The sequence below is a fragment of the Alnus glutinosa genome, chromosome 14, assembly GCF_958979055.1.
Source record: "Alnus glutinosa chromosome 14, dhAlnGlut1.1, whole genome shotgun sequence".
NCBI classification, from domain to species: Eukaryota; Viridiplantae; Streptophyta; class Magnoliopsida; order Fagales; family Betulaceae; genus Alnus; species Alnus glutinosa.
This window is the reverse complement of record NC_084899.1, coordinates 5,178,077-5,250,165: the sequence shown is the minus strand read 5'-3', so window position 1 is coordinate 5,250,165 and position 72,089 is coordinate 5,178,077. Positions and strand designations below refer to the sequence as shown.

The 72,089-nt window shown below is 36.9% G+C and overlaps 6 protein-coding genes across 7 annotated transcripts; 1 reads left to right on the top strand and 5 right to left on the bottom strand.

The window, feature by feature from the left end:
- Positions 1-12,665: 12,665 nt before the first annotated feature.
- Positions 12,666-19,985, bottom strand: LOC133857847 (probable sulfate transporter 3.5). The gene is made up of 12 exons (XM_062293203.1): positions 19,544-19,985; positions 19,247-19,454; positions 18,961-19,132; positions 16,893-16,958; positions 16,699-16,812; positions 15,760-15,876; positions 15,531-15,657; positions 15,131-15,417; positions 14,274-14,464; positions 14,050-14,132; positions 13,277-13,353; positions 12,666-13,181 (listed from the first exon to the last, which is right to left on the bottom strand). Exons 1-12 carry the CDS (start codon positions 19,935-19,937, stop codon positions 13,002-13,004), a joined length of 2,016 nt encoding a protein of 671 aa, XP_062149187.1. The 5' UTR covers positions 19,938-19,985; the 3' UTR covers positions 12,666-13,001.
- Positions 19,986-34,620: 14,635 nt separating this feature from the next.
- Positions 34,621-36,912, bottom strand: LOC133857568 (glycine-rich cell wall structural protein 1.8-like). The gene is made up of 2 exons (XM_062292831.1): positions 36,651-36,912; positions 34,621-36,593 (listed from the first exon to the last, which is right to left on the bottom strand). The coding sequence occupies exons 1-2, from the start codon at positions 36,910-36,912 to the stop codon at positions 34,621-34,623; spliced, it is 2,235 nt and encodes a 744-aa protein (XP_062148815.1).
- A 5,973-nt stretch (positions 36,913-42,885) lies between these two features.
- On the bottom strand, positions 42,886-44,138 carry LOC133857567 (glycine-rich cell wall structural protein-like). Its single transcript, XM_062292830.1, has one exon. It carries the CDS (start codon positions 44,125-44,127, stop codon positions 42,886-42,888), a length of 1,242 nt encoding a protein of 413 aa, XP_062148814.1. The 5' UTR covers positions 44,128-44,138.
- Positions 44,139-48,190: 4,052 nt separating this feature from the next.
- On the top strand, positions 48,191-51,436 carry LOC133857909 (trihelix transcription factor ENAP1). Of its 2 annotated transcripts, none has more exons than XM_062293290.1 (2): positions 48,191-49,511; positions 51,150-51,436. In XM_062293290.1, the coding sequence occupies exons 1-2, from the start codon at positions 48,446-48,448 to the stop codon at positions 51,161-51,163; spliced, it is 1,080 nt and encodes a 359-aa protein (XP_062149274.1). In that variant the 5' UTR covers positions 48,191-48,445; the 3' UTR covers positions 51,164-51,436. The 2 variants fall into 2 exon arrangements, with proteins under 2 accessions (XP_062149274.1, XP_062149275.1); XM_062293291.1 differs by having other exon boundaries at positions 48,195-49,524.
- Positions 51,437-53,281: 1,845 nt separating this feature from the next.
- Positions 53,282-57,558, bottom strand: LOC133857564 (ARF guanine-nucleotide exchange factor GNL2). The gene is made up of 2 exons (XM_062292829.1): positions 56,474-57,558; positions 53,282-56,391 (listed from the first exon to the last, which is right to left on the bottom strand). The coding sequence occupies exons 1-2, from the start codon at positions 57,556-57,558 to the stop codon at positions 53,298-53,300; spliced, it is 4,179 nt and encodes a 1,392-aa protein (XP_062148813.1). The 3' UTR covers positions 53,282-53,297.
- Positions 57,559-58,285: 727 nt separating this feature from the next.
- LOC133858158 (DNA mismatch repair protein MSH7) lies at positions 58,286-71,798 on the bottom strand. Its single transcript, XM_062293618.1, has 17 exons — positions 71,283-71,798; positions 69,906-70,449; positions 69,135-69,230; positions 68,960-69,015; positions 68,449-68,515; positions 64,570-64,665; positions 63,945-64,076; positions 63,810-63,843; positions 63,653-63,700; positions 62,338-62,537; positions 62,114-62,240; positions 61,723-62,000; positions 61,407-61,601; positions 60,775-61,188; positions 60,532-60,628; positions 59,784-59,911; positions 58,286-58,901 (listed from the first exon to the last, which is right to left on the bottom strand). The coding sequence occupies exons 1-17, from the start codon at positions 71,615-71,617 to the stop codon at positions 58,434-58,436; spliced, it is 3,315 nt and encodes a 1,104-aa protein (XP_062149602.1). The 5' UTR covers positions 71,618-71,798; the 3' UTR covers positions 58,286-58,433.
- Positions 71,799-72,089: the final 291 nt, after the last annotated feature.

Here is a 72,089-nt window from a genome sequence, read left to right as displayed (position 1 = left end):
ATTCATACTTGAGATCATAGAACAATTAATGTTAAAGTGAAAGTCTTTTGAAAATTCCCGACATTTTTCCTTTGACAAGATTTTATTTAAAAACTTGCCGGGGTTTTTAGGGTTGTGTTTCCTTACCTGGCAAATCTTGAGTGGATTCTTTGTTATATCTACCTAGAGTAGACCATAAAAATATTTAGAGGATACTCAATAGGATAATCCAACTTGGCACACAAAAAAAACTTGTAAAAAAATATAACATAATGGAAATTTAGGCATATGAAACCAAAAAAATATGTCTTTCATTGCTCCTAGTTTATCAGTTCCTGTTACCACATTAGGAGCATAATGATAATGTTGTAGTCATCCGGGCATGTAACCATTTTTGGCACAAAGAAGCAAACTAATGATATTTTAAAAAAAAATGGGTTCAGCCCAATGATGTTCATATAATATCATAGGGATATAAATTATGCATCTAAGTCTAATAATCCTCAAATTTTCCATTTGTATTAGAGATTCCTCCTTAATGGTCTTTAGTGACAAATTTCCAATGGGGCTTAAAATTTATGCATCTTTTTGTCATTATTAAGAGGCTCAATTTATAAACTATGTACAAGATAAATTAAGTAAAGAAAGGATATCGAAACAGGTTACTAAATATGAAGGATAGTGAAGTACATTCATACATTGTTTTGGAATGGAGAAAACAAAAATAAAACCTTTACTATACCAAAACCGTCTATGAGCTTGACAATGCACAAATTCAATTCTGTATCAGCGTAGTTCAAATCACCACCATAAACAGAACAGATCTTAAAGATGCCATAACTTCAACCAAAGTTTAGAGCTAGATTTTATTTGTCCACAAACTAATAGGTATATTAAGCTCAGTTTAAGAGAAAAAAGTCTGTTGATCTACACTATCCAAGCAACCAACAAGAACAAAAACTTTTGACAGGGTTCAAACTAAGTCAAAATCTCTAAAAAAAATCCGAGAAATGCTAAACCCAATTTACACCCGAAAATACAAAATCACAACAAATGTGTCATCCCTTGATCTGAAAAATCAGAACCAACAATTTCACACCCAAGCCTAATTCTGTACACCAATCTCATTTCTCTAAACTACTGCCAACGAAATCTGGGAGGAATTCATCACATTATTCACAAGAACCCATCCAACAAAACCCATCAGAAACCGAAAATTAGAAATTCCAATACCCGGTTGAAACTCTTTTTTTTTTTTTCTCCACCGAAGATCCCTCTTAGAAACCAGAATTTTCCAAAACAAATCAACCCCAAACTGAAACCATATCAAGACTCATAGATTTCTCAAAAACCCACTCAACCCATAATCTGAAAATTTAAAGCCCATAAATTAACACTCAAAGGGAGCCAGACATCGCCGGAAAGACGCCTTCCGGTGGCGTCACCGGCGCGGGGCCGCGATCTGCCGGCCCTGCGGTTCCGTCCGCCCAGTCCGGTGGCTAGCCCACCGGCTGGGTCTTCTCTCTTCCCCCACCTCCCTTACTCGGCCGGTCTCTCCCCCCCCTTTCGCTTCTTCGGCTTCTCTAGTTCTCCCCTCAACCCAACTCTGTCTCAGCAACCAGAAAAGAAAAGAAGAGAGAAGAAAGAAACAGGGGAAGGAAAGAAATGCTAAGGGCGTCCAACCAACGAAAAAGGAAGAGGAAAGAAAGAAAAAAAATAAAATAAAATAACTTCCAGCAACATAACACTTCAAGAGTCAAATAATCGCAACCCAAAAACAGAAATTAAAGCTTCAACTCAACACAGTTTAATTGATTTACAAGCAGAGAGTTCACAGAACTAAAACACTCTGAATCACCTAAGAGCTTAACGAAAGAAACAAAGAGGAAAAGAAAATACCTGTTGGATTAGGTTTTGAAAATGGGCAAGTACTGAATTTTCTGCCGATGCTTGGAATGCATGGCGAGAAGAGTAGTTAAATAGAAGAAGAGTTGAGCTATCGTGGCTAACGGGTTGATGCATGGGCTCAACGTGTTTTCTCTGGACTGAAACATGGCAAGAAGTGGCTGAAGGTTTTTGAAAGGTGTCAATGTTTTCTTCTTCAGGCCATACTCTGAACGTGCAAGGGTATGGCAGCTTGTCAAGAGAGAGACGAAGGGTGGAAGACATCGTGCGAGAGAAAGATTTTTCTCCCTTAAAAAAAACGACACCGTTCAAGAGCATTGAAGAAGATTTTTTTTTTTTTTTGAATATATATATATATATATATATATATATATATATATATATATATATATATATATATATATATATTTTTAGGTCCAAAAAAAACATATTATATAAAAATTTTGGGGCGTTATATTCACAACAAAAATTGATGCAAAAATACACTCTCTTAAATTCTAAAAACCAAATTGAAAAGTTTTATTTATCCAAGACTGAAAAAATAATGACTTTGTTTGTTAACGTATTATATCAAACCAATAACTCTAACATTACGAATTTGCAATCAAAGAATTCTTTCTCTAAGAACAAAAACATTTGAAAACGATATTCACCAACTCACAAACATCATCTTCAAATAACTGAATTTGACAATATTCACCAATCCACTTGGTATCATTCACCTCTTAATTTCTAAATGATAAAAATAGATCAAACCAAATAGAGAGAATGGAATGAATCTCCAAAATCATTGCATAAGACCAGCCACCAAAAGAAATACTCTAAATTCCTTGAATGTAAATATAATAGCAGATTAGCAGCTGAGAGAACACATAGCACTAGCAGAGAAAACACCCACAAACAGGAAATTCTGGGTTTATCTTAAACATATTCCTTCATCAATTTACGATGACAGAGTCACAGAGGGGGGTTAAACTCTAAAAGTTAAAATTATTGCATAAGACCAGCCACCAAAAGAAATACTCTAAATTCGTTGAATGTAAATATAATAGCATATTAGCAGCTGAGAGAGCACATAGCAGAGAAAACACCCACAAACAGAAAATTTTGGGTTTATCATAAACATACTCCTTCAGCAATTTCTTTTGATAACCATGGTTTTCACACTCAAGGGGGGTGGCTCAGCCACCCCTCTTCTTTTTTCTTTTTTTAATTTTATTTTTTAAAATTTTATTATTTTTAATCATTTTTTAAAGATTTCAATTTTTTATTTTTAATTTTTTTTATGTAGTGCCACATGTCAACCTCAACGGTTGACACGCAGCAAGACGTTAAAATTCGGACGGAAAATCTAACAGAGGTACCAAATAGGTTTTTACCCTTAATTCAAGTACCACCTATGATACAAAACAAAACTGAGGTACTTATTTTTTTAAAAAAAATTATTGGTGGGAAAGAATAAAAAAATCTTTGAAAATGATATTAAAATAGAGTAGTGATAAGGCTAATGGAGTGTTTTGAAAAAGTGATAACTAAAAAAAAAAAAAAAAAGAAGACTTTTTAGTCATTTTGACTGGTAAATTTGGTGAGACAAATTTGAATGCTAGCAAGAAGTTAAATTTCCTACGTACATCCACACTTGTTATTTTATTTTATTATTATTATTTTTTTTTTGATAATATAGATTTTATCACTTTACCCCTTATCGTTGCTTGTGCATTTGAATTAAAAGTTGTGTCGGAGAGATTTCAATTAGGAAGAATACATTATATATGATATTACTGTTTAATCCTAAAACTTAAATAATTATGTTATACCAAATTATTTATATTTACAGTATAAATTGGAGTAATATTAGGCAGAGTATTGCAGATACAAAATTTGTTCTGAACAGTAAACAACTTGTAAATTAGCATATGGGATTTGATTCTTGTACAACATAAATACAACAACTGTACAACAACCCCTCACATGAGGGTGAGCCCCAGTATGTGGGACCCACCCTCATGTGAGAGATTGTTGTATAGTTGTTGTATTGGTGTTGTAAATCTAACATTTTCCTTAGCATATTTGCCACGCAAGACAAGAAACTAACATGTCAGCTCATACCTTAGCTAAAGAAACAGTAAAAAGGTGGCAACTAGCAAGATGCTTCCTCCTAAGAGCATCTCCTAGAGAGTTGCTACTTTAGACAAAATAGTCAAATTTGATTATTTTTGCATTTTTTTTTTCTCTCCAGCAAATTAGTCTCTTTGGCATTTTTTCTTTAACAGTGAATAGACAATGTTGCCCATTCACACATTACCTATTAACTGTTCATCAGTTAAAACTTTGTTTATTAATATTTAAGAGCTTCTACACATTCTCCCCTCATCCTCCTTATCACCCTTATATAATAAAAATCAATTTTTTTTTAAAAAAAGAGGGTGATAAGGGGAGGATGAGGGGAGGATCTTTAGCATTTCCCTTAATATTTTATCTCTCTCTATCTCTCGCTCTTCGTCCCTCTTTGAATGACAGCAACGGAAGAAACCAAAAGCTATCAGCCATTATTTTTCCTCTGCTTTCTCCGCAACCAATGGCAAGAGGACTTGTAGGAACTGAGTGGTTTTGCCATTACCAGTCTCACCGACGAGGATGATGGTCTGGTCTGCCTTGAGGACTTGTAAGAACTCATCCTTTTGGTGCCACGCCAGCAAGCTCCTCTTCTCTAATATCTCGTAGTACCTCTGCGAGTACGGCCTTCCTGTCATCCGATTGATCCCGCCATTGTTGTTGTTTAACGCAGCTCCTCCACCAATCGATTTGGAGATCTTTGCCGAGATCGAGGTCTCGTCCACCACATCGAACAACCTCACTTTCCTCTTCCTCACTTTTCGATTCCACTTTGAAGCAAAAGAAAACCAAACCTCAACTTCATCTCCACCGCCAGGCTGGTTTGGGTGGGTTTGATAGGGTTGAGGATGGGGACGGAAAAGAGAGAGAAAATAAACAATAAAAAAAATATTGAAAAAAAATATTTTAAGAAAATGGAGAGTAGAATAGAGAATATTGTGGGAGTATTTTTAAGAAAATGAGTAGCTAAAGTACATATTTGTAGTTTTTAAGTAGCTACTTTAACTTTACCTGCTCAAAAGGAAAGTTCTCGGAAATATTTATATATCTATTTGATATAAGCCGTAACCTTTTTATATTCAATATTCAACAAAGCTGGCTGTTAAAATTTGTAAGTTCTTAACATGGTAGTGACTAGAATGTGGTAGGTGTCTAAGTGGGTACAGGGTTTGAATTATTACAATTAATTAATAATCATAACAATAATAATAAACTCTATTATTTTTATTATTATTATTATTATTATAAGCTTAATTATGCACACACATTGCCTATGCCACTATGCCAGATGTCCTCGTACTATTGGCTGCAATTGGCTAGCTATAATCTTGGTCGTCCTATCCCATGGGCGAGCCGTCTCCCTTGATTGGCTTGCGGAGTTTAATTAAAACTCGAATCCAACAAAAGATGGAGTGATTGGTTGATCATTATCAACTTCAATTATCATGATAAGTAATGAAGATTATTTAAATTAACTTAATTAAAAGGCTTCTAGCTATGGAAAATGAAATAAGGTTATGGATATTATGAGACTCTGGGAATCCACTGCCAAAAGACAAGTCGATCTAAAATGTCACTTCCAAAAAAAGCCTCCAAAAGTCATAGAGTTCTAATTGGAGTGTCTCGACACTACCATATAAGCCTCCCTCAGTTAGCTAGCAATGAAAGCGAGAGAGCAATAGGTATACCAGCTGGGACAGAATTTTGGTTTCTTTTTTCTTTTCTGTGGCTGAAATGGCGGGCATTACACCTTTCGGCTTGTATATATATATATTAACGATTTAAAATTACTTGACATTCATTCGATCAACTAACAAAAGGCTAGGATTTGATAAGAATACATCACTATTTTCCACAAAGCTTGCAAGTAGAATCTCCGAAGAATCTCCACAAATGACATTCATTCGATCAACTAACAAAAGGCTAGGATTTGATAAGAATACATCACTATTTTCCACAAAGCTTGCAAGTAGAATCTCAGAAGAATCTCCACAAAAAAACAAGTGGGATCCAAGAAATAATTGCTTGACACATTGATCATGATCAGGACATTGGCTATGCCAAGTTCCCTCCTAGATTGGCTGCAATATTGGGTTATGGATTTTAGTTAGACCCTAGAGTCTATTGGACTAGGATCCAAACAAATGATGATTTGACTGATCTTAGCTTCAATTATTACGATAGTGAATGTTATTATAAATAAGTTTTTAAAGGCAGAATCTATGGAAAATAAAAAAATTAATTAATTAATTTTTTTTTTTTTAAAAAAAAAAAAACGAAAAAGGTAAGAGAAATATATTGTAAATGAGACATGATTCCTGCACAATGCAACTGTTGTGTAGGATTCAAGAGACATGGGTGGGTCCCACATGGTGGGTTCCACCACATGAGTCTCACGTGGGACCTATTCAATGTCTCGTCTCTCGCACAACAGTTACACAATTGTTGTGGAAGAGATATTTTTTATTATAAATTTGGATACCCACTTCCAAAAAACAAGGGTACGTCGCTTCCACAAAGCCTCCAAAAGTGTTCAAATAAGAATCCTCTACACAACTATATAAGCCTCCCTCAATTGGCCTTGAAGAGGAGGGAGAGGCATAATCAGAAATAAATAGTATTTATTTGTAGTATTTGTTAAAGTGTATTGAGCCGGCCCTAGAGGCATTACTTGCTTGGAATGTGATAGTGTGCAGCACATCCAAAGAGAAATCCATTCAACTTTGAAACGTAATTACTTGGTGTGGTTTGGTGGTTAATCATGCTCCAGCTTTTCAATCATTTCAATAGCATCAATTATTACCGATAACTCCAATGTGCTCCAATGTGGGGGAAAAAATGCATGGAAAAATGAAAAGAGAAAGGAAAAAAGAAATTTGGTGAGTGCTTACGGGAAACATGTTTATATTAATGTGGTGTTCCGTCTGAATGGTTTTGTTGTGATTTGCTATTACTGTGCACAAACCAATGATGAATAATATGAGAAGAAAAGAGAGATAAAAGAAAGAGAAAGAAATAAGATTTACGTAGTTCGGCAATTTGCCTACGTCCACAGGAGTGGGTGCGGCTATATTCTGTATCTCTATGTTTCTGGGTTACAAAACAACATATATATAGTAAACCCCTGTAGCCCCCAAAAAACCCTAGCTCCTTTATAATAATTCGTGTGTTCCCTGACGCTCGTCCGGACGATATGGCACTACCGTCAGGACGGCTACATAAACCCTTCCCCTATTCGCAGCTACCGCATTCCTGTCCAGACACCACATTGAACAGGTACTCTCGGGTCTAGGTGTCTGCTGAACTGTCCGGACACCTAAGTGAACATGAACTCCTTGTGGTTGCTATTTCTTGACTCGTTCGGACATGCTTTCGAACATTGGAAGTCGTCCGGACGCCCTACTAGGCCTGTCTGGACGGTCACTTGCGAATATGAGCCACTTGTATTAACAATCTCCACCTTGGCGAGTATTCGCCACCTTGAAAATAGACATGCTCGTACCTTCACCTGGAACTGGTAAGTTGGAGATGCCGCCTCCTTTCATCTCCTTTCTAGCACCTGGAGACATTTATCATGTCCAAGCAATACTTGAACTTGTCTGCAATAACAGGCTTCGTCAATATGTTTGCTGCATTCTCATAAGTGTGGATCTTCTGTAGTAACAGATCACCTGTAGAAACCAATTCCTTGATCTTGTGAAACCTCACATCAATATGCTTGGTTCTCGCATGATACACCTAGTTCTTCGCCAAATAAATGACACTCTGACTGTCATAGTGTAACTGAACTCCACTTTGAGAATACCCAGCTCTTGGACTAACTCTTTAAGCTACTAAGCTTCCTTAGCAGCCTCAGCTGCCACCATGTACTCCGCTTCGGTCGTGGACATTGCAACAATAGATTGGATCATGGATCTCCAACAAATAGGTCATCCTGCAAGAGTAAACACATACCCTGTAGTCGACCTCCTGTCATCCAAATCACCTGCATAGTCTGCGTCAACGTATCCTACAACTGACACATCACTCTTTTGCCCAGCAAAAGTGATGCCATAGTTTGTAGTACCCCTCAAGAACCTGAAAATCAACTTGACTGCATCCCAATAATGTCTCCCTGGATTTGCCATGAATTTGCTCACCACACTAACTGCTTGAGCCAAATCTGGCCTAGTACATACCATAGAGTACATCAGACACCCTATTGCGCTGGCATATGGAACCTTTGGCATATCCTCAGTTTCTTCAACTATCTTGGGCACTGTGACCTAGACAAACGGAAATGATTCGCCAAAGGTGTACTCACCGGTTTCACATTTTCCATGCTAAACCTCCCCCTCACCTTCTTCACATAATCGACCTGGGATAGCCACAATCTCCTGTCATCCCTATCCCTACGAATCTCTATCCCAAGAATCTTCTTGGCTGCGCCCAAATCCTTCATGTCAAATTAGAAAATTATTGGCTGCACCCAAATCAATAATTTCACATAAACGAAAAATAAATAGTATTTATTTGTAGTATTTGTGGAAGTGTATTAAGCCGGCCCTAAAGGCATTACTTGCTTGGAATGTGATAGTGTGCAGCACATTGAAAGAGAAATCCATTCAACTTTGAAACGTAATTACTTGGTGTGATTTGGTGGTTAATCATGCTCCACCTTTTCAATCATTTCAACAGCGTCAATTATTGCCAATAATTCCAATGTGTTCTAATGTTGGGGGGGGGGGGGGGGGGGGGGGGGAATACATGGAAAAATCAAAAGAGAAATTTGGTGAGTACTCACGGGAAACATGTTTATATTAATGTGGTGTTCTGTTTGAATGTTTTTGTTGTAATTTGTTGTTACCGTGCACACACCGATAATGAATAATATAAGAAGAAAAGAGAGAGAAAGACAAAATATTTACAAGGTTCGGCAATTTGCCAACGTCCACAGGAATGAGTGTGGCTATATTCTGTATCTCTATGTTTCTGGGTTACAATACAACATATATATATATACATATATAGTAAACCCCTACAGCCCCCAAAAAACCCTAGTACCCCTGCAGTAATTCGCATATTCCCTGAAGCGCGTGTGAATGATATGGCACTACCGTCTGAACGGCTACATAAATCCTTCCTCTATCCGCAGCTACCACATTCCTGTTCGGACACCACATCATACAGGTGCTCTCGGGTCTAGGTGTTCGCTAAACTGTCCGGACACCTAAGCAAACATGAACTCCTTGTGGTTGTTGTCTGCTGACTCGTTTGGACTTGCTTCCGAACACTGGAAGATGTCCGGACGCCTTACTAAGACCTTCCGGCGGTCACTTGCCAATATGAGCCACTTGTCTTAATAATCTCCACTTTGGCGAGTGTTCGCCACCTTCAAGATAGACACACTCGTACCTTCACCTGAAACTGGTAAGTTGGGGATGCGGCCTCCTCTCATCTCCTTTCTAGCACCTAGAGACATCTATCAAGTCCAAGCAATGCTTGAACTTGTCTTTGGTAACAGGCTTCATCAATATGTTTGCTGCATTCTTATAAGTGTGGATCTTCTCCAGTAACACATCACCCGTAGAAACCAATTCCTTAATCTTGTGAAACCTTACATCAATATGCTTGGTTCTCGCATGATACACCTGGTTCTTCACCAAATAAATGGCACTCTAACTGTCACAATGTAGCTGAACTCCACCTTGCTAAATACTCAGCTCCATGACTAACCCTCTAAGCCACAAAGCTTCCTTAGCAACCTCAGCCACCGCCATGTACTCCGCCTCAGTCATGGACATCGCAACAGTAGACTGGATCATGGATTTGCAACAAATAGGTCCTCCTGCAAGAGTAAATACATACCCTATTGTCGACCTCTTGTCATCCAAATCACCTGTATAGTCTGCGTCAACGTATCCCACGATTGACACATCCCTCTTTTGCCCGACGAAAGTGATGCCATAGTTTGTAGTACCCTTCAAGTACCTAAAAATCCACTTGAATGCATCCTAATGATGTCTCCCTAGATTTGCCATGAATTTGCTCACCACACTGACTAGTTGAGCCAAATCTGGCCTAGTACATACCACAGCGTACATCAGACACCCCACTACGCTGGCATGTGGAACCTTCGACATATCCTCAATTTCTTCAATTGTCCCGGGACACCGTGAGGTAGACAAATGAAAATGATTTGCCAAATGTGTACTCACTGGTTTCGCATTTTCCATGCTAAACCTCCCCAGCACCTTCTTCACATAATCGGTCTAGGATAGCCACAATCTCCTGGCATCTTTGTCCCTGCAAATCTCTATCCTAAGAATCTTCTTGGCTGGGCCCAAATCCTTCATGTCGAATTCGAAAATTATTGGTTGTGCACAAATCAATAATTTCACATAAACGGAAATAAATATTATTTATTTGTTGTATTTGTGGAAGTGTTTTGAGCCGGCCCTAGAGGCATTACCTGCTTGGAATGTGATAATGTGTAGCACATCTAAAGAGAAATCTATTCAACTTTGAAACATAATTACTTGGTGTTGTTTAGTGGTTAATCATGCTCAACTTTTCAATCATTTCAACAGCGTCAATTATTGCCAGCGCAATGGGGTGTCTGATGTACAAGATGATCGTGCTCTCTCCGCAATCGACCTGTTCATCCTTTTCGCCACACCGTTTTCTTGTGGTGTCCTACGTACTGTGGAATGTCTCCTTATGCTATGCTGTTCACAAAAAATTCTAAACTCATCATTCGTGTACTCAGTGCCATTGTCTGACCTAAGGCATTTGATCTTTCTCCCAGTATGGTTCTCCACTTCAGCTTTCTACAATTTGAACTTGGTAAACGTCTCTGACTTGTGCCGCATGAAGCACATCCAAACCTATCTAGAAAAATCATCAATAAATGTCAAAAATTATACTTGTCCTCCTTGGGATGCTGTCTTCATTGGTCTCCAAACATCAGAATGGATATAATCTAAAACACCCTATGTCTTGTGTTGCTGACTTGAATTGTACCCTGCACTGTTTTCTCATAACACAAAACTTACAGAATTCAAGTTTACATGTTTTAACTCCCTTCAACAGATTTCTCCTATGAAGCTTTAACGTGCCCCGCTCACCCATATGACCCAAACGCTTATGCCACAAAACAGTATTATCAGACTCAGACTCCACATAAGCTGCTCCACCTACTACTGTATTTCCTAACTGTTTATATATGTTCTTTGAATTCTTCTCTCCCTTCATCATTACCATCGCACCCTTAACTACTTTCATTATCCAACCTTCAGACTTGTAACTAAACCCGTTAGAGTTTAAAGTACCCAATGAAATTAGATTCTTCTCTACATTTAGTACATGTCTAACATCACATAAAGTTCTAACCACACCATCAAACATTTTAATCCTGATACTTCATATCTTGGTAATTTTACAATGTGCATCATTACCCATAGTTACTATACTAGAATTTTAACTGACCTGTAGGTTTCAAACCAACCTTTGTTGGACGTCACGTGAAATAAGCATGCTGAGTCTGAAGCCAAGAGCATATCGCCATCAACAACGTCTGAATCATCCTCCACCACATTTGCAGACCTTCAGGTTCATTCCTTCTCATTGTCCTTGTCCTTCTTTCAGTTTGGACTATACCGCTTTAAGTGCCCTTTTTTTCGCCGTCATGTAAATATTGAATACGACCATACAATGAATGGTAAAGGGAAATCTATTTCCAAAGATGATTATTAAAATGATGTTAAGCTTTTTTATTAGTATTTTATTACTAAAGCTTTTTTATTAATAAGCTCTACATTATTTTATTAGAGAAATAATTTTTGCACATTTCTTGTACATATTTTATACATCATTTTTCTAAATCAACTATTGAATTTATAGGACTCATAAGAATCTACAAGTGAGTCATATATATCTAATAGTTGATTTAGAAAAGTGATGTACAAAAAATATACATGTAACATGCATATGTCTCATTTTAGTATTAGAATCAGTCTTTGATAAAAGATTCGGTACCCCTAACATTTCTCATTGAATATTGCATGAATAAAAAAAATGTCACAAATGAATAACTGACCACAAACTTATTTCCATTCAAATTCATGGAGTTATAAATTTAATTTCTATATCTTGAAATGTAATACTTTTACCATTACAAACAATTTGTCGATTTCCCTATAAAGTTATCCTGAGGCAGTAGAGTATGACCTTTACAATGTCTTATCACTTGTAACGTTAGAAATTATATTTTTTTTTTATTTTTAATTATTTCACAATTTGGTAGTTTTAATCAATTCTTGGTTTCTCTTTTCTTTAACAAAGACCGATCTAAAAGTTGGTTGAGACTATTACATTGACATTGTGAAATAATTATAAAATAAAAATGTAATATATAGCACTACTTTTTAACTCTAGCTGTTGTTGTTTCAAATTCTTTCCAAAAGACAAAAAATTCATCAAAAGGTTTGAAACTAATACATCAGTATTATAGGATAATTGTAGACTAAAAATGTAGTTTCTCGCATTATTCTTTTCAAATAAGTAAATATTATATATTACATTTTTATCGCATAACTATCTCACAATGCTGATGTGGCTGTCCCACTTAACCCACTTAATTATTGGATCAAGTTGATCGAAACTGGCACGCCAACAATGTAAGATAGTTGTACAATAAAAATATAATTTTAAACATTATTATTTCCAAAGCCTTAATACATAGATAAAATGATGAAAAGGCGATAGACAGAGGTAATTAATGCGAAGTAGTAATTATATTACCCCTGACCTTGATACATCGTTAGATATATAAACTTTATATATAGACCATAATTTGCACAACTTTTATTCTTTTACAATTACAGGAGGCCTAGTTCAAATCCTAAATTAGCTATATATATATAATCTTAAGCAATAATGGAGTCTTCTGCAGAATCATGGTTATGCTTCGACTTATGAAGCGAAAACCGACATGCATGCTTCAATATATATTAGCTATCATCTTAAGCAACAATGGAGTCTTCTGCAGAATCATGGTTATGCTTCGACTTATGAAGCGAAAACCGACATGCTTCAATTGCATCATCTACACACAAGAAGACGTATTCCTTGCCGATGGTGTCTATGAATTTCGACGCTATCATCTTCTCCATAACCTTAATCCTTGGGTTAATTATTACCATCTGGAAAAGAAGAATAAATTAATAATTAAACATATATAAAATTTAAACTTTTTTCCTTTTCTTTTTTGCTATTTCATAATAATTAAGTTATTTACCTGAATTTCATTTGCTTGCAAGCTTCTACGTACTTCAATTAACGTTTCGATGCCGGTCATGTCGATGGATGAAACTCCTATAGAAACGCGATCGAATTGTAATTGTCAAGTCAAGAGTCATCAGAAAAAAAAAAAAAAAAAAAAAAGGAAAAAGAAAAAGTCAGAAATAAATGGATATGGCCGGCTGTTTCACTTTTTCCTTATTCTTATCCATTCAAAACTAGATTGAGATATAGATGAGATGGGGACAAAATTTTTTTTTTTTTTTTTTTTCTTTTGTCTGAATTTTATGAAATTCGAGCAAGATTAAGAAACGCAGTTTGAGGGCTCAAGTGTTTCGGACCCGAATTTTATTTAAATGGTAATAAAAAATGATTGATATGTTATAAATATGAAAAGAGATTTGAACTTTTTATAAAAAAAAGGAATGTGAAGAAATTTTTTTTATAATAAGAAAAATAAAGATTGACCTTTTTTTAAAAAAAGAAAAAAAAGAAAAGAGAAATAGAAAAATGGGGAGGGCACTACAAAAATTTGAGTCGTTTTAGCAAAACGACACTAACCAATGTCATTTTTAACTAAAACGACTACAAGTCGAGTCATTTTAACAAAAAGGACTATACTTGGAGTCATTTTTCTTTCTAAAAACGACTCTACTTGGAGTGTGTTGCCAAATACAGCAGTCTAATTCTATGAAATTCGGACAAATCAAAAAAATTCAAAACAATCCCCATCCTTAAGGTATTGCTGCATAGAAGGCAAATTATCCTTACCTGTCAAATCCAGTAAGACATGCTCAAGATTACACCCTCCATAATCTGAAATAGCCTGCTCCTCGCGAATCCACCTTAAAATCCTACTCAAAATTCGAGCAAAATAATTTAGAAATAATTAACCTAGATTTTTTTTTAATTTCCTTTTTCCCCCTTATTAAGGTTATATATATTTTTTTTTGAACAGTATATTATATATTGTTACAAATGCATACAAATATTACCTTTCTCTGATATAGGTTGAATTGGCAAAGTAAATAGGGGAACCAAGTTGTAGAACTAGCATCCCCGGAACATTTGCTGAACCTGGATACTGCTCAGTGTCACGAAACGTATTTCTGTTTGATACTTTTCCAAGCTTGCAAGTGGCAGGCCTTGCCACATATAGGAGTGCTCTCATTAGACCAAGTCCAACCTGATCGAAGAAGAAATTAATAAATTATTCATACAAATCAAATAATTAAAACTAAAATATATATTAACTGTACAATTAGTTAATTAATTTTATGGTATGAACCAAAAGTACTGATCATCAAATGTAATTCCAATAATCCCTATAATTATAGATATTAAAAAAATTAAAGGAAAAACTCCACTTATAACCTTTAATCTTTCGTCACTTTTGCAATTAGGATATTCCTCTTTCAATTTGTTTCAATTTCAATTATTCATTAAAATTTTTCATTAAATTTTATCAAAATTCTCAAAATACCCGTATTTTTTTTAAAAAAAAAAATTATAAAAATTTTCAAAGATTTAGGCATGGGTATTTTTATAAATTCCGTTAAATTTCGACCAACAATTAGATATTTGCATTTTTTTTTTAATAAAAAAGTCTGAGTATTTTGAAAATTTTAACAAGATTTAACAGAAAATTCTAATTGATGGTTGAAATTAAAAAAAAAAAAATTGAAAGATGAAGACCCTAATTTATTACTTTTTAAAGATGCATGGATACTCTAATTGCAAAAATGATGAAAAATCAAAGGATATAAATAAAGTTTTTATTTAAGAAAAAACTATAAAAAGAGATTTTGTCTTTTGCCATGAATAAGAATGAAGTTAAAAATATAATACGTACCGAAAGCATGAGGCCGACGTCCATGCTTATGAATGCAACACCAAAAAACGCAGCCATGCAGATGACGAAATCGAATTTGTCGACCTTGAAGAGGTGATAAGCGGCTTCATAGTCGATGAGTCCAAACATTGCCGACATGATAATGGCCGACAGAGCAACAAGCGGGGTGTACCGAAAGAGAGGCGCCAAGAACAGGAGCGTCAGCGCCATGCAGACAGCCATTACTATGTTTGACATCGCCGTCTTACATCCGGCGTTGACATTAACGGCAGTTTTCGAAAATGGTCCTTAATTCATTAAAATAACTAATTAATTATTTGGATAATTAATTAGTTAATAAAATCCCATCAGGATTTAACAAAAAATAGATGATTTATTTATATATAATTAATTATTATACCGGTTGTCAAGTAGCATGAAGTGAAAGATCCAACAATGTTCATGAAGCCAAACGCTATCATCTCCTTATTCCCATCAACGTTTTCGTTTGTCAGAATGGCAAAGCTCCTTCCAATTGCTATCCCTTCCTGCATAATTTATTTTGAAGGATAAATACATGTATATGCGCCTCTTTTACTGCTTAATTCACCAAAAAAAGAAGTGGAAATAGGAAGAAATTGAGTACTTACAGCCAGAGCTATAAGGCCTGTTACAAGACCAGCTTTTATTACTGTTGGCAGATATTTAGAATCAAAGTTTAGTAAGTTAATTGAAGAAGGATTTATTCCTTTCTTCAATTCTCCCACCTGAACATGCAATAAAAAGGACAAGTAAAAGTTAAAAAGAAATCAAATATATTTAAAGAAAATTCATTATTAATTCAAGAATTATTGTTCACGCGTCATACATGGTTAGGATTAAATCCACACGTTAGAAAGGGAAGTGTTTTTTTCTTTTTCTTTTTTTTGGGATAAGGTAAAAATAACAATTAACAATAGCTTAATTTTTTTTTTTTTTTTGAAAGGAACAATAGCTTAATTTTTTGACACTTTGGAATGACTAATGGCCCCCCACCCCCAAGATTTGTTAAAAATGTTTTTAGTGGATTTCTTTTTCCAAAAACTTTCCAAAAAAATTTCGTGTAATCTAACTTCAAATTAAATTTCTAATTCCGTCCTTAATTTTTAGAGGGAACGCTGAAAATGAAAGGATTTGATTGGAGTTATGGAAGGAGGACTCAGCTCTGATATCTACGCGAGATGGCCGGGTGGTTGGGGATTCGCAGATTGGGTATATCGTATCTAGATCTTACGGCCTCCGTAAATTACAAAAGGGTACCTGCTCTAAGTGTGGATGACGCATGGGTTACAGTGTTTACACGCATCGACAAGGAGAGGGGCGTGGGCAAAAAAGAAAAAAAGCTTGCGGATGGGCAAATAAGAGAAGTTGTTGAGTATATATACGTTAATAATTTCTTTCTTTCTTTTTTATTATTATTATTATTTTTTTTTTTATGAATAAATATACGTTATATAAGTTGTTGAATATACGTTAATAAAGCATGTTTGACAAAAATATTAAGAAGTTTCAGGAAAGAATAAAAAGAAGAAAAAAAACTTGGCACTTACAATTTTGATACCATGGTCCTCGGCGTGAAAGAAATAAGCAAACAAACAGCCAAGGAGAACAGTCACCATTGGAGCAATAGCCGACACCCAAAATAGTTTTGGTTTTCTTTTTCTCTGCAAAATTATGTTCGAACAATTTTTATTACAAGAGTCCATGTATGCATGTCCATGAGAGAGAGAGAGAGAGAGCTCACCACGTATCTAGTTGATTGGAGGAGACAAAGAAAACTTACACCTACGACGGCGCTCTCCCACTTCCACTGTACAAAAGAGGAAAGTGAGCAATTCATTAATATCATCTTTAGGAGATCACTAATTGTTTACTGTTCATGTTTTATTTTATTTAATTCTTGTCTAAACAACATGATAAATAGAATAATGGTGAAGCTATTACATCTGAGTTTATTTATTTATCTATGTCATTTTTAAATAGTGTTGTTATCATTGAATTTGTAATAAATTACTATTAAATTTTAATTTAATAATACTTTTAATAAACACATTTTTTAAGAGATACAAAAATAACATTTAAAATTATTGACTATCGTCACCAGATTCCGACTATACTGACTTAATTCCAGCTGTACTAGTCAAATAAAACATTTTACATCAAAATAAACGAAGCATAAAATTGCCCAAATGATTATTATTATTATTATTTTCTCAGGGTTTTGGGGGTCCTATCTACAAAGCTATTTGGTAAGTAATTGTAAAATGGAATATTTATTTGAATAGTAATAAGAAGTGATTGATGTGATATAAAATTTGTGAATATTTTATGAAAAAGTGAAAAAATGTGATATAAAATTTGTGTATATTTTATGAAAAAAGTGAAAAAAAAAAAAAAATTGTTTTGTAGTGAGTTTTTTTATTTAAATAGTAATAAAAAAATTATTGTTGTGATGTAAAAAGTATCAAAAAAAAATTAGAATGTTATATATCTATTTTATTTTATTTTTATAAACCGAGGTAGTGACATGTGTGTTACACGAGTCATTATTTGGTGACGATCACTACAGTATACGTAAAGTGAGGCCATTCGCGTGCGCGATTGAACCAAACACCAACCCCTCCGTAAAGTGAGGTCATTCTCGTAGGATTTAACCAAATACTAACAGTAAATTTTCTTTTTTATTAGTAAAATAAGAGTAAAGTCAGTTTCAACCAATCCTTCATTTTTTTTTAATTTTTTATAAACTCATTTTTATCCTATAATTACCATAATGCTAACGTGTCAGTCCCAACCAATATTGATTTTAATTTTTTTAAAAGGTTGATTGAGAATGACATATAAAAATATAGTTTGTAGCATTATTATTTTTTTATTTAATAATGACTGATATAAGAGTTGGTTGAAAACTAATATGTATATCAGCATTGTGAGATAAAAATCAGATTTTTAACATTACTCATAAACTAATATTGTAAAAAAATTATGAAATTACTTAAATATCATTTTTTTTTTCTTTACAATCAATTAGATAACTAATTGATTCTCTATTTCGTTTTGAAGAAAAGAATAAGTAATTGAAAAAAAGAAAAAATCAAATAAAAATCAGTTGGTCAACAATCAACATAATATGCTTAGAAGAAAGAAAAAACAATCACATCTATCATGAGTGGGACTTGACATTACTTAATGCATTTAATCACATGTCTATACCAAAACAATATTTAAAACACCGAGATAGTCTAACAATTTATCAAATTTTGTGTTGAATTTGTCAATAAAGTGTGGCTTGTATGGGAGTCTAACCGCGCGCGAGAAGCTATTAACTAAAGTAGTTCATTATATTTATATTTTGGCCCAAATAACACAATATGATGAAATTACCTTAAAGAAGATGAAGAAGAAGAAGAAGAAGAAGAAGAAGAAAATTAAAATTAAAAGAGGATTTATCAAATACCGAGTATTCTCGAGGTTTCGTCCTCTGTAAAGAAAGAAAAGAGTCAAATTGCCCAGAAGAAAAGAAACTTCTGAAGACCAATAATAAGTAGGCAAAAAAACTATATAAACGTGTCATGTCATGCTTTGAAAAGTCATTCTATATGATTTTATGTATGGTGGCTATAGCCTATAAGCTTTTTAGTTTAATTTTTACTTAAAAAGTTTGTAAACTTTTTTATTTCAAGAATTACGTTGTAAGAAAATTTTATTCAGATAATTTTTTTGAGCAAGGAAAAGAACGTACAGAAAAAAAATAAAATAAAATAAAAAAACAATATTTTGCTATTATTGTCTCTTCGTGTTTTCCTACAAACCTCGTTTCTGTTCTTGAAGATTGCGTGCATTACAGATATGACGTCGGTTTTATTCGTGAAATGCGTTAATCCGAAAAAGCCCTTTAACTGTTGCAGGCAGATTATTATAGCCGTTCCTCCCATAAAACCTGTTATCGTGGAATGCGACAAAAAATCCACTAAAATTCCCAACCTGCAAAAATCATCCTTAATTAATTGACCGCCGACAAAGTGATTATAGTAATAAACTAATAATAACACTAGTAAAGTTTCCATAAGAAGCAATGATATTATCACCCTTTTTTACCTAAGAAAACCTAGAGCTGTCTGAAAGATGCCGGTGATGAACGTTGCCGTGAAAATCAAATGGAGATACAATGCGGGATCATCTGTTGGCGATGCAACCTTTGAAATGGTAGCCTGTAGGAGCAATGAACCTGCTGCGACCGTTCCCACTGCAAGATGCTTCGAGCTTCCGAAAACAGCGTATATAAGAGGCGGAACAAAGCTAGAATCTACAACAAAATACCAACAAATCTTTTAACTTCTATTACATATATGTTCAACATGTGTTATATATATAAACGGACGTGAAAGATCTTACAGAGGCCGATGATCGGAGGAAGGTTAGCAAGCTTGGCATAGCTGATTCCCTGAGGGATTGCAAGACTTGCAATGGTGATACCCGCTAGTAAATCATATCGGAATAAACGGAAATTGTATTTGGGAAGCCATTCTAAGATTGGGACGAAGAATTGTAGGGCTTTTTTAACGCAGACGGCTGGTTTTTCATTTCTGAATTGCTGGAACGGATCGTCCGGGAAGAAAGTTTCTTTGAGATCAGATTTCAACGTGGTGGCGAAGCCTCTTGGGGGAGCAAAGTTCACCAGATGTTCAGATTCCATAACAGTTCCCATGGAGAGAGAGAGAGAGAGAGAGAGAAAGAGAAAGACTAGAGAACCTGGGGGGTTTGTGAGAACGATGTAGTTGGTATACATGCATTTATAGGCGCAAAAATAGTGGAGAATGATACAACGGTGACAGAGAATGGATAAGGGGAAGATGAGTGATACAAATCATGCTTTGCTATTATGGCAGCGTCATTCGGTCTTTAAATTTTATTTTTACTTTTTAACGAAATCTGATTCAAGTTAATTGTCACTATTAAATACGCGGGATGAAGTAATAATTAAATACAAGTGTAGCTGGCTAGTTTTTAGTGTTATCTAAAAAAAAATATGAAAATTGACTTGCTATAATAACACAAAATTTGAAGGTTTACAAATTTAACGGTGATTTTAAAAAATAAGAACATGAGAGAAAGGAGCAGAGAAAAATTTATAGCACTCACGTCTCTTTTTGATTTCACTGTGGTAGTAGAAAGATTGATTAAAACTGATCAAATTTGATCGAAGACGTTTTGAGTTGACTGTGCTGGAAAAAGCAAAGTTGCGCGTGTGGGCAAAAACTTTCCCGAACATTCAATTGATTTGAAAATATCGGAAGCCATTTCTCGTGGCAAAAAACACAAAGGTAATGGATTAAAAACTCTTGCACATGGTCTTTAGTCCTTGCCCCTCGGTGCTACCGTCAAACATTTTCTCGATCATCAGACTTTTCTTTAAATAAAAAGGCTAAAGATAGTGCAACTAATAGTATATATTCTTACCAATATATATATTCTTAATTCATTACCCCCTTTTTTCTTCCTTGAGACAAATGGCTTTCTATTTTTTCCAAATCATGTTGAGTACTTGGATGGGATGGCCTCGTAAGAAATTCATATTATGGCCCTTAGAGCTTCTCCATAGAAGTAGTAAAAATAGTTAACGAAAAAGTATAAATTTTTTACTTTAGCTATTGTTTTTACAATAGACACTTCAACATATTTTTTATTTTATTTAATATATTTATTTCAATTTTTTTATTATTTTCTTTTCTCTCTCTCTCTCTCTCTCTCTCTCTCTCACTCTCACTGCAAGCTACTAGCCCCCCTCGCACTGTTCAGAGGATCCATCAGCCATCCTCTCGCTCAATCAAATAGACCCTAGTGATTTTACCCACATAGGTCACATGCGATCAGGATCACTCCTTGCTCTGATATCCTCATCGGTTTCCTCTCACTGCAAGCTACTAGCCCCCCTTACATCGTTCAGCCGATCTATCAGCCACCCTCTCGCTCAATCAGAGAGACCCTAGTGATTTTACCCACATAGCTCACAGGTGATCAGGATCACTCCTTGCTTTGATATCCTCATCGGTTTCCTCTCACTACAAGCTACTAACCCCCCTCGCACCGTTTAGCCGATCCATCAGCCACCCTCTCGCTCAATCAAAGAAACCCTAGTGATTTTATCCACACAGCTCACATGCAATCAGGATCACTCCTTGCTTTGATATCCTCATTGGTTTCCTATGGTCACCATTTCTTCTCTAGGCCCCCCACTTGTTACTCCTCAAAAGTTGCCCACCATTCAATTTTCAATCGTCGTATGATTGCAATGGATGCCACTAAGGAGATTCTCCTAATAGCGCTAGTCAAGAAGAAATCAGCCATCGAAGCCCAAGCCATTGTCGTGCGAGCGATGAAATCCGCCGATGCTTCCAGGCCGAAGATTGGCACCGTGATCGAATCCCTAAACGATTTGAAACTCAAGAAGACTTCAATTGAGAGGTAACTCTAAGACATCGGTTGTTAATGGTAGCAAAGGCTCACTCTAGGGGTGTACAAGCAGTTATAATTGGTGGTTATTGGCTAAAACTGCTAACCGCCTAAGCGGTTATTACATTTTACCAACCGCAACCACTAGCCGCCTAGGTGGAGGTGGTTATTTTTATAACCGCGATTAGCGGTTATTTACTAAATAACCAGCTGTTATGTAACCGCTTTTAATTTGGGATTCGGTTTTTTGCCTAGTTTTTTGGCCAAATTTTTCTACTTTTGGGTTGATTTTAATACAATTTTTAAATCCAAATCCAAAAATTCAAATACAAATACAAATCCAAATCCAAATCCCAAACACTACAAACAAATCTAAAACCCAAACATTACAAAAATGTTTCAATTTCAAAGAAAACACTTTTCTTTTCCTCTTCCAACTAAATCGAAATGAAGCGTTCGAGAGGAAACTAATTATTTGAGAAAGATCCACCAAAGAACTTGAGCACACAAAAAAGAAAAGTCATATTTCCCTGAAATACCTTGCCGTTCCTTTCCACCGGCGAAGCACCGGATCTCCATCCCCTACCTTCTAACAATGCCTTTTCGTTCCTCCTCGAGTCTTAGTCTGAGAGATCACCAAGAAAACTCCACCTCTTGAGAAGCAAAACCAAAGACTAGAAGATTCGCTAGGAATTGAAATTCAGTTTGTATTTTTAACCCTAATTGCTCTCGGAGCTAGGGAGCGAGCGAGAGAGAGAGAGAGAGAGAGAGAGAGAATGGAAAAAACGAATTGAAAGAGAGAGGACAAGAGTGGGACCTAGCCAACCTTTTGCGGTTTGAAGCGCTCCCTGACCTGAGGGTGAAACAAGAAAGCCTGAAATATGAGAGGTTAGAGGTGAACGAAAATGAAGAAAGAAGTTTGGGTTAAGCGGCACAGGGAGGGAGGGACTCTGGGGTTAAGTGGCGCAGTGAGGGAACAAAAATGAAGAAAGAAGTGAGGGTCGGGAAGGGAGGGAACGTGAGCGGCCAAGGTGAGGGGTGAGGCAGTGCGGCGGCAAGAGGAGACGAGAGGTGAGGAATTGAGGAAATGAAACCTAAACCTAAAAGATGTTTATATATGTTGTCAAAAACGGCGTCGTTTTGGACATTCAGCAATGCCCAAAACAACGCCCCTCTCCCCAGCGTTTTTAAATTTTATATATATATATATATAAAAGCAGTTAGCGGTTATTAACCACTTTTCTCAAACCCTATAACCGCTAACTGCTTCTGCCTAAGCGGTTAGCGGTTATTTATAACCGCTTTTCAAAGCAGTTAGCAGTTATAACCGCTCCGTTTGTACACCCCTAGCTCACTCAATAGGAAAGCGTTCCGTCAAGCGGTAGGGAACACTCTCGAGATATATTTACAAGAAAAGAAAGGCTAATAACATACGACAACAGTAATGGCCAGAGTCATAATATATTAAGGGAAAATGTAATGTTGAGACATGTGGGGTATAACCTTTTATAATTTATAAATCATTATTTAAGATTTAAAATTTATTAAATTACTCCTTAAGTTATATGCTTGTTATTAAATTCTTTGGATCTTTTGCAAACATTGTCATCTCATAGCGAGGCTTTCCTTAGCACCCCTCCCTTCTTGTACACCTATCATGAGAGTGTTCAACAAAAGTTGTGACACATATAGGTAAGACCACGTCAGAACAATAAATTAAATGGCTTATAGAAGTGCCACTTCAACTTGACATATAGTAAAGAAAAATAATATATATATATATATATATATATATATATATATAGAAAAGTAATGAGTTATTTTATTTGAATAATAATAAAAAATTATTGATGTAATATAATAAGTAAAATAATAATAATAATAATAATAAATTTTTTTTTTTTTTTTTTTTTGAGAGAGTTAAAAAATTGTGTTGAAAATTTTACACTAGCTTGCTTGCCAAACAGTCTCGTAGTTCTAAATAACTTTCTGAAAGCTGACAAAACAGACCACGAAGATTGATTTATCTGCAATCTCGATTCTCGTAAATACTGAGAACAGTCTTATTTCCATTCTTTTCATAATTAATGATGTATTTGACCTTAATCTTACAAATTCCATTCGAGTTGTGGATGAAACCTGGACGATGGACGATGGTCCATCCTTCATAAACGGATAAATAATGGGAGGAAATAAGGCCATTAGCTACAAGACATTAATTAATAATGTTATGCAACTTATGCTTAAAGCCAAAGGCATCAACTCTGCATAATAATTCCAAAGAAAAAAAAAAAAAAAACCAAGGTAAAACAAATGTTCCAATTATATATCCTCAAGTGTGTATCAGATTGAGATATGATTTTTTGCTACTTCAAGACACAATTTTTGACTATTTTGCTCATATGATAAGGTGGTCCCTTACCTAGTTTTAGGGTTTTTTTTTTTTTTTTAAAAAAAAAAAAAGTAAAAGTAAAAGTTTTTACGTAGGCAAAGATTAAGAGTTGCGTCTTGGAATGACAATATATCATATTTTTATTAAAGTTTTATTCTATTCAACAAATTTATTTTATATTTTAATTAAAAAATCACATTTATCTATTTTAACTGCCTGCATTCAATATTCCATTTAAATATTTATTTTTAATAATTTATTTATTCTTTCTTTGAGAGGAAAGAGAATATTATATATATTAAATTTGTTACATTGGTGAGCACTCTAACAGAGCTTATCAAATGTAGCTCATTTTAATACCATTTTTTAAAGTATCTTGATTCGCCAAAATAACATTTGGTTAGCCGAACAACAATGTTCTTATAATTACGAAAAGACTATTCATACCCAACTTCCCCACTAGTTGCGGCTGCTAAAATACTTTCCCAAACAAGTAGGGTAACTTTATTTTCTCAGGATAACGGTCCGATTGTTATCCATGCATGTCGGTGTGACATAGGTGTATTGGGTAAAGATTGTTGAGTTGAATTTTTTTTTTTAAAAATAATTGTAAAAAGTGATTGATGTGATATAAAATAGCAAGAATTTTTATAGAAAAGTGAAAAAAAACAAAAACAAAAACAAAAAATTGTATTGTATTGTAGTGGATTCTTCTATTTAAATAGTAATGAAAAAAGTATTAATGTAATATAAAAAATAAAAATAAAAAAAATAAAAAATAAAAAAAGTTGAAACATTTTGAAGTTAATTATTTAAAAAAAAAAAAAAAAAAATGATGAGGTGTTGGTTACCAAACACTCCCATAAGTTGTTGTATGATAATACAAAACTACAGAAAAGGATTATATATTCATTGAACTTTGTTGACTGATGATAGGGGTGGGAGTAAATCAGGCAGAAGTTCACACCGTTCTTTGTCTTATTGTAAACATTTTATTTTATTTTAAACATTATTAATTTTTGTCTGAGAGATTTCAGACTACGTCAATCAGCTGTTCTACGTAGTTATCCCAACTTGGTAGCATGGGGCCGCATGCATTAGGCGCGTTTCTCAATCAGACAGTACTTTCAATTTGCAACTTCCAAAAAACAGAAAACAAAAATCACATCTCAATCAAATGTACTCAATTTGTTTTACTAAAGGTCTTATTAATTAATATATATATATATCGAGATAAATACTGACAGTGATTGACATCACATTGCTTGTTAAATGGGGAGTCTTGCATAACCTTAGATTGAGATACTGAAAGCCGCCATCGATTTCGTCCCTGTCTCCCCCTTACCATTACGACACGCGGTTATGCTAATTCTGTTGTCGGGGAAGAGACTCGATAGGTTTGATAATCTTTCCTAGTCTATTCTTAGTAGTTAGGCGTGCCAATTTTTGACGTGGCTTATAAATTTAATATAAAGTTAACATAAAATTAAATGATTAAGATCGAATAATTTAATCTGTTTAATTAAATGAATCAAATTAAAATTGACATATGTTTCAACACAATTAAAATTCAACACACGAACGCAAACTGTCCTCCTACTAGTAGCCTCTCCATTGTTTTGGTGATGCAAAATCCTTTAAAAAAAAAAAAAAAAAACCACCGTTTAATAGCAATCTCACTCAATTGCTGATTTTGGTTTGGTTGCTTAATTAGCACTATTTATCTGCAACAAATGCTCTGTTTGTTTCAACGTAAAATGGTTTCCGTCGTAAAATAGTTTCAGGGAAGTCATTTTTCTGAAAAATGTTTTTCCCCGAAAGCATTTTTCGGTGTTTGGTGCGTACAGAAAATCACAAATATTTTCATTCAATCATATTAACCTATAAAAATTAATTTTTATTCAAAACATATAAATATTAATATAAAATAATATAAAAATCATCGATGGCGAGATTTGGTCACTGACCGACAAGATTCTGACTATTTTTACCTGATTCCAGCTAATATAGCCAGAATTCAAGATAAAGGCCGGAATCCGGACAGTTTCGTTGGAATCTGGGATAGCCGGATTTCAGCAGTTTCGCCGGATTCCGGCACAAACGGCTGGATCTGGCCAGATTCGTCCGGCCAGCCGGCCGTTCTAGCCAGAGCCGGCCGGGATCCGACCTCTCTAGCCAGATCCGACCAGCCGGCCGGATTCCGGTCAGATTGGTCGCCAGAATCTGGCTAACCGGATTCCGGCGAAGGTGGCCAGATTCCGACGACATTAACCGGATGTTGTCGGATTCCGATACCGGCAATATTTTGATGGCGGTCAGCTGATTGAACGTGAAGGTCGACTGTGCCGTTTAAAATAAATCGACCGCGTCTGGCGTCTTCGGAAAACGATTTATGCTTTTAAAAAGCGTAAATCATTTTCTGAAATTTACTAAGCATTTTTTATCAAACAGAAATAATTTTCCGGTTGACTATTATTTTCGTCCCTACCAAACATCGAAAAATGTCGAAATCATTTTCTAGAAACAAACGGAGCAAAAGCTGAATATAACTTTCTGGTGGAATCTTGAGACTTAATTTGTTTAGATAGTAAGAAAATAGGAATACTTTATTTGATTGGGTTTTGTTTTTTATATTGACAATTCTAATTAAAGAAATACTTTATTAAAAAAATAACTGTTAGAAAATAATAATAATAATAATTTTAAACAATAAAACCATAGGAAAAGATAAATATTTTAAAAAATATGATTGGTGAAGAAAGAATGATCGGTGAAGAAAGAATAAAGAAATCTTTGAAAATAATATTAAAATAGAATAATGAAAGTTGATGGTTAAAATTATGAGGCGACAGTTTTGAAAAAGTGAATGTGGTGAGACAAATTTGAATGCTAACAAGAAGTTAAATTTCCTATATCCACACTTGTTTTTATTTATTATTATTATTATGGTTTTGATCACTTTGCCCCTTATCGTTGCTTGTGCATTTGAATTAAAAGTTGTGTCGGAGAGATTTCAATTAGGAAGAACACATTATATATGATATTACTGTTTAACCCAAAAAACTTAAATAATTATGTTATACCAAATTGTTTAAATTTACAATATAAATTGGAGTAACGTTAGGCAGATTATTGAGGATACAAAATTTAATTGTTCTGAACAGTTCGTAAGTTAATTAGCATATTTGCCACGCAAGACAAGAAGCTAACAATATTGCAGCTAATACCTTAGCCAAACAAACAGTAAAAAGGTGGCTATTTGTAGAAGTGTATTGTCTGAGCAAGATGCTCCCTCCTCACGTACATTTGGAGTAATTCTACCAGGCGAGAATTCGTCCATCAAGAAATTAAAGTTCTATTTACATTTATATTGGTAAAGAAAGTACTTCTCGGAGATATTTATATGTTTATTTAATATAAGCCGTAACCTTTTTATATTCAATATTCAACAAAGCTGGCTGTTAAAATTTGTAATCAAGCTCTTTACATGGTACTGACTAGAATGTGGTAGGTGTCTAAGTGGGTACAGGAATAATAAACTCTATTATTATTATTATTAAGCTTATGCACACTGACATTGCCTATGCCAGATGTCCTCGTACTATTGGCTGCAATTGGCTTGCTATATATATAATCTTGGTCCAATCCCATGGGCGAGCTGTCTCCCTTGATTGGCTTGCGGAGTTTGATTAATCAGACTTAGAAAACTCGAATCCAACAAAAGATGGACTGATTGGTTGATCATGATCAACTTCAATTATCATGATAAATAATGAAGATTATTAAAATTAACTTAATTAAAAGGCAGACGCTATGGAAAATGAAAGGCTATGGATATAATTATGAGAATCTGGGAATCCACTGCCTCCACTGCCAAAAGACAAAGTCTAAAATGTCGCTTCCAAAAAAGCCTCCAAAAGTCATAGCTTGCTAGAGTTCAAATTGGAGTGTCTCGACACTACCATATAAGCCTCCCTCAGTTAGCTAGCCATGAAAGGGAGAGAGCAGTACTAGGTATTCCTGGGACAGAATTTTTGTTTCTTTTTCCTTTTCTGTGGCTAGCTGGAATATATGGCGGGCATTACACCTTTCGGCTTGAAAACAACATATATATATATATATATATATTAATTAACGATTTGAAATTAACTTGACATTAATTCATTCCACAAAGTTCGCAAGTAGCTAGAATCTCAGAAGAATTTGCACAAAAAAACAAGTGGCCGGGTCCAATAAATAATTGCATTGCTTGACACATTGATCGATCATGATCGATATGATCAGGACATTGGCCATGCCAAGTTCCCTCCTACGATTGGCTGCAATATTGGGTTATGGATTTTAGTTAGACCCTAGAGTCTATTGCACTAGCTAGGATCCAAACAAACGATGATTTGACTGATCTTAATTAATTAACTTCAATTATCACGATAGTGAATGTTATCATAAATAAGTTTTTAAAGGCAGAATATATGGAACATAAAACAAATTAAGGAAAAAGGTATGAGATTAATTGAAATATGTAAATTTGGATATATACCCACTTCCGAAAAACAAGTGTATGCGCGCTGCCTTCCACAAAGCCTCCAAAAGTGTTCAAATCAGAACAGTCCTCTACACAACCACATAAGCCTCCCTCAGTTAGCCTTGACGATCGGGGAGAGGCATTACCTACTTGGAATGTGATAGCGTGCAGCACATCCAAAGAGAAATCCATTCAACTTTGAAACGTAATTACTTGGTGTGGTTTGGTGGTTAATCATGCTCCAGCTTTTCAATCATTTCAACAGCATCAATTATTGCCACTAACACCAATATGGGGGGGAAAATACATGGAAAATTGAAAAGAGAAAGGAAAAAAGCTAGAAATCTGATGAGTGCTCACGGGAAACATGTTTATATTAATGTGGTGTTCTGTCTGAATGTTTTTCTTTAATGTCCTAGCCATGTTGTGTCTATAACATAACCTCCACTAGCTAGGTTATTATTGATCGATTGATATTTTATTATTCTTTCTATTCTTCGTATTAAATTTCGTCAAGTACACCTGGTCGATCTTTTGAAAGACTTAGGATCCCATGAAAAAACCTTAATTAGATTACTCATTTGACTATGAAAAGCGTCTTACTGCAGTTAAAACATGGCCAGATCGACATTATAGTCATGATCAATTGAGTTGCCCTCAGCAGCCAATTTATCGTACATGCATGTTTCTCCCGAAAAAAAGGTTGCCTCTCGATCATCTTTGGTTTTCCTTCGATTTTGACAAGGTTATCTCTTTTACTAAAACACAAAACTAGGTTTCTAGTGATCAACTCACGTAAGACGTACGTGTCTTATCCTTGAAACTATTAATGAAAGAAAGAGAGCCTGAATCATTTATAATGCGCTATTAATTAGACGCAGATAAATTTCTTTATTCCCAACGGAGCATTTTGTTACCATTTTAAATGTCTCGCAGGTATAATCTTAATTATATGTATATAAGTTTTTGAGTACCTCCTCCTGACAAGCTAGTTTTTAAAGGTGAGTTTTACTAAAAATTTGTATCATTTGATATTAGAACCATCCACTATATCGAGTAGGAGATTGAATTTGTTTGAAACTTTGTGGTTGCTAGATTAAAATGTTTTTTTTTTTAGCAAAAAAAAAAAGATTAAAATATCTAGGTATTATATGTATGAACATAATATTAAGTTAATAAGTACTGATAAGTGTATGGAGCTGCTAAAAAAAAAGGCATTACCATCGAAAAAAATGTCGATAGAATGAGCCACCGTGAACGTTGGTTGCAGAGTATAATAGTATGTTACAATTTTAAGTGTCCCACGTGTATAATTTAAGTGCAATCTTATTTGTGTCATTGTATGTATATAAGCTCTTACATACCGTCTCTTTGCAAGTTAGTTTTTAACGATAAGTTCTTGTTAGAAAATAAATTACCATTTAAATCATCGATTATCCAAAAAGCCTAAATTCATAATAAATTATTAATTTAATTCATTTCATTTCTATTCTATTCTATCCAAATTTTGTATTAAAGTTTCTTTAAGTTAAATTTTTGTTTAAGCCCTTTTAAGTCAAACATTCTCCAAATCTAGTCCACTTTTTCCTGTTCAGAAGAAAATTGAAAGAAGAGAAGAGAAAAGAAAGTCCATTATTTCCTTCTTAATTCTATTATTACAAATTATTTATAATAGAATTATAGAATGCAAGTCAAAACCAAGAAATACACCTGCATACTTTAATCATTCGTGTTAGTCGGCCCTAAAATGGGAATACGCGTGGCTTCCATTCACTCTGTTAAAATCAGAGATACACTGATGTGGAAGATCTTCCCAGGCCACCATATCCATCCATCCATCGTCTTAGCAGGTTGGCTTCAACAAAGGGTTACGTACAAGACTAGAAGCTGCAGAAAGTGCCTCACCAGCGAAATAAGGAATTGCTTGGGGGAAAACGTGGAAAAAATGACATTGGCAAGCAAAGCTAATAGTGGCTCTGGTGGATTGCCAGGACATGCAAATTGAACAAAATGGATTAAATACCAAGGTGGCAATTCCCAGAGTGGGAATCATCAGATTAAATGTCCTTTTGGTCAACGAAAAAAAAAAAAAAACTAGCTGCATATTTGTAAATTTTTTTTATTTTTATTTTTTTTATATGTACTTCGAACCAAACCAAACACCAAAGAAATTTGTGTGAAATACAGCCCTTGTACATTTCTGACCTTTTCCTTTGGTTTTATTTTCGAACTCAACCTTTCGTGGCTCGGAAAGTCGAGGTCTTTTTTTTTTTTTTTTTTTCATGAAAGTAAAAATACCCTAATCCTAACAAAGTATATATACCCTTAAAATTACCACCTAATTGTCGGTCCCTCTAAACTACTAAAAAATTTTAGTAGTGCCGTCTCAATGTTTAGGCAAATTAGGCAATCGCTTAAGACCCCCAATTAAATAAGACCCAAAATAAAAATAGTATAATTAAGTTTCCTTTTATAAAAAATATTAAAGCCCCATTTATGACCCAAAAATAAAAAAGTTAGTTAATGCTCTTTAATTAAGGCCCCAATTATGGTAAAAATAATATTATAACAAAAAAGTTTGTTAGTGCTTTTTAATTAAGGCTTCAATTACCGTAAAAACAAATACAAAGAATGGAATTCCAAGATATTAAGGAGGGATAGAAAAAAAAAATGAAAAGTTACATTAATTGCACCCTTAAAACAATTACTAACTCATAATTTTACATGAACTTTTTTTTTTTTTTTTGAACAAAATAACCGGAGCTACCATGCATTAATCTGAAGAGGCTTGAAGACAAATACAGTGAATAAAGGCATAACGCCACCCTACACACTAAGACAGAAAAATCTGACTTGGGTGCTGCCTACAAATAAACAAATATTATAAGGACAAATGTTTGAGCCACTCTTTAACAATAAAACACTCCTAACAAAGAAAAGAGAGCTGATCTAGCTAAATAAGCCATAAAAAGTCCATTAAAATCTGCAAATTTAACAGATAGACTTTCAAAAACTACTCTAAAAAACAGAGAAAAAAACAACAACAGAAAGCACCTAACACAAGCCGATGTTGGATGAGAAACTGCCGTTGCCGGAGACGGCGCCTGTAGAGTACGCGCCATCCCTGGGAAACCCCCTGCAACAAGGTGGCCACCAGAAACATAGATCTGGCCTCAAAAGTAGATTTTGAAGAATAAAACTCAGCCAAGCTTTCGCCGACAATACGGACGGAGATGCCGCTTCCCTACGAGACGTCTCGTGTTAGTCTTCCTACCTGAAGAAGCCAAACAAGAAAAATAAATAAATAAATAAACACAAAGCTTCATAGCCCTAGAAGAACTAGGAGAACAAAAGCTCCACTGGCTCTAAGGCAGGGGAAAAACAAAAACCTTCATAACCCTAGAAGGACTAGGAGGGAAGCACCATTGGGGGGAGACTCCTCGATCCATGCCTCCTTCCTCCTCGAACACCTCTCTTCTTTCTTCTTTTTCTCTCTAGGGCCGACTGGTTCCCTCCCTGATTAATATTTGCAAACTTTCCATAATTTCACATGAACTTAAAACCAACACATTGACTAAATTTGTTTATTAAAATAATTTTTAGAATAAAGTAAATTTCTTTTTGTACAAATTAAATTCTACATAAAATAATTATATGTAACTCAACACAAAATATGACATGTTGAAATTAAATGTCTATTTTGCAAGTTGTTTGGAGAAAAAGAATGATTTAAAATTAAAATTATTTAATTAAATATTTAATATAAAAAATGCCCAACTAAATTTGTCGCTTTAGGCCTCAATATCTATTAAGCTAGCCCTGTTTAGACGGGACATTGACACAATTAATAGTTTGGATGACAATTGAATGGTAGTTTGAGGTGTATGTGATATATTGTATTTTTTTAGATATTAATTTATTTATTTTTAACAAAAAATTTATAAAAAATTCAAATTACTTTCATTTTTATGTCACATCAAAACACAAAAAATACCCCTAAAAATATTTTATTTAAATTCTTCTAATCCTTAAAATTAATTTTTCCTTTTCAGTTTAAAGGTACATGTCTTGACCGAGTTAGAAGATTATTATATATGTTTAGAATTTTATACAAATACTGCCATATATATCCATTAATTAATAAGCAAAAACTGATGTAGAATTAATTGATACCCTTGAAAGAAAGGAAAAATGTTGATGCTTTCATCAGTACTCTTACGTGTTTCCAACTTTTTTTTTGAACAAGATATCTCTTACGTGTTACGTGAAATTCCTAAAGAAAGAAATGATATTTTATCTATATATATATCCAACATTTACAAGCTAACTAATGCTCCTCCATTCATCCGTGACAGAGCAAAAAATTTAGTTGGTTAATTTGAGGGCTTTTTCTAATGATTCTTTTATCTTTCCGTATACCTTCTTGCTGGCAGATGAAGAAATAATGAAAGAGGGAAAAGCAAGTAGGATAGAAGAAGAAAATCAAAAGTTAAATTGATGCTCAGAGAGATATACGACATTGAATCTAAAAGGCACCTTTGAAGCAGATTTCAAAGCATGGCGCCCTTCAAGTCCTACATCTTAGACGAGGATGCCGGCCACTTTCTTTTCAAAAATTCACCTGATCAGCGTTGTCATATGACCTAAAAAAGTAGGCAATACAGTTCGCACCACTCCATAATAACATCCCTTGAATTATTTTCACCTTTTCGAAAGTCTTACTTCAATGCTTAAATTAGTTTTTAAGATAAAAGTATATTCAATGCACAAAACAATTAGTATGTAAAAAAATATGTTATACTAGCCGATCGATATTTATATCAGTTAATGAAAGAGCCCAATGCAAAAAAAAAAAAAAAAAAAATGCATGTTGGGTCTTTGAAGCAATTCAAATCATTTTGATAATAATCAGAGTTACTGAGAAGGTTAATGATTCGAGTCAGTATAACCCTATAACTATAATATAATAAAAGTATTTTGTAAATAAGTAATTCTCTTGAATATATTAACTATTTCTTTATTTTCCGGTCGCCTAGAAGGAACAAAAGAAACATCCTGTCCTTTCTTCAACAATTTCTAATCTCTTAGGATTCAAATCCAGATGAAGTTCTGACCATAAAAAAGAACGAATGGATATTTTAGTTTGTGTTTATTTATAGGCAAAGAGATTGAATTCAACTTGGATTAGGTTTTCTACTCTCACTTAACCTAAGAATATTTAGAGTTTGATTTAGTCTTGAAATCCTGTCTCCATTCAATTAGAAGTTAAATTGTTGATCAGATTCTTGAAAAAGTAAAATTATTCCCAACAATAAACGTTGCGTGCATGCGAGGCAGGCTTAAACATAATCAAGAAAACTCAAGACCCAGTCCAATACAAGGCCTATTGCTACTGAGGCTCAAGAGAGGCCCAATAGCATAATTAAAGGCCCGGGAAGGGGCACAAGGGGACATATTATAAGATCCCTTGTCCTCTCCATTATAAAGGTATGCATTACAAAGCAGGCAAGGCTATCTTGAGCTTAGGAAAAATGACTTGGGTGTCGAAGTGCTTCCGGCCTGCTTAGGCTAATTTTATTGCTACCTTCGGCCTTTCACATAGAAGATTAATAGATATATTATTAAAAGGAGGGGAAGATGGTGTTAAATTCCATCAAAGAGCAGCAAATTAGATGAGGTTGAGAAGCACCCGTGGCTTATTGAAGTCAAATTATGAGCGTCCATCCGCACTGGCACGCCATTAATTAGCTGATTAGTTATGTATATACTGAGCAATTAGCTTCGTGAGAAGAGAATTTTTCAGTTATTTGCGTGTGCTAAGGACGTTTGAATTCATTCATTTCTCATATAACCTTCATCTATTTCGTTAATTGTTTTTTCAAATCTTGTACAATGAGGATCTTCTTTGAGTATATTACAAAGAACAACAGCCTTAAATTTTAAAAAGAGATTTATTCTGTAGACAACATTAACATGCTCGCTAAAATATTCAAGCATGCAATGCGTAGAGGTGAAAGACTTGCACAATTATTTGCTAAATTCAATTACAACTCAAGGTTCCTTTGCGTCAACCTGGTTGAAAGAGCTATTAAACTTCCCTCTTCAATACCCACCACCGCCACCAAATCCTCCACCGCCGCTGCCACCACCGCCACCACCACCACCACCACCTCCTCCTCCTCCACCACTGCCTCCATTATTACCGCCACCAAATCCTCCTCCACCACCACCACTGCCGCTGCCACCACCACCACCAATTCCACCCCCAATTTCTTTACGTATTCCTCCCCCAAACCCACTTCCAGCATCAATTCCTCCACCAAATCCTTTTCCAACGCCGCCGCCACCACCAAATCCACTCCCAAATTCTTTGTGTATTCCTCCCCAAAACCCACTTCCAGCATTAAAATCAATTCCTCCACCGAACCCTTTGCCAATACCTCCTCCTTTCCCCCCGCCTGCACCACTACCGCCACCTACTCCACCACCATTCCCTCCAGTTACGCCTCCACCACCACCAATTCCTCCTCCTGCACCACTTCCACTACCTATTCCTCCTCCACTACCTCCCCCTGCACCACCTCCAACCCCTGCACCACTGCCAACTCCCCCACCACCTCCAGTTCCCCCACCAACCCCGCCATTGCCACCAACCTTGCCACCGCTACCTCCCCCTGCACCTCCTCCACCACCAATCCCTCCCCCAACACCACCTCCACTTCCACTGCCTCCTCCAATTCCACCGCCACCATGATGGTGTTCTTTCTCTTTTTCGTTGTGATGCTTTTCAGCACCACCGTCACCACCACCACTACCTCCCCCTGCACCACTTCCGCCACCAATCCCTCCCCCAACACCACCTCCACTTGCAGGGCCTCCTCCAATTCCACCGCCACCATGATGGTGTTCTTTCTCTTTTTCGTTGTGATGCTTTTCAGCACCACTGCCACCACTACCTCCAACCCCTCCACCAATGCCAAAACCCCCACCACCACCACTACCTACCCCTGCACCACTTCCACCACCAATCCCTCCCCCAACACCACCTCCACTTGCAGTGCCTCCTCCAATTCCACCGCCACCATGATGGTGTTCTTTCTCTTTTTCGTTGTGATGCTTTTCAACACCACCGTTGCCACCACCATGTCCACCACTACCTCCCCCTGCACCACTTCCACCACCAATCCCTCCCCCAACACCACCTCCACTTCCACCGCCTCCTCCAATTCCACCACCATGATGGTGTTTATTCTCTTTTTCCTTGTGATGCTTTTCAGCACCACCGCCTCCACCACTATGTCCACCACTACCTCCAACCCCTTCACCTCCGCCAACACCCCCACCCCCACCACCACTACCTCCCCCTGCACCACTTCCACCACCAATCCCTCCCCCAACACCACCTCCACTTCCACTGCCTCCTCCAATTCCACCGCCACCATGGCTATGTTTTTTCTCTTTTTCCTTGTGATCCTTTTCAGCACCACCGCCGCCTCCACTATGTCCACCACTACCTCCCCCTACACCACTTCCACCACTAATCCCTCCCCCAACACCACCTCCACCTCCATTGCCTCCTCCAGTTCCACTGCCACCGTCATGTTGTTTTTTCTCTTTTTCCTTGTGATGCTTTTCACTGCCGCCGCCACCATATCCACCACTACCTCCAACCCCTCCACCACCGCCAACACCCCCACCACCTCCAATCTCACCACCACCATTGCCACCAACCCCACCACCTTTACCTCCCCCTACACCACCTCCACCACCAATCCCTCCCCCAACACCACCTCCACCTCCACCTCCACCTCCACCTCCACTTCCACCTCCTCCAATTGCACTGCCACCATGATCATGTTTTTTCTCTTTTTCCTTGTGATGCTTTTCACCACCGCCACCACTACCTCCAACCCCTCCCCCATTGCCAACGCCCCCACCACCTCCAATCCCACCACCACCACCGCTACCCCCCCCTACACCTCCTCCGCCATATCCACCACTACCTCCAAACCCTCCACCACTACCAACGTTCCCACCACCACCACTGCCACCAATCCCGCCACCACTACCTCCCCCTACACCACCTCCACCTCCACCACCAATCCCTCCCCCTCCCCCTCCCCCACCCCCACCCCCACCACCAGCACCAAAGTTGAAACCAAATCCCTTGCTGAAACTAAAAGAATGCGTGGATTCGGACCCTCCTAGGAGGCCTCTTCCATCACCACCACCAGTCCACCCAGATTTACCCTCATAGAACCACTCTGGCTTCCTCTCTTCCCCATGGCCACCCTCGTCCTCTATCTTCCTACTTTCCACACACTCAGAGCTCACGACCAAAGCAATACAGAAAATCACCCAAACAAACTTCCCCGGCACCATTGCAGTCCCCATCGACACAGTACACTTCTTACGAGATGAGACTCTTTCAAGTTTCTAGGGCTATGACTATCTATTGAAGAGCTTGCACCACAAACTAGTTTGTCCCTTTTGAATACGTTTTTCGTATGAGTTTGGAAAATTTGAATATGGTTTGTACGTTATTGTGACTCTCGAATGACTTCACCGCTAGCTTTATAACAGCCATCGAGCTCTGATTACATGGCCATCGATCTACGCGATTAGTTCGTTTGCATTCATGGCGACCGTGATTCATCACTCTCTCTCTCTCTCTCTCTCCCTCTCACGCTGCGAGAGAGACCGGGTTGCATTTCGTAGGTGCATGGCAGAGCACATTCTGCGCATGGAGATGCGCAAAAAGGCTCGTCCATTCCGTCCAAATCATGATCATATATACATTTTGGATGCCATTAACCATAAAACTCGAGGTCGTGCCCATCCAAATTAGATGATGTCACGTTAGATACATGGCACCAGCACATGTTTTTTCATAAGCTTAATCATTTTGCAACTTCAAGAACAATTTCTCAACACTTACCCGATTTTATTGGTTGAATAGGTCTCCTACATTTTTTGCTTATGTGCTAGTAATATTATAATATGTAATTTAGAGAAGTTCTAATACAAGTTTAAATGGTAATCCGGAATTAAACGACAGTCAACTTATTTGTTGTTTGCATGCAAAACATCTTCCTCTGTTATCTCTTTTTCCGGTACAAAGCAAGCATAAACACTTTCCGATACTTAATTATATAGAGAGGGTCTCATATTCAAGCTAGCTATTATTTGTGTGAAATTTGTGATGATTTATAAGATTAAAAAAACAATAACCATTTGTATCATTTGTGATCCTTAAAAATTATCGATTTTAGTTAGGCCACTACATTATTGGCTAATGCACTCTCCCATTTCCTAGTGTTGATCAATGGATTCTAGTTTTCCTCGCTGCTTCTAGCTTCCACAAATCCCCACTTTCAATTTTTAAATTATGAAGTGATCAGTTTGAGTGACTACAAATTAAGTTTCAGATACCAAGTTATATTAATTTGATATTATCTTCACAGCTTCTTCTTCTTCGATCTTCTTCTTCTTCATTTTTTTTTTTTTTTTTTTAAAAAAAACAAAATGTCCACCTTGAGCTGCAAATTTCTTTTGACAGCGATTAAAATGCCATTTCAATTGGAATATTATATTTAAACTTTTTTAATGCCAACATAAAAAAGGTTTCACCCTAACACAATATTTTAAGCAAAATAAAACAAACTCTTAAATTACAACAAATAAACTTAAATATTGTTTGCATATATGATCTATTTTTCCGATACTTCGAGCCTGTTTAGTATCTGGAATAGATTATGGAATAGAAGGACTATTCTTATAGAATAACAATTTTTTTGTTTGGTTGCTTGCCATTTCTAAGAATATCTATTCCCATAAGAATAACTATGCCCATGTAAAGAGTAATATCTATTCGTTTTTAAAAAAATAAAAAATAGCTATTCCTTGAAGAATGGAATGATGTTTCCAAAACATCCATTATTTTTATTTTTCTTAAAAAGAAAAAATAAAAAATAAATAAAAACAAAAGCAAAAGCAAAAAATTTGGAAAAAAATTCTTGCATGTATTCCGTTTTGTTTGCTTTTCTTGCCAACTATTTTGATCCGTGGATTTGAAGTTATAATTGTATACTTGACATGATTTCTACAAGATCCCATGCATTCGTCGTTTTCTTTCTTAGAATGAAACAGTGTGGGATGCAAATATTACAAAAAAAATCAAAATCCCTACCCAGAGAAAGAATTGCATGTTTTCTGCAATCCTATATATAAAGCTATTTTTTCTCCATTTGTCCAATTCTTATAAACACCTTAATTTGCTGACTTGATTTGTTCAATATAAACGTATAGTATACCCAGGAAGCAAACATCAAAACCCAATTGAACTTTCAAGCTCTCATACCACGATAATCATGTCACTAAGTCCTCCCCGAGTCCAAAACAATGGCACTCGATCCGAGCACCTCCATGGGGTGGTCAAGACCACCCGCCCACTCTCATGATTATGATCTATATGAAGAATTTTTTTAAAAGTATTACTATTTTATTTTTTAAAATATGTTCTAATTATTTTAATTTTGGTACAATTTCAATAAGATCATATATATTGTCACCGAACTAAGGAATATGAATAGTTATTATATTCTATCTTCTCCCATTCTCAGTAATGATTATTTATTTTCTTAATAGAATTAATAGTCATTCCACGTACCAAACAATATGGCCTAATATATATGATACATGCGTAAGGATCCGATCAGCAAATTTATTAGCTTATGCCTAAGGAAAGTTAATAACATGCTTCCGTCCATTTCTATTCAACTCATGCTTAAACTTTTAATTTTGTTAGCAAATTTTTTGTGCTTTAACCCTAACCCTTTTCACATTTTCGACAACTTTACTAAGTAAAGTATGAGAAATGGATCCAGAGTAACGTGAAGTCAAGGTTTAAACTCAGAAACTTTGATATGATACTATGTTTATTAAATTACTTTTAGTTTATTGGCTACATTCTGTTGACAAAATCACTACCATATTAGAATACTGCTGAAACATGGATACCGTAATTCAAAGAATTTTTCAGATATATTCATAATATTTTCTCCAATATAGAAATGGCCTAATATGACAAGTTATGTGTCACAAATATCAAGAAAATCAATTTCCGGAAGTCAATGAAGATTATGACGCGTTTATAACTCAGTAAAGGTGGTTTCCATTGTGACCATCCGGACTGCCAGAGGAAGCATCCGAACGCCCACCAATGTTCGAAGAAGTGTCCGAACACCTCAGCAGACACCAATCACAAAGAACACATGTTCGCATAGATGTCCGGATAGCCTAGCGAACATCAACTCCCAAGAGCACCTATTCACACAGGTGTCCGAACAGCAAACTGAAGGCTGCAAACAGTGAAAATAGCATGCATCCATCCGGACGCTAGAGCAAGGTTGTCCGGACGGAATGACTGAAGATTAATGAAGAAACTCATGAGACTGCGTGAAAAGAAGTAGGTTGCTGCTTGTCGTCCGGACGCCCACCGTTTTGGCCCGAACGCCGCCCAAAGAACTCCGAATCAGAATTGTATTAGGTTTTCTACAGCCTATATATAGAAGTCTCTAGGCATGTATTATTTAGTGAATTCGGTATTGAATTACATTGTGCTAAGAGAAGGTGTTTAAGCAGAGATTGTGAGATCAGCTAGCTTTTTTTAGAGTTTTATTTGTGTGATTTGATCAACCCATTGAAGTCCAGTTTAGGGAGGAACCCTAAGTTAAAGGAATCCATTGAAAACCCATTCAGATAGGAGGTCTAGTTAGGAAGCGTTCACGTATAGGTACATATCAGAATTAAAGGTACGACTACTGCATCGGGTTATGAGTACTACTGCCTAACTAGCTTTGTCTTCTGAATAGTGAATTTCTTGGGTTTGGCTGCCACGAAATAGTTTTTCTCTTGATAAGAGTTTCCACTTCGTCAACAAAATATTTGTTTTCTTTAAATTTTGCATTAATATTTTGTTGCACTGTTGATCACACACACACATTAATTAGGAGTCACTATATATTTTTCAATTACTATTTATCTCAAAAATTTAAATAGATAAGAAGAAGCTAGTGAATTTAATTATATATTTAATTAACATTTTACATTATGTTAAATAGTTTTGCTATGATAAAATGAATTTACTAATTCTAATTGTATTTTCATTACTGATTCGATACCTGAATGGGATTTTCTATATACGATAGTGGTGGGCAAATTATCCGATTATCGCCTACCGAAAACCTACCGACTGCTACCGAACTGCCTTCGACCACCTACCGTCTAATTAAAAAATAAAAAATTGGAATAAATATTTTTTCTGAAATTAATGAAGGTCGTTTTGATAACGAGTAAAACGACGTCGTTTTAATACTATATATATACTTAGAGTTGTTGATGAAGACAACACTTCTAACGTCTTCTAACCTAACGATACTAACCCTAGAGAGCTCGAATCAGTCCCTGTCTCCCTCCACGCCGCCCGCGCTGACTGTTTCCCTAGCCCAGCTGCCCACGGCCCATGCCTAGCCGGCTAGCCGCCACACTCTCTCTCTCTCGTGTTCAAGTGTTCAACTGAATCAAGAATTCGAGGTAACAAGTGACTAAGTGAGACTCTTGTAGGCTTGTAGCTTTGACTCATGCATTTGAGTTATAGTTTCTACCCAAAATGCAGTTGAGATTTGGCGGTTTTTAGGTTTATCTTCCTGATATGTCACGGGTTAGTGTACATGTGAGTTAGCTTTGGGATGGAACCCAACGTGGTATGGCATTAAATTACCGAATTACCCTACCGATAAGTACTGAATTAGCCGATTTTTCCAAATTATCCAAAAAATTTGAAAATATTATTTCATGGAAAACAATCAAGTAATTACCCGATTTACCCAAATATTTCGGTCGAAAATCGGTGAAGGAGTTTCTGACACTGATCAATTTACCCAATAGCCGAGCCTAATACATGAGTTCATAAGCCACAAATAAAAACAAACTATATGAAGTAAAATTGATGACAAACGTACAGAATGCTAGTTTATTGCTCTGAGATAATATTTTATTCTATTAGCCTCAATGCTTATAGTTTTGGTAAAGCTCTTGAGTCTTGATTATCTTCCCTTTTCATAATGGAATTGCTAGCTAGAGAAAACTTTCGAATCACTTGGTCTGGAATTATTTTCAAAGCTTTTGTGTATCATATATTGAGAAAATCATACTTCTCGTCAAAGTCTTTGTATCTAGTCTTTGACTCTTTGTGTAGTAAAAAACTTTATTGGTGCCCAAGCTTCTGAGTCTGACGAATTCTACCTTTGGGGTACTAGCTAGCGAGTTGTAGCAACAACATGAGGCTTGATGTGAATCAACTTGTTAGTAACAAAACACAACCAAAAGATATATGGCTACTTCAAGGGAATTAGTGACATTTAAAACACAATAAAGTGCATTGTAAAAAATAATTAAGAATCAACTTCCCTCACATAGATAACTGTCATAGACAGACAATTACTACTAAATTCTAACTGATTTTCAATATTATATATGTTGAAAGATACTCAATATTGTATAGAGAATCTGGCTATATATAGGGATTTTCGGGGAAGATTGCCAATTATGGTTGTGTTAAAAGAGTGTATGTACTTTTTATTACTAGGAACTTTTTGAATTATACCCTAAAGAGTAACAAATATATGCATGTGGGTATTTTTTTTTTTTTTTTTTTTTTTAATTATTCCCATCGAGTAACAACTTTCAACATGAGAGTACTTTATTTAAATAAAATTGCTATTTGTCTTCTCAAATTGACAGGTCTTTTATTCTATTACTACTACGTACTACTAATCCTATTTATCCCAAAATTTATGATTACATCAAGAATCTGGAATTTAAGAAAAATGGTAGGGAATCCTAATCACAATTAAGTGCTTTACATAAATTAAGGATGTGGCATATTTAAGTTTCAAATTCTGTGCGCCATTTATTAGCTGATTAATTAATATATATATACGATAAGCAATTAGCTTGATGAGAAGAGAATTGTTGAGTTATTTGTGGGTGCTAAGGGCATGTGAATTCATTTGTCTCAGATAACCTTCATCTATTTCGTTAATTATTTTTCAAATCTTGTACAATGACTGTCTCCTTTGAGTTGTGTATAGAGGTTTTTGGTTCACTAGTGGAGTGGATAATAAAATGTTATACAAATTAGACAATGAGTTTATTACAAATAAAGAGATTTATTATGTGGACACCATTAACAAATAACAAGAAGATGTAGAGAACTCCAAGCAATAGCAATACCATGCCCCACCATGCATGCAGTGTGTAGAGGTGAAAGGCTTGCACCATCATTGGCTAAATTCCACTAGACCCTCAAGGTTTCTTTGCCTTGACCTGGTTGAAAGAGCTATAAAACTTAAGATTGCCGCCAGCACTATTACCGCCACCAATAAATCCTGCTTTACCACCCGATTCGCTGCCACCACCAATGCCTCCATTATCACCTACACTGCCACCAAATCCTCCTCCTCCACCGCCGCCAAACCCTCCCCCGCCACCACCAATACCCCCGCCAAAGCCTGAACCTCCTCCAAAACCTCCTCCAACTCCCTTGCCAATACCTCCTCCACCAATGCCACCACCTCCGCCACCACCACCTCCGCCGCCGCCGCCACCACCACCACCTATTCCTCCCCCAAACCCACTTCCAGCACCACCACCGAATCCTCCACCAAATCCTTTGCCAATACCTTTTCTTGTCCCCCCACTTGCGCCACTACTACCACCTACTCCACCGCCAGTCCCTTCCCTTGCGCCTCCACCACCACCAACCCCTTTGCCAATACCCCCGCCAGCTCCACCTCCTCCCCCAATTCCTCCTCCATTACCGCCACTAGCACCACCAGCTATTCCTCCTCTGGTACCACTTCCACCACCAATTCCTTTGCCAATGCCACTCCCAGGCTTTCCTCCACCACCACCACCACTTATTCCTCCTCCTGCACCACCTCCACCTCCACTACCTCTCTCTGCACCACCTCCACCGCCAATTCCTCCTCCCATACCACTTCCACCACCCATTCCTTTTCCAATGTCACCCCCAGGCTTTCCTCCACCACCACCTATTCCTCCTCCTGCACCACCTCCACTACCTATTCCTCCTCCGCTACCTCCCCCTGCTCCACCTCCACCACCAATTCCTCCTCCAATACCACCACCACCACCACCAATTCCTCCTCCTGCACCACCTCCTCTACCTATTCCTCCCCCACTACCTCCCCCTACACCACGTCCACTGCCAATCCCTCCTCCCGTTCCACTTCCGCCACCAATTCCTTTTCCAATTCCACCTCCAGGCTTTCCTCCTCCACCACCAATTGCTCCTCCTTCACCACCTCCACTACCTATTCCTCCTCCACTACCTCCCCCTGCACCACCTCCACTACCAATTCCTCCTCCAATACCGCCGCCGCCGCTGCCACCACCACCTATTCCTCCTCCTGTACCACTTCCGCCACCGATTCCAATTCCTTTTCCAATTCCACCTCTAGGCTTTCCTCCACCACCACCAATTTCACCACCACCATGATGGTGCTCTTTTTGCTTGTGACGCATTCCGGCACCACCACCACCATACCCCCCACCACCTCCAACCCCTCCACCACCTCCAACACCCCCACCACCACCACCAACAACCCCACCTCCACCACCCTTTTCAACACAATCAGACTCTCCAAAACTAATGCCAGGTTTTCCAGAACCCAAGCTGAAGCCATTTCCCTTGCCGAAACTAAAAGAATGCTGGAAATCGAACCCTTTCCCCCCACTAAAACCAACCCCCAAACCCCCTCCTCCTCCTCCACCATCACCACCACCACCACCACCAATCCACCCGGGGTTACAATCAAAGAACCACTCTGGCTTCCTCACTTCCCCACCCTTCTCCTTTAGCTTCCTACTTTCCACATACTCAGAGCCCACCACCAAAGCAACACACAAAATCATCCATACAAACTTCCCGGCCGCCATTACAGTCCGCATCGATACACTACACTGCTTGCGAGATGAGACTCTTTCATGGGCCGTGCTTAGTACTATATATAGAAGAGCTTGCACCATAAACGAGTTTGTCCGTTTTGAATATGGTTGGACGTTGGGACAGTCGTATTGCTTCACCGCTAGCTTTACAACACTCAATCCAGCTATATTACATGACCATCTACGTGATTGTTTCGTTTGCATTCATGGCGACTGTGAATCCGTGATTCACCGGTCTCTCTCTCTCTCTCTCTTTCTCTCTGTGTCTCACGTTGCTTATCCTTTCTTGAGAACCGAAGTGCATTTGTGGTTGGCATTAGAGAACATTCAGCATGGAGAAGCGAAAAAAGGGCATCACGTTGCATGGGAAAAGGAAGGGTCATTCAGATTGCCAGAGAAGTCTTGTCTGCTTTTCGATGAACTTTTTTAAATGAAAGGCTTGGAACTGGTTTTGGCTTGCCTCCAGGCTCCAGTAGGCAAATTAACTGGACATCTCCTGTGACGGGTTTGATGGGAAAAGGAAGGGTCATTCAGATTGCCAGAGAAGTCTTGTCTGCTTTTCGATGAACTTTTTTAAATGAAAGGCTTGGAACTGGTTTTGGCTTGCCTCCAGGCTCCAGTAGGCAAATTAACTGGACATCTCCTGTGACGGGTTTGAACAATTGAACGGCTAAGATTCAAACTTATACAAACCAAGTAGTTGGGTTCAACGCCTTCACGCTTCAAAACGAATCTGTAAAAATTTCACTTCTTCTTCTTCGTCTTTGCCATCGTTGGATTTAGCTTCTTTATCAGGAGAGGATGATGATCATCATCATTGAGATGGGGTTTGTGATCAATTTTATTATTATTACACTTTTCGTTTTTTTTTTTTCACAGAAAGAGTAACATTCTTATATGTGTAAACTGTTAATTGTTAAAGATGAAGGATCAAAGTTTTGGGTATCTTTAAAAGTTTGTTTTTTTAAGTGGTTTTGTTCTGTTTAGTTGCCGAGAATGGTCGGGGAAGGAGCAGATATTGATAGTTTTTGAAACTTCAACGTACGGGAACCATATATTAAAGATAAAAGAAATACATAATTAACTCAGACTTCTGGCTCATTAATTATGATGGTAGGCCGTGAAGAAACAGGAAAATATTTGGTTCAATTAAGTGGAGAAAATAGGACGTGAAGCATGAAAGTCATGCTCGTGCGGTGGCCTCTGTTTACGTTTGGTAAAACAGAGGAGAACAGGGCATACTTATCTCTTTTATTCTATTTCCTCTAGCCTGAGCCTATCACATTAACACCAAACAAACTTAAAACAAAACGAGTTTCAAAATTTATTGCGGCATTTCTTGGTAATCATTGAATTTCGTAAGAGTTTGAACTGAATCCAACACAGCCTACACAGGGCACACCTTTTGCATAATTTTGCAGGTATAGCACAGGCAAGGGCCCGCTCGCATTCGCACGCAGAGAGAGATACTTTTATTGAAAACTGTACACAGGATGGATTTCATAGTCTGATAGTCTCCGTTAACAATTTTTTTCACAAGCCTAACACCTGCATGCTCTTTCTCCATAATCTTGACAAGCTAGCCATAAGCCTTGAAACTTGAAAGCTCACTCCTTGATATAAATCTTTTTATGGCTCGCCCATTCCATCCAAAGCATCATCTTTTATATATATATATATATATTTGGAAGCCATTAAACAAAATATACTTGATAAATGTTATACACACTGACACTCCCTCATTATCAAATACATTTTCACTGTCATGGAAGCATTTCTCAACCAAATTAATTAGCTGATATCACGTTAGATGCCACCAGGGACATGTTTTTCATAAGCTTAAATGAATTTTTTTCCAACTCCAAAAACAATTTCTCAACTCTTACTCTATTTTATTGGGTGAATATGCCTTCTACAGTTTTTCCTATTTGCTAGTAATATTATAAAATAGAGAAACGATAGATACTATATAATTCTATCTATTTAGGAGCATTCGCAATAGTTTCATCAAAATAATTTTTTAGTTATTTTGGTGAACTAATTTGATGAAAACACTAAAAAATCACTCTTAGCAGCCTCACCACTTCAACCAAAAAGTTTTGGTGAGTGAAAATACTCACTAATTTTAATGAGTAATATTCATTCACCAACTCCCTCACCAATTTTGCTTCTCTTTTCTCTCTCACATGATATCAGCACACTTTCTTCCCTTTTTTCTCTCATTTTCTTCTCCCATCTCTCACACACGATGATGTCCTTTTTTTTTTTTTGTTCCTGACATCAACTTTGTGGTTCCTTCATTTATCTTTTCTTTATTTCTTTCTTGAATTTGGTTAAGAAGCAAATGAAAACTTATGTGAATTTCTTAGAAATTATCTAATCTCAAGATGAAAGTGTATGGAATTCAAAAAAAAAAAAAAGATGAGGGTGTATGGTAGGTTGTTGTATAAAAAGATTAAATAGAAAAAGAATATAGAAATTTGAAAAAATATTATTTAAATATAATAGTAATAATAAATAGTTAAAATGGTGAGGCTGATGGAAAAATTTATAAAAAGTGGCTCACCAGTATAGAGAAAAGTAATTTTTAACTACTTTGGTGAGTAAAATTTGATAAGACTACTAGGAATGCTCTAACAACGCGAGACTTTTATGATTAATTCTTGTTAAATATGATAAAAATATAAATATGTTTTAAGAGTCCCCTTACGGTTACTGTAATATTCCTTTTTTGTTGTGGCCTTTATATCACATTTACGGTGTTTGCTATGTTTATTATTTTTTAATAAACATATACGGTATTATGATTATTTCTATTAATTTAGATTACCGTAAATATGGAATCGGTATTATGGTTATTTCTATTAATTTAGATTACCGTAAATATGGAATCGGTTAATTGATTTTAAAAAATCAATTAACAATATTGTTTCCTTGATGGAAGGAAACAAATACGGTGTTTACCATTTTGAGGGTCCTTAACCTAGCCTATAAATAGAGTGTCTGTGTACACCATCAGTACAGCCATCAAGCAATAGGCATAGGTTAGAAGATCCCTCAAATAATCTTTTCTTGTTCTTCAGATGGATCGTGGAAAAGCTTAAGCAAATATGGCTAGAGGTAAGCCTGAATCCTGTTTATTCGTTTTCCGCTGCGCATGTTAGGTTAAAGAAATAATTGTTATTTAATTATTTCTAACATGTGGTATCAAAGCAATATGTTTCTAACAGTTACATGTAATTTAGAGAAGTTTCTAATTCAAATTAAAATGGTAATCCGCAATCCCAATAAAAAGAAATCTTCACTCAAAAAAAAAAAAAAAAAAAATTACGAAGAAATCAACTCTTTATTTTATTTTTTATTTTCTTTTTAAGCCAGGAAGTAGAATCTTATTCTTACAAACGACTGTGAACTTACAAGTTGTCTGAATACAAAATATCTTCATCTTCCTCATTATTAGTCGTAATAAATACCTAAGGCCAGCATCTGGGCTTAAGCCCACATCCACCAATTCATTTTTCAGCAAGTTCGGTGATCAGCCCATCTAGGCCTGGCCCATTATGCTTTTAGACTCAAGTACTCAAGCACTCAAGTTTCAAACCCACGGCCCAAAAACTCGGTGGCAAACAACAGTCCCATGCGCACCGGTGCCTCATGGATTGGGATCTGACGCATCCCGGCGCATTTTAGCAACGGCCGATATTTTCCACCAACACCAAACATTGTCTCCAACCACAATACTCCAAACTCTAAATTCTTGTTCTTTCTTCAAATTTTCGCATCGAACAGAACGATTAGTGTTTGCCCCGAGAAAACGACACCGTCCTCAAATCAAAGCCCTAACCTTGCAATCAAGTGAGGGCTCGTTTGGTTATCAAATTTCAAATTCTCTCTTATGGATGACATGGAAGACGATGCAAGGTACCCTGCAAAGCCCTACGCTTTAAACCCCTATAACCCTCCTACTCGCCCAAGAAATCCCATTCGTAATGCCCCTTTTTCTCACCCAGTCAACCGGTACGAAGTCGAAGACGACGATGAAAACGACGACGAATTCGACGAAGAAAACGACCAGCAAGAAGACGAGGACGACGAAGAAGACGAAAACCCAAATGGGTATTATCGGAGTTTCGAAGAGGATGGTGAATTTGATAGGCACCCGAAGAAGAGGAAGCTAAGGAATTCGATTTCCGGGTACGAGTTGGTGGCGAGGAGCGATGCGAAAGCTTCGTTCTCAGCGAGGAATACGAAGGCGGAGTGGACCGAGCACGCGGTGTTCGTGTTATTGGAGGTGTGGGGGGACAAGTTTCTTCAGCTGGGGAGGAAGAGCTTGAGGTCCGAGGACTGGAACGACGTCGCAGAGAAGGTCTCGGAGGCGTCGAAGATGGAGAGGACCGAGGTGCAATGTAGGACTATGCTGGACAAGCTGAAGAGGAAGTACAAGAAAGATAAGGCCAAAGTTGAGGAAATGGGATCGAATTCTAGCAAATGGGTGTACTTTAAGAAGATGGATATGTTAATGGGCTCATCGCCGGGGCAAGATTACGGGTTGGCGTGTGGGTTTGATTCTGGGGAGTATGTGTTTATGAATAATTTGGTTTATTTGGAGAGGTCCAATGGGTTTGATGAGATGAGGGATAGTCCAGGGGAGTCAGAGAATGAAGAGGAGGAGAAGGAGGATGAGCTGCCACCCAGGAAGACGGTGAGAGGCGGTGTGGAGGGGTCATCTTCGTCTTATCGGGTGTTGGCGGATTCGATTCAGAAGTTTGGTGAGATATATGAGAAGATTGAGAGTAGTAAGAGGCAGCAGATGATGGAGTTGGAGAAGATGAGGTTGGAGTTCCAGAGGGAGTTGGAGTTACAGAAGAAGCAGATTCTGGAGAGGGCACAGGCGGAGATTGCGAAAATGCAGGAAGAGGATGACGACGATGAGGATTCAGATGCTTCTGAAGAGAATCTCAGTGAGTGATGTTGGTGGGTGTTTCCTTGAACTTAGTTGCTCTGTTGAATTGCTTACTATTGGAAGTTTTGTGTTCCTTTGTTTCTATTTGTTAGTCTTCGTTGTATTTATGATATTGTCTTATTTTGCTTATAGAGATGATCAATTTGGCAAAAAAGTATTGTTTTTGTTTCATTCCTTTTTCTACATAAAGTATTAATGAGCAACTTATTGGTCATTGGAATGTTTGTTTTTTTGGTAACTTTCTTATCTATTGCTTATGCATCTCTTGTTTAGGGGGACAATTGATTTGCTTTGTAGAGAGACTGATCTGTTTCAAACTGTTAAATGTTGACATTACATTTTTTACAATACTTATGAAAAGACTTATGAACCTTGTTTAAGGTGTCTGGTTCAGCACAGTAAAATGAGTACGACCTGGACAATCTATTTGGATGAAAGGTTGTGTATGTCAGTTTATTTGAGGTTGGCAAATTGGGGCATTCACAACATGGTTGAAGTCTTGTTATTGTAAAAGCTTTTGTCCATTCAAATAGAACAGTGCAAACCCCAAAATTTAGATTACATGGACCAACTTAAATGTTGGTTGTTTTTCTTCCATAGGCTTTTTGATGGGGACCTTGACACCATCCTCTAGGTGGCCTTGCTCCATTCTGAATGTGATGCACATCCCACACGAGTGCTTACAGGGTGGAGTAGCTCATAAACATTATAGACACCTAGCTAGGGTTAATGGTCAAGGGGTGGAGTAGCTAACAACCATTATGGAAACCTACCGAGGGTTAACTGCTTTTCTTTATCATTCCCTATAGCTAGTACTACTCGTTTATGGCTTATTGCTTGCAGTAGGTGCTCTATTAGGTAAAGCAACACCAAATAACTAGTTAACATCTCTACTTTTGGAGAGCAGGAGTTCTCTAATTACATGCTATCTTGGACATTGCGTACTCTACTTTCAGTCTCTTCTTGGGAAATTGTGTTCTAATCTCGAAACACCACTTTTCCTTTGTCTTTCTCATTTTTTAATATTTGTCCTTCTCCCAACTAATATTTCTCTGTGAGGTAATACCTAAGAAGTGACTATATTTAGCGAACTATCTCAAGCAAGAAGTTCACTGATTATGAGACGAGGTATTATAAGACCCTTGCTTTAGTGGCAATGTTTTATTCTGTTTCTCCAAAATTATGACTAGAAGGTAGTAGAAATGTGTCTTTTGCTTGATCTGTGGAGCTTCATATGTCAGTGTTTTGTGCTGCTGTGTGTTGATTGATAGGTGCTAGTGAGGTCTGAGGGGTTTCAACTATCTGTACTCAGCTTTATTATACTTATGCTTTTTGGCTGGGGGAACACATTATACTTGTAATATAGGAGATTTAATATTTTTGGATCAGCTCTGCAGTTAATTTGAACTTTTGCATATAGTCCATCTATCAGTTGTCGGATTTACATACTCTGCTGCTTCTCCCTGTTGATTGCATTTTGACTAGTATACAAGTATGAATCTGATTGGTGGATCTCTAAGTTGCGAAAGATGGAAGTTGTTTTATGTTTTAGATTGATGAAGCAGATTTCATAAATATGAGGGCGTTTTAAAATAGAATGTCTTGGTAGTAATAAGTTTTTACATGTTCACTGCAGTTGAAATTTCTTAGAGGATGGTACCATCTAAATCTGCTGGAAGGGTTTTGAAGAAAAGAGCATCTGTTAACATCTTGAGGCGCCCCTCTCCCTTCCTCTTTTTCTATCAAGAAAAGGGTTTCTAACAGACTAAAGTTCAAGTTTCAGCTTTTATGCAATGTGCTAACATCTTTGCCAAGAGTCTGTTATGTTCTTCTGATTTATTAAGCAACAAACTCATGGGTCTTTCTGTTATATATGTTCTCAATTATATGAATTTGTCTCTACTTTTGCCCTTTCTCTCAAAATTTAATGGGTTGAAATTTTAGTTTGTAGGCGATGCACTCAAGATAAATGCTAAAATTAAAATTTCTTTGGCAGAAGGATTCCATGTAAATCTGATGTAGGACGGCAATTTCCCCTTTTCCGGTTCAAGCAAAAATATAAATAAAAATAAAAACCGAACATCAACCAGACTGTTTGAAATAACAGATTGGATTTTGTCTGCTGCACACGTGGAAAGCCACCACCGAATGTAAGGGTGAAAATGTGGGCGGATAATAATCGTCTACATCCACTATTCGCTATCCGCACGTGTGGATGCAGTTAGCAAAAGCTATATATATATATATATTCACAAAAACGTTGTTTTGGATTTGGTAAGTTTAGAACCTATAGGTTATGTTAGGTTTTTTTATTATCATCTCAAAGTCATTCTTCATTACATTTACATTTTTTTTTATTTTTTTTCTTTTCTTTGGTAATTCAAATCTTAATTACTATATAAGACAATGATCTTCTATGACTAATAATCGCGAATTATGTAACAAGTTAAATCTTAAGTTATTTGAACTTGCATATAGTAATAACTGCATTACTTAATCTTACATATAAATTTATATAGTAATTCAAAATGCTAATTATCTCATATGCGGATAGCAAATAATAACCGTATTTAATAACCACACGGATGCGGATAGTAATCATATAATGTGGATGCGGATATCTAAAAGTGATAACCGCATTTTACTAATGCGAATATTACTAATAGCTGCATTTGCATCCGCATTTTCACCCCTAACTGAATGCACCCATCCCAAAACAAATCTTTCCTTAGTTATTGAATTATATTGGAAGAAATATTTTACTTAATCAAAAAATATTTTACATAGTCGACTAGGACTTTTTTATTTAGTCTATCTTTAGTTTATTTTATTGTGTTTAAGATTTAATATTTTGTAATGTTTTCCTTCTTAGATGATTTACTTACTTTTTAGGTTTAGTTTCCATCCTTACTCAATTTTCAGTTTATGTTTATGTTTATGTTATTGTATTGGAAAGACAACTTAGAGAATGAAATATTGAGTATTATGCAATGTTTAGTTTCTTAAATGTGAGCTTGTTGATTTTTATAGAATTGAAATCTCAATACTTCGATTATTTTATCAAATGCTTCCCATACGTCAAAATCTTCCCCATGTTACAGCTTCCCCCCAGACCAAGTTGGTTTGTGAATTTTATTTCAATGCATTTTTTTATTTCTCCATTAAAATAAAAAATAAAAAAAAACCAGTAGTATGCTGATAGGATGCCTTTAATATCGATTAAAGAAAAATAAGAAGAAGCAAAAATAGACGAGAGATTGACCGCCGATTAGCCTACACAAAATCACTCAAATTGGATTAAAAGAAGGGGAAAAATCACACGACATTAGTCATTTACATCATTAAGTAATAAGTAGGCTCAAATCCCTAATTTACAAAGAAACCCAATATCCTAAAAAGAAAAAAAAAAATAAGGCTCCTAAATATTACAGATAATGAGGTGATGGGCAATTGTGTAATTAGCTTGATATCCAGAACTAGTGAATTACATTGCATTACCCATGTTAATATCGTTGATCATGTAATTGACAATGACACAAATAATGCGTCCGGACAGGGACGGAGGAATGGGGTTGGTATAGGCCATGCCTTGCCCATAATAATTTCTGGCTCCGTCCATATGTCCGGGTGTGTGAGAGAGGGAGAGGAGGAGAAGAAGGAAAAGAAAGAATTATGCCATTTTACATCCCTCTAGTGGTATAATGATCAAAAAAGAAAAAAAAAAAAACATAAACACAACTTCTTTTTTTAACATAAAAGATTGCCGCCTTTGATTTCATTTTCGTTAAACAACTACTTCAGGAAATAGTTCCTCCTTGAGTGAAGGAGCTATCCATTGTATTTGAATATAGGTAATGTCCCAGAGATCATCACCTTCCTTCTGCACTAAAATCTCCTTTTCCTTCATCTGGGTGATCATCTTTTTCAACAACTCAGGGACTAGTTCTTCAATTTTTGATTTACCATACTCTCCCAAGTCAGCCTTCACGCATGTATCCATTCTTCTTAACACCCCCAACCAGAATGTCCGAAACCCAGAACTCTGTGATATTTGTTTCAAGAACTGCGAGTACACATCTGCCAAGAGTTCCATTGCAATCTTGAGGGTCCCTTCCATACTTCTCATCTCCCTCTCCGAGTTGTCCCTTCTTGAGTATTCCAACAACTTTTCGTGTAAGTCATCTATCATTGCGAAAATGATAAGGTTAAAACAGTTAATGCAGTTGGTTGATGTGAAATCCAATTCTTCAGCCAGAGTGAAGCTTTTTTGAAGAGCTACGATTGCATGGTTTCTCATCTCTTCTCGCCGGGCTAAGCTGCTCTTTCTAAGTGCTTCCCCCAGTTTAAGAAATAGATTCATTACAAAGTTTGCAGAGCCAAGACCTCTTGAATTGTCCTCTGTAGAGGAGTTACTTGTATTGCTTGTAATGCTAAAATTGTTCCCCGGTTCTGTGTAATGATTTCTATACCAATGGACCAACACATTCACAGAATCTGCCATTAGGTCAAGTAACTTCAAATTCTTCTCCAGTGGACTGTTCTTGAGTGCAACAAAACCAAATGCACAATCTATACAGTAGGCATAATTTGTCCGTGAAACATGAGTCCCGTCCGACATCAACATGATCAAAGTCTCAACTGCCTGATCATAGGTTTCGGAGTGCCGCCCGGTGACTGATAACAAATGAAGGACTGATTTCCATCCAAGCTGGGTTTGCAAATTTGCAGGATACTCAATAAGAATCTTGCTCACTGATTGTGTTATGAACTCACAACATGTGTCTAGAATTTCTTTATCGAGTTTCCACATTAAATTGATAGACTTGAAAATGAGCTCCTCTGGAAGTTTTTCAGGTCGGTATGTAGCAAGGACCTTAAGAGAAAGCCTTAGAAGGCCTATAATGGCCTTCTCTGCGAATGGAATAGGGGAGAACATAGGAAACTGAGCAACTGCTAGCATATATTCATGAAAATTGGGCCAAAATGCCTGGAACTTTTGGATATTGGCCATAGCAATGGCAATGACTAAATCCCAACAAAACCCAACAGTTTCTTCTTCTTCAACCGGTGTGCTGAATTTTTGGCCTTTTCCAGCAGCTGCAAATATCAGAGAGCGACCTAGATTGAACAAAGCATCATCGGGCAAGTTTGAACTATTGCTGAAGATATTCCCAATACGGCACTGTTTGATGATCTTCAGATTCTGTTCAAATTCACTCACGTTTAGGGACAAAGAGTCTTCCATGCTGTCTAGTGACAGAAAATGAGAAAACCGACTAATCGTGCCAGAAGCACGGCGACTGCCAAATTTGTCGCGGGTAGGGAAGATTATGGCTGATTCAGATTCCTTTGGGACATCAGGTGATGAGGTGGAAGCAGTATCAAATTCGATGACAGATTGAGGAAGTAGTTTTAGCCTTTTAAGTTTCAGTAAGCAGTCCACAATATTTCTCCATCCCCCTCGAATTGATTCCCCAAAGTTGTTGGCGACGGTGAAAACAGCTAGTGTCGCCATTTTTGGCTTCATATCATTGCTGAAAGCAAACAGGGTTTCTTCTGCGGATGCATAAGGATTCAACAGTGTAGTGAATTTGCAGAATGAGGCAAGGACCTCATCTAAAGTGTCTTCTAATCCATACTGAGCTATCCTGGCTATTGAGAATAGCACTTCAACGCATTTGTGGAGCAATTCTTCTTCATCAATATGCTCAAAGAATGCTGAGAGAGATGCAACTGATGGGCCAGCAATGCAAGCAAACATATCTCTTCCCAAATGACGATCAAAATCACATTGTATGAAAGGCTGTGCGAGTTTGGATCGGTTTATCAGCTCAACCCATCTGCTTGGGGTCATTTCTAGTGATACACCAGACTGACCAAACAGGGTGATAGCATTGTTTGAAATGGAATGAAAAAGCTCAGAGAGGTACTCTCTAGGAAGATCCTTCCCTGCATTGATTGCTCTATTGTTCCTGATGAACTCATCTTCTGTCATCTTCTTCTTCACTTGCGGATTATGCTGATCAGTATTGAGCATAATGAGGGAGTAGCAAAGAATGAAAACTGCATCCTTGCTTGCAAAAACATCTGAGGATTGTTGATCATAAAATTTCTCTGAGAATGCTTCGAGAATCCGCTGTATCTTTTGGGACTCTCCAGGCAATCGGAAGGTCTCTAGATAAGTGCGTAGAGCAGTGTCAAGAATCATGCCTGAAAATTTAAAGGTGTCAGTGAATTCTTTAAGAACTTCAATGTGTAACTGATCAGGGTCACCAAGATAATCCCCAATCGTGTTCTTGTTTAGTCCTGGAGTATAGCGAAAGAAGAAAGCATGAGCTTTTGGATCTGGGGGATCAGAAACCAACTTAGTAAGTTTCAGGTACTCCAAACCCTTCTTTTCATCTCTATCGAAATGGTTTGCAGCAATCAATATTTTCTTTTTTTGTGCTTTCCGTATCCTTACAAATTCTACCCAAGACTCCAATTCATCTTTGGATTTCTCCTCCCAAAAGGGACTATACTCGCTGATCTCAAGTGGGTATGCACTGAAAGGGCTCGAATCGTCTTCTCTGTCAACGTTATCTGCAATATTGTGAATCATGGCTGCTAATCCTTCAAATGCTTGAACCTGTAAAGTGGTCACAGGGCTAGCCACTGGAAACGAATCCTTGCAAAGTAGCTTCCCAATCTCCTCAAACAGATTTCGACCAAGGGGATCACAATCATAGTTCAGGTAGACTTCAATTATAAACGTTGGCTGCCTGCAGAAATTTATAATCCCTTCAAGTGCAACTTCTTGGAGTGGCATCGCGCTTCCAAGAGCAGCAACTCTGAGCAGTACATACGCGAAGAAAGCTTCTAGTTGGAGACGAATAAACCTGCCAAAACAAATAGCATTTATGTCTCCCCTTCTCAGTTTCAATTCCAAAACATATGAATTTCAAGCCATTGAGTCCTAACCTTCGAAGAAAGTTGTAGATATTCAAAACTGTGCTGCAAATCATGGACAAAACAAGAGGGCTCGAACGCGTTCCGTAGTGGATCAAATGGTGAAATAGGTCATCCTGGATCATCCTCAAAAGCTTCGGGTGCTTCCCAATTGCATCTCCGCTTAATTCTATTGCGGAATTTATCAAAACCAACGCGAAAAGCTGGACATCTTCGTCTACAGTATGAGAAGTAGAGCCCTCCGTCTCCACTACTTCAACTACATTTAGCAGGGAGCAGAAGAAGTAAAAGATATCAACCGCACTTCGAACGCCGTACCCAGAATCTGAATTGTTACCAACATCGACATCATCGGAATCCGACTCCGTATCCTCCCCATCCTTGACCTCGATCTCAGGCAACCGAGAGAATATCGTCTGGATGAGCTCGTGCATCGCGTACCGCGCACTGCGCTGAAGCAAATCGCCTCTGCTAGCCGATTGCTGCACCACCTGAAAGCATGTATTGACAATGGTGCAGACGGCATGATCGGTGAGCAAAAGCGACGCCCGGTGCTTCATTATCGCAGTCAGAACCTGTAAAATCTTCATCATCACGGCATCCTCAGAAACCGAATCGGTCTTCTCCAACCGACAGCTCGTGATCCCGCTGACAATGGAATTAATAGCCTCTTTCGCCCCCGGGGTCTTCTCGTCGAAGATTTCCAGCCTGAGGATTTTCAAAACGGCCGAGAGAGCGACACCTGTTGCTGCGGCCGGGATGTCATCACCCTGTATCACGTCCAGGAACGGGGAGAGATAGATAGAGGGCTCGATGGTCCGCCATTCTTGTTGGGGATTGAAGATGAGAGCTCGAAGTGATTTCAAGGATTGTAGGATCGCAGAGTCAAAATAATGCTCGTCCGGGGAGAAGTATTGGGAAGCCGGATCCGGAGGACGGCGGATCACGGCAAGAACAGCGCCTAGTTCGGTGTTTAGCATGCAGGAGACGCCCAGCTCTTTCCTTCTGGATTTGGCTGCCGAGTCTTTCTTTTTTTCTCGGCATGACGGGCAGTTGTTTTCTTCGCCGTCTTGATTTTTATCAGTTGATTTCTCCATTACAGAGAACAGGGAGGAAGACACAAGTTTAAAAAACGGTTGGGAAAGGGCAGGGAGCGGTTTGGAGGGAGAGACTTTTGGTAATTGTATTATTATTATTATTATTATTAATTCTTTTTTTTCTTTTTTTTTCCTGAAAATGACTTTCGGTGGTAGTTGTGCGAGGAAGTTTTGTGGTCGTGAAGTGACAATTATGGGATTGAAGATGATGGGAAGGTATTGGGCGGAGTGAGGAAATGTGAGTAAACTTGGAGGGCATTTTTGGACTGTAAGATTTGGCTAGTGGCTAGTGGCTAGTGGCATCTCTTAAACAAGAGGTTAGTTTGATTAATCTGGTTTAATTAATTTATTGATTTGTGTGGTTGAAAATGGGTATTCGAAGATTTCTACAATTAGTAAATTCCGATTTCATTCAATTCGGTTAGTGATATAAGGGCAATACCCATCTTGCTATATCAATGCAGTTGCAAAGAATATTAGGCTGCCTTTCCCCTAATTTAGGGCAATGGATATTTCAAGCTGAAAAATGATAGAAATCATTCCGCTGCACATCTCCATACAGCGGGTTTGCAAAAGGGATGGACGGGAAATGTATTGAAGATTTCTACCATCTATTAATAACTCCTGATTTCATTCAATTCGGTTAGTGATCAAATGGATTGAAACCTGGAAAGTTAAACACATGTAAATGATAGATTGGCTGAAACTACAAGAGGCAGGACCCATATTGATATATTCAAAGCATATTTGGCTGCCTTTTCGTTACCCAAAAATCAAAATACATTTTAACGATATATAATAATGTCTTCAAAACTTGATATTTTAAAAACAAAATATATATGCGAATCCCGTACTTCTCTTTTCAGCTACCCGATCTATATAGAGGAGCTCTTTAGCTCATGCCACAAGCAAAAAAGCGTATCAAAATCATCAGTGTCGTCAAAATTACAATCTTCACTTTTAGATGCTGCCATTAGCATGTTCAACCACTGTTCATGGAGAGTGGAGAACTCTGATCTTTGTTCACTTGACCTAAAACTTTTGCCAAGTGATTTTTTCATAACTTGGCGAGCCTTTGATGCAGCTTCAACCACCTGTTCTGGGATTCCAGCCATTATTGCCACTTGCAATCCATAGCTCTCTGGGCATGCTCCGGAGGCAAGCCGGTATAGAAAAACCAGCTCCTGATCACCTTTTGACCGGCGCTCAGATTTTGACTCGAAAGCGCAGGCCATGTGTTGCAGTGTAACACGTGGATGGGAAGCAAATTCCTTTGTAAGTGGGTGGTAGTGTGTAGCAAAGAGTAGTCGACAGTTAACCTTTTCAATCAAATGGCGGAATACCTGTACAAGTATTCAAGGTTGGTTGCATTGAAATGGACAACAAGTGGAAGTAAAAGATACTGGCACATAGAGCGCTTCTAAACTTAAAGGTTAATATCATATTAGCATACGTTTGGTATGCGAAATAGCTATTCCATTAAAAAAAAATGAATAGTTTCTATTGAAAATTGAAGAATGTGAAATGAAATAGCCATTCTCATGGTCCATGAGGAAATGACTATTCTTTAAATTGAAGAATAGTTATTCCTCGAAGAATAGTCATTTTCTCATGGGCAATGATAACGGCTATTCCAAGTGTTAGATCCTTATCATATACTATAACATCAAGGCTATTTTAGCCATTCTTAATAAAAGCTATTTATTTTTTGTAATGGAATAGTCATTTTGCGTACCAAACATAACCTTAGTATATAATTATCTTAAAATTATTAGAGGCCTCCAAGTCCTATTAGTTTATATATCAGTGCTGCGTCAAAAGCTACCATCCCCTATGCATGATGCGAATGTAAAGGTGGGTGTGTATGTGTAACATTGTTCCATTTCAAAGAAAACTGTGTGATAATAGAGATGAATTCACTTAGAAGTCTAGAATACATGCTTGCCAATCACCAACGTGCAAACATGCATTGAAGGATTTGAAGCATTAAACTGTTTGTCATGTCCAAAGGAAAAAGTTCAATTATAACATAGTATAATATTAATTGTTTCTTTTCCTCTTATTTCTTTTTGAACTGAAAAAAGTGCAATACTTTCAACATCGCCATATGTTTTATGTCTGCCTTCAACAGTTATGAGTTTGAAGCTTGAATGCTAACTGCTATGAGGATGAGATGAGAAGACAAACAAAGGTGAAAAACTAGACATTAAAGAGCACAATCTCACCGCATATGCAATGGCATATCCATCAAAAGTGCTTGTTCCTCGACCCAATTCGTCAAGAATAACCAAAGAATTTTGAGTGGCGCTTTGGAGAATGGATGATGTTTCTGTGCACTCAACAAAGAAGGTACCTACAAAAGATTGACCATTCATAAAGTCCATACACATACAAACTCTTAAGTTGGAAGGATGCAGACATTCAGTTTGCTTGATATTTTATCTGTTTATCAAGTAAGACCCTCAAAATGCCAGCCTAATTATTCGCATGCAAGTCATTTTATTCAAGTCTAGCAATTGATTGTTCAGATTAATAGCATGAATTATTGTAGAACCACAAATATTTTATACAATCACATAAAGCAAGCAGCTGTGAAGCCTTCTTATCTCTTAATCCCATATACAGTACACCATATAGAAGCTATCTTCTCCTTTTATTCATGTTTGGTAGTCATACTAGAAATTTTCATTTATACCTAGGGTACTTCATTCAACTGTTGCCACCATTGCTATATTGTGGATAGGTGCTGCATGTACCTTTTTCTTCGGTTCTTTCCTTTTGTTTTCTTTGTCCTGAATTCGAACAGATCCAGAATTAACTTTGTTTTGTTCTTTATGTTTTCCATTTATTTCTTTTTCCTCTATTATTTAACAGTCGAATGGTCCAATATGTACAATTTCTTGCACACAAAAACAACTTCTGATCACCAAGAGTGGAGCAATCAGTAAATGAAAACAATTAACTGTTACTTACTCTCCCCAGTCATGATTCTGTCAGTAGCACCAAGCCGGGTGAAGATAATGTCCACCAGTGAGAAAACACACATCTCGCAGGGGACATAACAGCCCAGCTACAAGTTATTACAGATTAAAAAATGTAGATGAGTTGAGCACAAAACAGAACACAGATTAAAATGTACGAAAGAAATTATTTCATTAACTAGGACCAAGATTCTGTCTTAAACAAAACAAGTCATCCAGAAGGAGAAAAAAGAACCTGGGCCAGTATGACAGCTAGACATGTTGCACGCAGGAGGGTTGACTTCCCGCCCATATTCGGTCCAGTCAGTAGCAAAGTTCGGGCATGATGGCCATCTTTATTCTCACCAAGGATCATGTCATTTGGGACAGGTATTCCTCCATTCTCTCCAAAGGCAAATGGATGCCAAAGCCCTTTAACTTGAAGTATGGGTCCTCTGATCTCTTGGCCCCCAGTTAAATTTTCAGATTGAGGCAAAATAACAGGTCTGGACATAGCCCCACATGAACAATTAGCAGTGACTGCAAAAGATCTTAGTACATCGATACAACTGATGGCATATGTGACTTCAAACCATTCAGTAGCTTTTTCAATAAATAACTCGATCAGAATAGAGAGAGTTTCAGCATCTGAATCTGTCACATCGTGATTCTGGCACCAAACAAAATGTTAGTTGAGTGTTAGCCACAACACTAGAAACTAAAATCATCAGTCAAACATAAGAAATTCAGAGAACATGCACAAGTGCCAATGATAATACTTCAGTAACTACTGAGCACAGAAATTCATAGCCTGTTAAAACAAGCCAATTCACAAGACAGAGAAAGGTGGTCTGAACAAAGAAATGTATAAGCTGAAAGAAACAAGACCTGGTAGTTTGGGAAGTCACTATCTAGAGCTGCTTCAAATTGGGTAAGGAATTGATCCAGCCCATCATTACCACTAAGCCGTGGAAGTCTAAAAACCTTTGATAAAGATGAGATTATACGCCCTTCATTCTGTAATAGCATTAAGAAATCCAATCCAATACGCAGGCCTTTCACAAGAGAGCCAAACACTTTAACCTGTACCAGACTAAAAACATTATATATTTTCTTCTAAATAACTAAAGAGACTCAGACTAGATAATGGTAATCAAACAGAGAATGTCCTTATCATTTATAGAAAAGGGCTGAGAATACTTACTCGCTGTTTCAATACTTTTTTCCCAACCACGGGCAGTAACAAAGAAGCTGATGACTGAACGCTAGCTTTAATCCGTCCAAGCAACCTTTCTAAGTCTGGAAGCTTGCGAAGATATTGAGCAAAAAGCAACATAATTTCTGAATGTGCCATTAGATCTTCAACCACATTAAGCCTATTATTTATGCCTTCAATATCTTTTAGTGGATGGCAGATCCAATTCCTTAAAAGCCGCTTACCAGATGATGTCACACAGTGATCAAGATATTTGTACAATGTACCTGAAACTCAAGAAGCTAAACTATTAGGGATTACATGACTAAGAATCAAAGAAAACGTAGGACACAATATGCCCCAGTATTTTGCTTGAAGCTAGGGAGATGGAGGAACTTGCCTGATTGACCACCATCAGCATTATTACTGAATATCTCAAGATTAACCAGTGTCTGTCCATCCATTTTGAGGCAACCCTGATAAACTTGATACGGTAATATATCTCCATTCCGTAAAACATCGTCTAACTGTAATCAGAACATGTCAATTACAGTAAACAACACATATAGGCAGTACATTTTTCTTATTCTTACCTTCTAAGAAAAGGCATACAAGCAAGCTTACCATCAACCTTGATAGATGACCAATAAGTCCGCCAAGAGAACATAAGGCAATATCATGGTGGATCACACTATCAAGTACATGATTCCACGAATTAGAAGATCCTTTAAAGTAACCCTTCAACCGCACCAAATTTCTAACTTCAGAAGCATTCTGGAAATCTATAAGTGACTGAACTGGACTTAATTGCAGCATTGCAGGACCTGCAAGATAGATTTGATAATTCAATCCTACTTATCATGGGATTCTAAACTGATTATAATGTGCCAATCATCTCTTACCATATAAACATGCATGAATATACCAAAAAATATAAATTAGGCTTTGTGAGTATAAAATTCCCAAACCCAAACTGGCCCAAAGAAAACCCTGTTTGAAATCTATGTTTTCCCCACTTTTGAGTTTTTGGGGCGGCTGAAAATTTTGGTCAAATTAAAACATTTTTGGTTGACCAAGGAAAACAAGGCTAATGGGGCGTAAAATGTTTTATGCCCAAAATTTTCATAAAACATTTTCCGCTCACTCTCCCTCACCACACGCCCCCCCCCCCCTCTCTCTCTCTCTCTCTCTCTCTCTCTCTCTCTCTCTCTCTCTCTCTCTCTCTCTCTCGGAAATCACTATTGTCGGCAACTGCTATTGGAGACCACCATTGCCTTTGCCCAGCAATAGTTGCTGGCCTCATAACGCCACTACCATCAACCACCAGAAAGCATCGCCATCACACTATCTCTAGCCTTCCGCCGCTTCTTTACAAAATTTTCTTGTCCTTTATTAATATTTTTAATGGAGGAGCTAGTTGAGAAGGAAGAAATTGAGTGGGTTTTTTCCTTCATTGTTTCTTATATGTTGGAATCTTGACAGCAAGCATTTTGGTGTTTCTTGTGATTTTTGGATGGCGGATTGGTTGTATTTTGAGGTGTTGATCTTTGATCGAGGTTTTGATCGGTGTGAGTTTTTGAATTCGGTGTTTGTGTGGTGATTTTGCTACGGAGTATGCTGATTTTGGGTGAGTGGGCTGACGGTGGTGGTGTTTTTAGGGCATTTTCAGGTTCCAACAAAATATTTGAAAATGTTTTTTATACCATTTTCAGGTTTGCAGCCAAACATCGGAAAATAACCAATTTTCCCTGAAAATGATTTCAGCTAAAAACATTTTACACAGAAACAAACATCCCTAAATTGATGCGATTATAGACATAACATGGAAACAACACAAGATTCATAAAGTGTCTGTAGGTTTTGTGCATTTACATGGAATGCTTAATGATATTCTGTTTGTTTGTAATCTGCCATTCAGAAAAGTTAACAGTATTCTGACCTGTTAATGAAAACTTTCTGAGTGCTTTATGAGCCTCTTTTGACAGCCCTGCAGGAGTTGAATATGTAAGTGTCAAGTATGAAGTTATTTTCATGAAAACTTCAGAAATGGAACTCTGCTCAAACCACATAGATTGGGACAGGGGAAGAATGTTCACCTCTATTCTCATATATAACTTCTTTCGGCGACACCTAGAATCAAATCCCAACAACAGAACTAAAATTTAATTTTCAAATTTGATATACTACCCATGGAAACATATTTACAAAATGGAAACTATAGGTAACCATACTTGCACCAGTAAAGCCCCCAGAGCAGCACAGGATGCATCGTCACTGATGGAACCAACCCAAATTCTTAAAGCAGCACAGTCAACAAAAGCAAAGCCATACACAACTGAACCATTATCCGGGTCACAATTCCCCTAAAGACAAAATTCAACAAAATGTACTGTTAAAATTTTGGTACATATTTTCTTGCAGATAGTAGCCATGAGATAGACACATAGGTCAAGCAGGCAAGCTTTACTAGTAAAAGATGCAGGAGCATGCTTTATAAGTAGAGGTTAAAAAACAAATATTTAATTCTCTTTGTCCAATTCAAGGTGCCCACAAAGATGAAAAAAGAAAAGCAACTTGCAAGAAATTAGGAGAAGACTTGGGTGCTTTCTTCTAACACTAATAATTCAGGGCTTTCATATTACACACCAGAAGCTTTGAATCATGCATTTGTCAGAGGCATGGATATGAATAACAGAAACATATCTCAAGCTGGCATCAACGAAAAAAAATTCAGGAATATGTATTCAAAGATATGTATCAAGGTAATTCTGTCATGTGGCCAGCAAAATTAAAATTCAGTACACAACCTTACTGTTTCTATATATCAGATCATAGCTAACCAGTAACAACGCAGACCTCTTTTATTGCAAGAAGATGAACAGCATCAGGCCCAATATTACCATCGTTTGTGGTTGATGGTGTGACTACCTGAACCAATTTTCTTTGAATTACCTGAAATCCAAGTGTTGAAGTCAAACAAGCAACATAAAATCAATTCCAGCAATGATATAGTATTATAAACACCCAGATATAAAAAGCGCAAAAGAACACGAAGGAACAGAATAGTACTGACAAATGAAAGTTTTAGAGTATAAACTAGTTTATACAGAAAATTCAAATTCTAACCAAGCATAGAAAGGGAAACCCCAAGAAAAAGCTCATCACATTCAAATGACAAAGTAAATACTAAATAGTGCTAGTACTTTCACTAAAGCTATCCCTGAGAATGTTATAATCATTTGATAAGAAGGAAGACAGACCAAATATGTATCAATAGCAATGAGTGACGACCGAAAACAAAGAAAGAGATCAATCAGGATAGATGTTCAAAATCTCAACTAAATCATGCAAACTGAAACCTTTTATCTATTTATTTGCTTTTCTTGAACTTCTGAGCGACCATGTCAAAGACAGAAAACAACAGCAGAAAAGGCCAATATCACTTTCTAGGACCAAAAACCAATTTAAAAAACAAATGATAATTTGAAGTGAGATTTTTCTTGTCATTTTCCTATAGGCTTCACACCACATCACTTCACTTAGTGATTGAAATTTTCCTAGAAATTACTTTTAGCAAAAAAAAAAAAGAAAAAAGAAAAGCATATGCTTTCTTTCTTTTCTTTTTTTTCCTATTAGTAATTCAATTTCATTAAAAACGTAGAGGGGCGCAACCCTAGTGCACAGGAAATATACAAAAGAACCCCCTAAAAAAAAAAAAAAAAAAGAAAGAACAAAACTCTAAAAAACCCAGTAAAATTAGAAAATGGCAGACTATTGAACGTTACTATCCATGTATAAAGGGATTTGCACAGAATATTTTTCAGCTCTAACACCAAAGCCTCTCGATCTTCAAAACTCATTGCATTATGCTCTCCACAAATACACCACATTAAACACAAAGGAACCAACCTCCAAACTTCCAAAACATTTAAAATTCCCCATCTATCATCTCCAACTCACCAACAACTCTCTCAGCTTTCTAGGCATAACCCAAACAACACCAAACAAATGAAAAGGCAAACTCCATAATTCTCTTGCTATTTCACAATGAAGAAAGTGATCAATAGATTCTCCATTCTTCTTGCACATATAACCCTTCTCAAATTATCCAACGTCAAAATTTTCCCTAAGGCCGCCGTCCACACAAAGAATACCACTCTCAAAGAAGCTTTAACCCTCTACATCCTCTTCCAAGGAAAATGGGAACTTATAAGAATGGATAACACATGATATTAGGACTTCACTTCAAACTTTCTCTTTTTGAAAGGGATCCAATAAATTATATCCTCACTTTCTTGCCTTATTCGTGAGAATACAACAGCTCAAAGAAAGATGAGATCATTTCCACCTCCCAATCATGCACTGATCTAGTAAAGAATATATTTCATTGGAGGTTTCCATTTTGAAACGGAATGTGATATGCTACCCACGCATCCTTACACCAAGCAATACTAAATTAAGTCCGAATAAGAAATCTTTAAGGGCTGTTCTTCACACCATAAATCATGCCAAAACATCACCATAGACCATTCTCCCACCTCATATCTAACAAATCCAAAGAAAGTTCAAAGGGCCTCACAACCTCCTTATATATGTCTACATTCCTCCAAAGGGCCCCACAACCTCCTTCAGACACCAACCTCTCCTCAAACTATCATACTTCATTTCCACCAACGATCTCTACAAAGTCTCACTCTCTGTAGCATACTGTCATAACTACTTTCCCAGAAGAATTCGGTTAAACTAAATTAGATTTTTTACCCTCAATCCTCTTGATTTTATTGGAGTATAAATTTTTGATCAATTCACTAAATCGAACTTAAACTCATCGCCAAGTCCACCCCAGAAAAAATCCCTCTAAATTTTTTCAAGCCTATTAGCCACGCCTACAGTAATAGGGAAGAGACAAACAATACATCGGCAAATTAGAAATAGTGCTTGTTAGAAAATTCATCATGCCTCACTTAGACAGATAAAGCCTCTTCCAACCCGCCAAACGATGCTCCATTTTCTGGATAATGCCATTCCAAATAGTAGTAGCCTTGTAAGAAGCTTCCAAAGAAAGACCAAAGTACTTCATCGGCAAAGATGCCACTCTACTCCCAAGAATACAAGTCAAGCCCTCTACTTCACCCACATCGCACAAAAACTATCTTTGATGTAGTCAAATTAATCCTCAACCTTGAAACCGCTTCAAAACATACGAAAAGACACCACAGATGATAGAATGGTTCACAATTAGCCTCACAAAAGATAAAGTACATCTGCAAACAATAAATGCAACACTATAATCTTTTCATTATTCCTCGATCCCACCGAAAATCCTAATAAGACACCGCAGATGACAGAGTTGTTTACAATTAGCCTCACAAAAGATAAAAGTACATCTGCAAACAATAAATGCAACACTATAATCTTTTCATTATTCTTCTATCCCACCGAAAATCTTGATAAGTCTCCTATCCACTGTAATAAACATCATCCTACTCAGTGCTTCCATAGCAACCACAACAGTAACAAAGACAACGAATCCCCATGTCTTAATCCACGAGAATTGCCAAAAAAAAAACCAAAAGGGGAATCATTAATGAGAATGGAAAACCGCACTGTAGAGATGCAATACACTATCCAATCTCGCCATCTCTCTCCAGAGCCATATCTCTTCAACAAATATAACAAAAACTCCCAACTAACATGATCATAAGTATTCTCCAAATCCAATTACACAACACTCCAGGTTCCCCAAATCTAATCCGACTGTCCAAACATTCATTAGCTACCATGACAAAATCCTGAATGTCTACATTTGATAAACACATTCTATAAACTTGAAATAATCTTTCCCAATACTGATTTCAGCGTGTTCACTAGGACCTTAGAAATAATTTACAAACACCACCCACTAAACTAATGAAACAAAAATTCTTAATATCCACTGCACTGGCTTTCCTAGGGATAAAGGACACAAAAGTAGCATTAATGCTCTTCTCAAACTTCCCTCTACTATGAAACTCCTTGAAAACTTCCAATACCTCCCAACACTTATGGAAAAAAGCCATAGAGAATCTGTTAGGTCCTAGGGCCTTATCACCATTCAAGTCACTCACCACCTCTAATATTTCACTCTCCTCAAAATCTCTTTCCGACCAATTTCTCTCCGCATCAATGGGAAGGAATAAAAGGCCATCCAATTCTGGTCGCCAACTATACCCTTATTTTGTAGCAGCAAACACTTATTTCCATATATTTCATTGCCAATTCTTCACCCTCATTTCCGTAAGTTGCGCAACACAAATTTCAATATTGGGAAAATTGAAGGTCCAATTAACTGATACCCCTAATTATAACCCCCATAGAGATTAATTTTCTAGATTGTAGCATTGATTTAAATTATTATTTTGACATTTTTCTACTTTTCCTTCAATATGTTCCTTCTACTTAATGTGTAAACATCGCTCTTATTGGATCAGCCTGGGGCTAGGTCCAACTAAATAGTTTAATCTTTAGGTGTGGGCAACAGCTTTTATTGTTCGCTTTGAATTATTTAGTTACCTGCCTTTTGGCACTAGAATGGGAATTAGATAACAATCAATGTTAAGACTAGAGATCCCAACAGTAAGTACACTTATAATAAGTGGCAAACACAAGATGGATTTCACATGTAAAGTACAGCCCCAGAAAATAAAACTGAAAGAATTCATTTGAAGTGCCCATCATGCAGGATCGAGAACTTACAGAATCTGCACCTCTGGCTTTTGCTTGAACAGATGTTTCCAACTGCTCTATTCGTCCAACTTTATATCTTCACAAAGAACAAAGCAAAATACAAGTGAACTACAACCTATCAAAATTAGCAAAGCAGCCATTTAAATGAGTACTTAATTCAACTAAATCTCATCCTAACTACCAACAGTTAGCTAGATTGAACAAGTGTTGGTCATAAATTCTCTCTCTCTCTCCATGGTAAAATTAGCAGATGTAACAGATGTAGGAAACTGATAAGGTCCAGTGAAAGATTGTCGTTTCAGCAAATATGCTGATCTTTGCACTCCCAAGGCTTTTTAAAAAAAAAAAAAAAAAAAAATTCAACGTGGTCTGCAATCTACTAGAAAGGATTTTAAACTACAAAAAGCAGTCAAACAAATGTACAGGAAAATAAAATTTCCTTATTATTCCTTCAAAGGCGTAATGCAATGAAGAATGGAGAAATACGGTTAGGCTAATATAAGTCCAGTCATTCTCTTACCCACGAGCAACAAGCTTTTGAACAGCATCATCGATCCCACTTTCAGATATACCAACCTGACCAGAGAGAGATGTTATTGCATACAAAATTACTCTCTTCAACAGATGAACTAATAGCTCAAGTGAGCTCATCTTTATTTGAAACAAGAAGCAAACTTCTTTAAACATGAAGTCACCTGCCGACATTTCCCCACACCGCTTAATGTCATTTTCCAATCAAGCTCCTTATGGCCAATTTCGGCATCGAGTTCATAAAGCTCATAAAACTTTCCCTGCATTCATTCATAAGTTGTGAAATTAAGTAATATAATTCCAAGACCAAGAATTCTGAATTCAAAAAAGTACTGCAGCATACAATTCAATGTACTAAATCATTTTTTATGTGTAATTCTCACATGCAGAAAAATAAAATATAGATAGTTTTCAAATGATCCAAAATAAGATTGTATTGTTTCTTTCTCTTCTCAGTCCATTGAATGCCACTTGAGCCTATGTCTTACATAAGAGAAAGCAGCCCTCCCAATTCCTTAAACTCTTGTCCCTGGTAAAGGAAGGATTTAAACCCATAACTCATGTGAAGAGACTTTACTAGCTAATCTAGCAGGCACCTTCATGTAGGAAAAATCAAAGGATAACAAGCCAACCTAATGGCTTCAGCCTCCAATAAAAAATTAAAAGAAAAAAGCTACTTTTTCTTTTCTTTGTTGATCAGAATGGATTGCGTTGCTCAAGCTGCATCCATTATGTTCTAGCATTCAATCTTTCCACCAAAGCTCCAAAAGAAGAGGGCAAGCACCTTCTTAGTAGTCATTAATTAAAAAACCAGTTGCCATTGGGAAATTAAATAAAAAATGACTCTAGGACCTATCATGCTCTAACGCAAAACGATAGCTAGGAATTAATGGTGTCAATGAAAAGTATCAAGATTTGGCGGAACATTAACTAACCACTTTAAAGAAAAGCACAACATCCATGTATAGACATTTGACACTCCAATATTGCTTCTGAGATGCTGACATTTTCTTCAATGTGTCTGGCGGTATATACAGCGTCTTCTTGTCGTAAAGAGGATCACTAGGCCTTCGCCCATTAGCATCCTTGATTCGAGCAGGGTCAAGCCACTCAAACTTGCTCACTGTATCAGATAATGTTAAGTGATTCTTGTTCAAGGCTGTTGTATCCTGAAGTAGTTTCAACCTTTTGCTTGAATCGAATAAGGAACTGTCATTCTTGACCCCAGACTTTGGACTATCTTCTTGCAATCGCTTCAAACGAGGAACAACAGGTCGCATACCGGGTGTTTCTGGCCCATGAATGTCATCATCAATCTCAATATGCATGTCATATCCTTGATCAATTATCCCATTAGAATTGACAATATCACCCTTTCTGCAATGTTGGGCAGCCACGTCTTGTTTAGGCAATCCATCCGGCTCACTATATTTACCAGATATAGTACAAACATTAGCAGAACCACCATGAGCCTGGTTCCTGCAAAAGTTTACACAAGGATTAAGAAGATGCAATGCAAGCACACAAAGCCAAAGTAACAGTAGTTATAACTTCAGATAGTTGCTTATGTTAGCCATGTACAACAAAGTCAAGATTTTCAGAAGCAAAGATAAGATTGATTGCAGCACCGTAAATCATGGTGTTGAATAGTTTTCGTATTGAAAGAATCTTAGCCATTTAGTCAGATCTGGTATCTTGTATTTGAATATCAAATGCGGATTATTGTGCTTGAATTGTAAATACACTCTACGGTAAATGTTCTTCATATATAGCGAATGAAATATACATAAGTTTTCAAGCAGCCAAAACACAAACTTCTACAGTTTAAACTAGCTGTGACACATGCAATCCATGACATAATTTACGTATATGACAAAAACATAGAAGTACAGCTATCAGTAACCAGCAATAAGCCGTAACTTCTGAAGTAGTTATCGATTTCCTGCAAATAAAGTTGAATAATACATGTATCTATGTATTTTTAAGGAAATTTCAAAAGGCTTTCTTTGAAAAGTTTAAAGCTGCGCCAAAATTATCATTGAGTCACTTTTAACATAAACTTCTACTCATAGCCATCTAACCATCTTATTGCATATGGGGAAAATTGAAATAATTAACTCCCCGAGTGATTCTGAATTTTTCGTCTTCTGAAAGCTTGGAATGTAAACCATCACATTTTCAGTTCACTTTCATTTCTCGCAGCAGCCAAGCAGTAGGTAATACTTCAAATATAAAAAAGAGGTGGAAATTTCCAAATTCAATTCATCCAAATAAAAACCTAAATGAAAAATAAATAAATAATAAGTAAGCACCTCTCAGTAGACTTTTCTCTATCATTAATCTTCACAAACTTATGCATAATACTCGAGAACAGTGAAGAACCTCCGTTCTTTTCATTTGCCGGGAACGTCGCCGGGAAAACCTGACGTGGCACCTTCTCTGGCGGTGTGTCGGTTCCTCTGATTTCAAGAGACGAGTCCATCATATTATCACTCGTAGCTTGATTGGAAGCGGCGTCTTTACGCTTCTCTTTCTTTTCCGTAGACTGCGGAACTCGCCGGCTGCCGAGCACATTTCCAGCACCGGAGCCGTTGTTTTCCTGCGAGGGTTTTTGAAAAAAGGAGAGTATAGATTTTTGGCGCTGCATTTTCAGAATGAGAGAGAGAGTGTGTTTGTGTGTGCTGCTCAGGTGAAGCGGTATTTACTAAGATTTTAGATTGTGAAAAATTGGCGCCAAATTTTGCCCCTTCGAGTTCTTTAGGGCGAAGAGGTTTGGCCTCTGTGATCACCTCCAGTGTATATTTCGACCGTTCGATTTCTCTTTCATTTTCTGAGGCGTCGATTTACGGACAAGCATCTTCTCTTCCATTTTTAGAGCACTTTCTCTTCAACTTTTTAACTTTTTTCCTCTTTTTTTTTTTTTTGAAAAAACTTTTTTCCTCGATTCAAAGAGCACCACTTTCTGATTCCTCCTCCTTTTTTACCCAAAAATAAAATAAAAAATCTCTATTTAAATAAATTTCATAATAGCTTCTTTTAATATTTTCTTATACCATTTAAATATTCTTTTAATTAAATAGGTACTATGAGAAAGTGAGAAGAAATATAAATCATTCAAA

Bases quoted from the DNA above. Each gene is read 5' to 3' on its own strand.
- LOC133857847 (XM_062293203.1), bottom strand. From the start codon at position 19,937: ATGTATACCAACTACATCGTTCTCACAAACCCCCCAGGTTCTCTAGTC. The intron at 16,959-18,960 runs GTTTGTAGGAAA...TCTTTTGTACAG, and splicing joins TCTTCAAGAACAGAAACGAG to TGGAAGTGGGAGAGCGCCGT. The intron at 16,813-16,892 runs GTGAGCTCTCTC...ATAATTTTGCAG, and splicing joins TCCAATCAACTAGATACGTG to AGAAAAAGAAAACCAAAACT.
- LOC133857568 (XM_062292831.1), bottom strand. From the start codon at position 36,912: ATGGGGACTGCAATGGTGCCGGGGAAGTTTGTTTGGGTGATTTTCTGT. The intron at 36,594-36,650 runs GTGGGGGTGGGG...GAGGTGGTGTAG, and splicing joins CTTTGGTGCTGGTGGTGGGG to GGGGAGGTAGTGGTGGCGGG.
- LOC133857564 (XM_062292829.1), bottom strand. From the start codon at position 57,558: ATGGAGAAATCAACTGATAAAAATCAAGACGGCGAAGAAAACAACTGC. The intron at 56,392-56,473 runs GTTAGGACTCAA...TTGTTTTGGCAG, and splicing joins ATCTACAACTTTCTTCGAAG to GTTTATTCGTCTCCAACTAG.
- LOC133857909 (XM_062293290.1), top strand. From the start codon at position 48,446: ATGGATGACATGGAAGACGATGCAAGGTACCCTGCAAAGCCCTACGCT.
- LOC133858158 (XM_062293618.1), bottom strand. From the start codon at position 71,617: ATGCAGCGCCAAAAATCTATACTCTCCTTTTTTCAAAAACCCTCGCAG. The intron at 64,077-64,569 runs GTCTGCGTTGTT...TTTTGTCTTTAG, and splicing joins ATCTTCTTGCAATAAAAGAG to GGGAATTGTGACCCGGATAA. The intron at 62,538-63,652 runs GTCAGAATACTG...TCTATCTTGCAG, and splicing joins CAGAAAGTTTTCATTAACAG to GTCCTGCAATGCTGCAATTA.
- LOC133857567 (XM_062292830.1), bottom strand. From the start codon at position 44,127: ATGCGTCACAAGCAAAAAGAGCACCATCATGGTGGTGGTGAAATTGGT.